The 72,089-nt window shown below is 40.2% G+C and overlaps 1 protein-coding gene, 1 long non-coding RNA gene and 1 pseudogene across 5 annotated transcripts; all 3 read left to right on the top strand.

Moving 5' to 3' along the window:
* The first annotated feature begins 20,291 nt into the window (after nt 1–20,291).
* LOC107156887 lies at nt 20,292–22,289 on the top strand (annotated as a pseudogene).
* Nucleotides 22,290–36,281: 13,992 nt separating this feature from the next.
* On the top strand, nt 36,282–51,548 carry LOC107135550 (T-cell ecto-ADP-ribosyltransferase 1-like). Of its 4 annotated transcripts, XM_015477474.2 has the most exons (6): nt 36,282–36,298; nt 40,895–40,950; nt 42,489–42,550; nt 46,899–46,983; nt 47,810–48,542; nt 51,134–51,548. In XM_015477474.2, the coding sequence occupies exons 4-6, from the start codon at nt 46,939–46,941 to the stop codon at nt 51,178–51,180; spliced, it is 825 nt and encodes a 274-aa protein (XP_015332960.1). In that variant the 5' UTR covers nt 36,282–36,298; nt 40,895–40,950; nt 42,489–42,550; nt 46,899–46,938; the 3' UTR covers nt 51,181–51,548. The 4 variants fall into 4 exon arrangements, with proteins under 4 accessions (XP_015332960.1, XP_015332959.1, XP_015332961.1 ...); XM_048788135.1 differs by lacking the exons at nt 36,282–36,298; nt 40,895–40,950 and adding an exon at nt 41,935–42,091; XM_015477473.2 differs by lacking the exons at nt 36,282–36,298; nt 42,489–42,550 and having other exon boundaries at nt 40,889–40,950.
* Nucleotides 51,549–61,776: 10,228 nt separating this feature from the next.
* LOC125612024 lies at nt 61,777–65,842 on the top strand. Its single transcript, XR_007342288.1, has 2 exons — nt 61,777–62,002; nt 64,393–65,842. It is a non-coding gene; the product is annotated as an uncharacterized LOC125612024 (long non-coding RNA).
* Nucleotides 65,843–72,089: the final 6,247 nt, after the last annotated feature.

Raw genomic sequence — 72,089 nt, 5'->3', positions numbered from 1 at the left:
GAAAACCGAAAGCAGCATGAATGCCTAATGCTAGAAAAACAGTTACTGGAGGGAATAATAATGTAATCTTTTTAAAAATAGACTTTTCTTTTTTTTAGAACAGTTTTAGAATTACAGAAAAATGGAGAAGATAGTACAAAGTGTTCCCATATGCCCTGGACCCAGTTTTCCCTGATTGACATCTCATATTAGTGTGGTACATTTTTTACTCTTAATGGACCAATATTAATACCTTATTATTAACTGAAGTCCATACTTTATTCAAATTTCTTTACTGTTAAGCTGAACTGTCTGTTCCAGATTCCCATCCAGGATGACACACACATTATATTTAGTTGTCATGTTTCTTTAGTCTCTTTCTGACAGTAGTTATAGTGTAAGGTTTTTTTTTGTTTTGTTTTGTTTTGTTTTGTTTTCTTTTTTGTACCAGGGATTGAACTCGGGGGCACTCAACCACTGTGCTGCATCCCCAGTCCTATTTTGTATTTAATTTAGAGACAGAGTCTTACTGAGTTGCTTAGTGCCTTGCTTTTGCTGAGGCTGGCTTGGAACTTGTGATCCTCCTGCCTCAGCCTCCCAAGCCACAGGGATTATAGGCATGCGCCAATGCCCCCTGTGTAATGTAGTCTTTCAAACAATGAATATGTAAAAGAAGTGAACATATTAATATTTAGGAATAAATACTAAAAATAAATATAAGTAAATAAAAATATTGTGTTAGGGTGATAAAATTATGGTTGAAATTGTACATTTGCATTTTTAAAATCATATTCTAAAGTTGTTTAATTATAAGTGCTTACTTTTCTCCTTTACCTCTCCCCATCATATTTATAGTTTTTGGCTGACAGATAAACAGTCTGCATACATCAACCCCAAAACAGCAGATGGGAATGCACGAGTAGGCCTCTGGAGCTGTGCATGAGCTCTGGTTGGGTGCTCTGAATTGTGATTACAATGGCATTTCTCCTGCTCTCACCATCTCCTCCCCATCCCATCATTTTGAGACTGAGATAAAATAAGCATTTATTGCCCCAAGTTTAGATAGGGAAGATTCTTTTCCATTTTTGAGCCTAGAAATCTAATTCTTCAGTAGGCTGCACGATTCATTGATCTAGTTGGGGACTAAACACCATGTGGATCTTTATTTCTTGATTTTTCTTTCTCCCAGGCAGGACACTTCCCCCTTTGTTCAATAATAAAGGATCCCCTGACTCTATCAAATAGAATGAATTCATGTACATGGACGAGTACAAGGGAGTTTTAGGCTCTTATGCCCAGGCTCTGTTGGGATGCTCTGCTACTCAGAAAAGAGGAAAGGATGTGGAGAACAGACCAGGTTTTCCAGAATCTAAAGAGTTTTGAAGCCATTTGAGGGAAGTAGAAGCCCTGAGTAGCAGAGAGAGACCAGATAGTCACCAAACTTCTATCTTCTTCCTGGGCTCACATCTGGGGTCTTTTTCCCAGCCTCCTCTGTGGGAGGGTATGGCCATAGGACTGAGTTCTAGTCTCTTCTCACACAAGGAATGCTGGTGAAACAGAAATAATCATGTTCATGCAACCCACCCCTCTGCTGCTCAGCACACACCCCATCTTTTCATCTATACAATTCCAGATGCCCGGGAACATAATCCATACACCACTCAAACTCATTAGTGAGTGACAATCCAGTCACATATAACTTTTTTTTTCTTTTAATCAGGGATTGAACTCAGGGGGTGTGCATCCTCAGTTCTTTTTATTTTTTTATTTTTGAGACAGGTTCTTGCTAAATGGTTGAGCCTGGCCTCAGACTTGAAGTCCTCCTGCCTCAGTCTCCCCAGTCACTGGAATTACAGGGCTGCGCCACCATGCCCGGCTACGTGTGATTTTGCAGCCAGCTCCAAGCCCAGGATCCCTGGCTACAGTCTGTATCCGGTGTGCATATTAAGCTCTCAGGGTCTGACAGTTCATGGACTAAGTAATGAAGGTTTCCACCTCCACTGAGCAGTTAAAAAACAAAAAGTTAGTCTGTCACTGGCACCACTTCATTTCTGCAGTCAATTTCTGTATTAGTCAGATCTCTTAAGTGACAGAAATACACGGAGTTTGGCCAAGTGAGATAATCTTGAAGCCAAGAGGGTTGTGACATCTTAGCATTTACACTTGGGATCTTCAGGACTGTGTCATGAAGGCTGAGAAACAGGGAAAGCTGTTGAATGGAGAATCTTGCAATTTCCACTGAAAACTACTACATTCTCCTCCTGAGGACCCGCTGCACTTCCTCATTGGGTTCTGTGACACCTTTGTATTTTTATAATAAATTACCATTCCTTTCAATTCCCTGATTCTTTTCTGGCCTAATTAGCTTGTATTGATTTTCATAACATCTAATTTAAGAATCCTAAGAATGCTGGTGGTGCAAAGTTTAGAAACACAAGAAAGGGAGGCATCTGCTAATGATTAGAAGGTTTTGTTGACTTCCCTGACTCAAAGGAATGGATTCCAAGCTGATATATTCACAACTCTTTCATGATTTCCAGTTTTCTTTTTCTCAGAGTGTGATAATCACCTTTTAGAAATTCCTCTATGGAGATTTACTTAAGAATGATAGTTTTAATCAATTAACATTTCACTAGATTAAAAGATCCCTGCTAGAAAGAAAACCTAGCCCCTGATCCAGAGTTTTAGGTTAAGAATTTCCACCATTTTTCTTTCTTAACTTCCTCATTCCTGTTTCAAAGGGCTGCGCTTCTGGAATATGGGTTTGGTAGCACATAGAGAACATATTGATGGCTTAGAATCTGAACACTAAAAAAATAAATACTAATTATTTTTTAAATAAATGAATGCTTGCAGTAGTGAGGGATTTTTTTTTTCCTGGATCATGGCAAAGGGAAAGAAAAGAGGGAATGACCCTGGGAGATGTGCAGCAATCAATGGAGAGGACTTAACTGCTGAGTAGGTGTGAGACGTGAGGGACCATTGAGGCAATGAGAACCCAAGGCTCCATCTGCAGCATGGCCATGTGTTATTGTATCATTAAAATCAGGCATTAGATCATTTTTACCCTTTAAATTGGCAAAAATTAGAAAGCTAATTAATGCTAAGTGTTGGTAGGGGTGCAGTAACAGAGGAACACTCATAGGCTGTCAGCGGCAGAGCAGACTGGAACAGCCATTCTCGACAGAAACCTGGCAGGACTCATTAAAATAAACATCTCATGCATCTTCTTATCCAATTATTTCTCTGTTGGGCCTCCAAGGGAGATTCTCACACATGTCAAAATGGGAGATTTATGAGGGTGCTCATGGCAAGGTTTTTGTTTTTGAAGAAATAGTAAGTTAGAGGTAATTTTCTTACCCATCACTGGGAGATAAAAAAGGTAAAATTTTTGAGACGTATTGACTGGAACATTACATATCAGTTAGAAGCAGTAAGCTAGGTATATGTCCAGCACTGTGGTTAGATCCTAGAAACATAGTGGTGAGTAAAAAAAAAGAAATAATGAGCTCTGGCACAAGGCCATTCATATAAATCAAAATGCATGTACCTAACACAATACATTTTTCAAGATATATACAAATAGAAAGTTATGCATCAACTATATTAACGGGGTTGCCTACTTTGGGGAGTGAGGAATTAGAATCAAAGAAAATAAATAAGTAAATTAAAGAAAGGAAGTGGGGTGCAGTGGTACACACCTGTAACCTCAGCAGCTTGGAAGCCTGAGGCAGGAGGATCACTAGTTCAAGGCCAGCCTCAGCAATTTAGCAAGGCCCTAAGCAACTTAATGAGCTCTGTCTCAAAATAAAAAAATGAAAGGTGGGGATGTGGCTCAGTGGTTAAGTGCCCTGGGTTCAGTCCCTGGTACAAAAAAAAAAAAAGGAGAGGATTTTAGTGTGAACTGAAGGTATGTAGTGGGCTCAACCTTCTGATCTAAACAGTGAAAGAGTTGAATATCCCCTGACTATCACTGGGATTCAAGGAGCCCTTAGAAGACCTGCTTTATAAAAAGAAACACATATGGCAGAAAGGAAGGCAGAGAAGCCTTGCATGTTGAGAAGGTGTATCTGACCACGTGAATATTCACAGAGCTCAAGGATGGACCTGATAAGATTTATTAGGTGCAGATAGAGGGGAGAGGCAGGAAACGTGATGGGAATAGGATTCAAATTTCCTGACTGGATAAAGGAACAGATAACAGGTCCCTGAAATATGTCAAAATTAGCATACTCAATAACACTACTAATTTAAACTAAGAGGGTTTGGAGATTAAGGAGAGTCGGCAACAAATAAAATGCAGGTAATTGAGGGTACCCCAAAATGATCATCAAATTCATTTTGATTTATGCAATCAAGTCATTAAAATAAATGCCCATTTGTAAGGGGTTAATGCTCAGAGCAAGGTCATGGTTCATTTTGAAAGTAGAAGTATATTTTTTCCAAGATAAGGAGAGCCACAGCTCTGAAAGAATCAGGACACCTGGCAGCTCTTAACTGTAGAATATGTGGGATCTATGAATAAGAAACTGGAGCCTAAGTTACCTAAGTTGTCTTCTGAAAATGAGAATTTAGGGGAAGATGAGGGAAAAGTTGATGTCTGGGGAAGTGGTGTGGGAGTGAAGAATCAAATTCTATACTTGGCCAGAAATATTCCAAATGGTGATATAACATCCCTTTAGAAATTCTAAAATGCAATCATATCATGTAATTATCCCCTGAACCCTGGGGCACCTCTGCTGGCTGCCTGAACATAGTCTCTTGTTAAAATGGTGAAATCCGGTCCCTTAGGACAATTGATTAGCAGGAATATTTTATTTCCCTACTCTTCTTGAAGCTCCTATTCAAGTTCCCCTCTGTCAATCACCTACTCTTTCCTTTAGTCAGATTTTTATTGGAAATGAAGCCTATGCAATCAAGTCATTAAAATAGATGCCCTTTGTAAGGGGTAATTCTCAGAGCAAGGCCATGGTTCTTAAATTCTCCATGTCCATTTAGACTCTGATGAAACTTCTAAAGGTTAAGTTTGAGTTCAGCATGATGGGTGTGGGTATGAAATAGAGCACTCAGAAACTTCAAGATGAGAAAATACTGAAGAACAGGAACCTGTCTCATTCGCTGTAGGTCTCTGAGCCTGCCTTGGCATCTAACGCACAGAAAGTACCAAACAAAGCAATGACTGCAGTGCCAATGAGTGTTATCTCATGTCTAAGGGTAGGAATCCACCCACAGCCTGGAGTAGGGCTAAAAATGCAAGTGAGGTGAAGTTGACTGTGGGGAAATGGGGTACAAAAGCTAAAAACCAGGAAGTTTCTAGGCTTGGAATATGGAAGATGGCCAAGGATTAGTAACTTTCTAATTTGTTATGAGAAATACCTAAAAATAAGGGGTTTATAGAACATTCCTAGCAAAAGTAAAAACCCAAAACAGGTTTAAATCATAGGTCCTGGACCATTATGGAAATATCAAAATAATGACTCCACAAAAATTGCAATGTGCATATTAATGAATAAAGATAATCCAAAAGAAACACACGGACATTAAAATAGTTCTGGAGATAGAGTGAAGTGATTTTAGGTGAAATTATAATCAATTTGAAAAATAGTATAAATGTAACTTTAAATGTTTAAAGAAAAAAATAATTCACTGAACTTTCACAGTGTATATAGTCAGCGAACATAAATTACCTTGAAAAGGGCACATGGGAGTCTACATTCAGACTGCTTCTAGGTTCCACCACTGGCTCTGACCAATGGGTAGAACATTTCATCTCAATTTTTCACCTCCCTCTCCTTTATCATTTTTTTTTGTGGTGGGGGGGGGCAATGGATACTGGGGGTTGAACCCAGGAGCACTCTACTACTCAGCTACATCCCCAGCCCTTTTTATTTCTTGAGACAGTGTTTTGCTAAGTTGTTCAGGGTGGCCTTGAACTCACAATTCTCCTGCCTTAGCTTTCCAAGTAGCTGTGATTTCAGGAGTGCCCCACCAGTTTTTCCTATATCATTTTGAAGATGAAATAAAATGGATGCTGGGCCTATCAAGTTAGACAGGGATCCTGTTCCATCATCTTGGAAGTTAGGAGGAGAATGTTCTATAGCACCATAGGGACAAGTATCTAGGAACAGGTGGAGAATGAGTAAATATGTCACTTTTGATTTTCTGTTTTGTTTGTCTCTTCCCCCAATTGGTTCTGGAACACCTACTTTTTTTCCTTTTCTTTAGTCTCAAAACACATTAATTAATACAAATAGATGCCTGAGGAGTTCCAATACTTAATATCTGATCTGATCGAGCTCTGTTGGAAAGCTCTTCTATGTTTAAGTTCTGAATAGCTACGAGGAAAGGAATGATCAAAGCAGGCAGGGTTGCCTTGGTACTGTTGTTCAGTCTGTACACTGCCTAAAAATGCCTGCTCTAGGGAAATGCAAAAGGGCTAAAACTCAGTCTCTAATTCACTCCCTAAGGTGTGCCCATGGGTAAGGGTACAATGGGTAGCTCCTTCACAGGGAGCTCCATTTTCTCTTCAAAGAGGTGGTCTTCTTACCAGGTTGTGATGCCCAAGGGCTTTGTCTGCTCATAGGAGGGCATGTTTATCTAACTAGTTCAAATAGAAGAGGCTTCTTCCATTTCCTCAAGGCACACACTGTCTTGCCCACCCAAATTTTACAGGCTGGATGCACTGGGGAATTAACATTCCCTGGGATGTCCTCAACCAATGACTGGTGGGAGTTGTTGGAAAAATTACCACAGCCCCCTGCAAAGTGTATGTTTTATATCTTCTAGCAGAATTTCCCTGAGATGAAGCTCTAGCTGCTCCCTGTGGCAGATGGCTCACTAACACACCCTTTATTGGCTGTCTTCTCTCCTCTAGGTCACTTGCCTATCTCTGCCATAGTGGCCCTGCACCTCCAGAATAAACTCCTTGAACTTGACCTTGCAGTCAGCTTCTGGAGACCTCCCATGAAGACAATGGTGTGCCTAAGTTGGGAATGAGAGCAAAGTGGGTCAGGGGAAATTTCTGGAAGGACTGAGAAATCAGACTGAAAGTTTAGACTTGATTTAGGAGATAGTTCAAATGCTGGGTGATAGACGAGTGATATATTTTTCTTACAGTGTATTATTTTCATGTCCAATTTATTAATTCCTAGGTTTCTACAAACCTTGCATTATATGTTGAGTTCTGGCTAATAAAATCTTGCCTGAAGATAAATACTGCAAACTTCTTATCTTTCAGTGGCTAGAAAAAAATGACATTCTAGGGAGAGAACTGTTATTAAGGAGCAAGAGAGATAAAATTCAGAGCTATGAAACCATTCCCAAGGCCTCGTTGGAGAAAGATGAAGGTAAGAACAGTCACAAGACTCAAGCTGCCGGAAGAGGATTATTATTTGTAGCCATTCTGTTCAATATTATATATCCTAAAAAAAGGTGATTTTTTAAGGTGATCAGAAAAGTCTCCTTAAAAACACGAGGTATTCAAAAATTTAACATTTTTTCCTATGGTGGGAAACTTCACCTCCCAAAGCATTGCATAATTGGTTGTCATGGGAAACTGTATGGCTGTACCTGGTGCCTGCAACTCCCAAATGTATATAAATAACTTACATCCTTTTGTTCTGCAGAAGACTCTGAGGATTCTATATATGATTCTTCTCATTTAGACCAAAATAAAACTAAGAAAGTCAGTGACTCTGGCAGACTCTTTGTCCTAAGACAACACATTCGAGCAATTTAAATTAGAAACTTGGCCAATGTAGCATAGTCTCTCTGCCTTATAGGCTTAGAAACCCAGATCCATGGTCAATAGAGGCATTTCCTTTTGTTATGGAAGTTCAGAAACCTAGAATCATCTTTAACATGTGAACTCTTGTTAGCCAACTTTTGCTATATTTAAACACACCAACAACATGCCAGTTTGTTAGTTCACAATGGAACTCGTTCCTGCAGGATCCTCTAAGTGCTCATGTTCTTTGATCAGAGCACTTTTGCCCTGTGCTAACCAAGGAGCCAAATTATAACCAGAAGTTTGTCTGGTGTGCATGAATTAAAACAAAGGAGATCTGGTAACACTCCAATCCTATTCCCAGGATCAGAACATCTGATGGATTTCTTGGTTCAGAGTTCTCTCTTCACTGAATGACATTGTGACTCTTTTCTATATTTATGTAGTACCAATAAAACCCCTTCTCATGGACACATTATTTCTTTAGATATATATTTAATACATTGAATCAGCACAAAGGAATGGGTTCTTAATTATGGGTTTTATGAACTGGATATCTTAAGATTCTTGAGCACTCGAAAATTGAATGCAAATTTTGTGCCTGTATATTTTCTTTGGAGAGGACTCATAGATTTTATGAGACTCATAATGTTACTGGTTATCCAAACTGGCTGAAGAGCCACTGATGTAAATAAAGTCATGCCAGTCCCACTGGTGTGATTCCCTGCTTCCCATTAGGATGACTTTTCTGCTTTCCTGCTCTGACTTGCTGTTCTGTTTTAAAGCATTAACTCCTCTAGAGCATTCCTATTTCCATTTTTGCAGGATGAGAGGAAAGTGGGAGTTCTTCCTAATAATCACGAAAGATTTGATAGTCAGAAATTGAAGGATTATTCTATGTGGAGTAATCAGTATGAGCCCAAAGAGAAGTGTCCTGCCCATCAGAAGCTTAGATGCACTTTAAAAAATTTACCCTCTGGTGCTGCTTGTAATCTAAGCTACTCAGAAGATAGGCACGAGGATGCAAGTTTGAGGCCAGCCTGGGAAGCTTAGCAAGACACTGTCTTAAAATGAAAAAGCAGATATAGCTCAGTGGTAGAGAGCCCCTGGGTTGAATCTTCAGTACTGGAAAAAAAAAATTCAGCCTCTGTTATTTTGAAAGTTTTAAGCTTGAATTCTTGTAGAAGTTAGCCAGTTCAAGGGTCAGAATGAGTAGGTACTATTGCATTACTGCTAAAAGCTGTAAAGTGTGTGTGGAATGAATTCTAAGTGCTACCAAAAAAAGAAGATGGGATGTAAATTTGATAGGTATGAAAATATCAACAGTTTGGGCATGGTGGGTACATGTGTGTATACCCAGCAATTCAGGGAGCCAAGGCAGGAGGATTACAAGTTTGAGGCCAGATTCAGCAACTTAGTGAGCCCTAAGCAATTTAGTGAGACCCTGTCTCAAAATAAAATACTTTTTAAAAAGGGCTGGGGATGTAACTCAGTGGCAAAGAACCCCTGGATCAATCCCCAGTACCAAAAATAAAAAATAAAATATCAACAGGAGTATGTTTACAGAGACTTGTGTTATAGTATTTGCCTTGAATGCCCAAAAGTGTCTCTGCCAGCTTACTTGGTGAGTTTACTGAAGCCTGGACCTAGAAATGTTCTACAGCAAATAAGGTTTGATTTTCCTGTAGACAGGAAAATCAAAGTGGATGTAAATATGCAATTTCTTCACCCACGCCCATCCACCATCTTGAGAAGGCTCAGAGGGCCTCCATTTGCCATGGCATTAAGCTATGAGTAGGTGATGGGCACCCCTGGAAAGCAATACTAAAGGCGATAGTGGGAGACCCACCTGAGAACTGGGCTTCCTGATTCCAGTGGGAATAACAGGATCCTGGATTAGCAGAGGCCAGGCAGTGTCTCCTAACTTTGGAGTCCAGGAAGGTGAATTACCATGAAAGGTTTCAGGGAAAGAAGGGTTATTGGAGTGCTTTGACTATAAGAAATCTGTGGTATCAACTAATTGATCATGAGATTCTTAGGAACGAACAAATGGGCTGTCTACTAAGGTGTGGCTTTACCTATATAATTAGAAGACAGCCCGTCAATAGAGTGGATTTACTGCTTCATACCTAATTATCAAACCAGGCCAGCTCATAGGCCTGCAACCTCTTGAGTGAGAGGAAGACCAGGTCCCATTAAGGAAGGGCCCTGTGTTATGGCCACAGGTAAATATGGCGAACTTTTCTTCAAGCCTCCTCCAGAAGGCCTGCAGCCTCTTGCTACAGTGGCTACATTGGTAGAGAAAATACCTATACTTTTTGGGAATCATTACTAGTTCTGTGTTGCCATTTGCTGGGGGTACAAAATGCCAACTGGGTTTGTTGGTCAGAGTGAGGTCTTATGGAAATCCTGTGATAAAAGGAGACTTGACCTCAGTCCATCTCCACAGTGGATTCAACAGGTGCAATTATTTCCCTAATTCCTTATACTTAAAGTAGACATACTTAATAGATGGCTGAATTCCCCCACTGGTCCCATTGTTTATTGGCTTTACTTTAACCATCCATAGGGTCTATATGGGCTCATGACAAGGATGGCCTGCAGAAGAGATGTGTAGATGGGTCTGTTGGAATGGACAAAGACAGTTGTGTCCCATAAAAATGCCCAACAGAGTCATTCGTTACAATTGGGTCACTCAATAAACAGGTGGGCAAGATAACTGGTCATGTCAGATGGCTCCTTTTCCTATCCACCTCAGGGACTGTTCAACAGGTCAGATATAAAGTGGTATATGGAATAGATGGTAGTATGCTCAAACTTAACCACATGTAATTCCCTCACCACAAGGCTTTAAGCTCTGATGTTTGCCCAATTGCCAACATCAGAAGATAACACCCAATATGGTACCATTCCCGGGCAGAAATAGCTAGGTATCTGGTGGTAGACCAATTTCATAGGAACTCTTTCTTCCATGAAGATAGAAATTATCCCCATAGGAATAAATGTTTTTCCAGAATTTTCTTCCTTGATCCCAATGTTTCAGTCAGAATTTTCATTCAAAGATTTATAAAGACATCATCCACTATGATCCCCCCATACAATTATTACTTTTAACCAAGAAGCAAATTTTAAAATTAATTAATTTATTTAAATTATATATATATATATATATATATATATATATATATATATATATATATATATATNATATATATATATATCAGCAGAATGCAGTTTGATTCATTGCACACAATTGCAACACAACTTATCATTTCTCTGGTTGAACATGATATAGTGTCACACCATATGTGCAGTCATACATGTACCTAGGGTAAGAAGTTAAATAGTAAGAAGCTTTATAGTAAAAGAAAAGTGGCAGTTAGGTGTGGTGGTACACAACTGTAATCCCAATGGCTCGGGACACTGAGGCAGGAGGATCACGAGTTCAAAGTCAGCCTCAGCAAAAGTGAAGTGCTAAGCAACTCAGTGAGACCCTGTCTCTAAATAAAATACAAAACAGGGCTGGGGATGTGGTTCAGTGGTCAAGTGCCCCTGAGTTCAATCCCTAATGCCCACTCTCCTCAAAAAGTGGTAATAGGTTTATACGTGGAGTTTATAGGTTTTAAAATATATGTTATCATTCAGAAACAGCTGGCTTAACTATGGAATGACCAGTTATGTTGCCAGCAGGATGAAAGCACCCTAACAATTTCGGAAGCAATACATACTTTAACCAGCAACAAACATGTGATGTTTTTTTCTATAGCTAATACACATAAATATAGGAAGAAAGAGGGTAGGAGTGGCACCTCCACAAATACATCAGTAATCCAATTAGAATATTGGCTTCTTGTTCCCACAGTGTTGGCCCTGGCAGATTTAAAAGTCTTAGTTTCTAAAGGAGAAAGTGTTTCCAACAGGAAACACAGTTGTGGTCTCATTAAGTTGAAGGTTGAGACTGCTTGGCCACCATTTTGATCTCCTTATGTCACTGAGCCAACAGGCAGAGATATGGGTTACACTGTGGGTGGGATAACTAATCCTGATTAATAAGGAGAAAATGGAGTGTTGGGTGTTTTACGACAACGTGGTCCAAAGAAGTACTAAGGAGAAACTATTTTTTTATACCAGTTATTTTATTTTAAGTTGATTTCACAATCCAGGTACATGTGGCCTAACACGAAATGTTCAGAAGTGGAAATCACCTTGGTTGGTCTGGGAAAGACCCATAAAAAGTCAATCTAGTCTAGGGATAAAAAGAGAAAACTTGATCTTTTTATAGGTCACACTGGAAAGATACAAGTAGAGAGGCTCAGTTTATGATTTCTACCTGCAATAATAAAGACTTCTAGAACAACTGCAGTTCAGAAATGGAGTCAGAGCAGGGAGAGCTCAGACAGTGAAGAAACTTACCACAAATTCTCAGCCTCATCCTGCTGGCCTTCTCTACCATCCTCAGGTTCTGTAGTGCTTCAGATTCTGATGAAATTACGCCATATTGTGTTGGGAAACAAGACCACAGAATTAAAGATGGCAGTCCAAGCCTTTTTTTTTTTTTTTTTTTTTTTGAGGTACCATGGATTGAACCCAGGGATGTTCTGAACTACATACATAGCCTTATGTATTTCTTTTTGATACTGCGGATTGAACCCAGCGGGGCTTTACCACTGAGCCACATCCCTAACCTTTTTTATTTTATTTTATTTTTTATGTTGAGACAGAGTCTTGCTAAATTGTCGAGGCTGACTTTGAACTGTGATCCTCCTGCGTCAGCCTCCCAGTTCACTGAGATTATAGGCGTGCGCCACAGCTCCCAGCTGAGTCTATCATTTAATAAAAGCTTTACGCAAGAAGAAATGGAAAACACTCACCAGAGGGAAGCAGTCCCCGGACTTGCCTTGGGAGGTATGTGGTTTATATTTTCCAAAAAAAGAAGCTCCAAGGTAAAGCAACTTGTCTGAATACAATATTTGAGACACATTGGACAAAACAAAGGATCTGCCATTGATGAACTTCTTGCTGGGACTTACATAAAGTCGAAGGTGTCCAGGATGCAGGTGTAAATGCAAATCTGGGTTTGGACCTGAAAATAGTAGTTGACAGTCCCTAGAACAGAAAGGACTCACTAGCAATGCACCTGATGCTCAAGCCTCACCGTCTTCTGTGAGACAGCAGTTTTAGCCATAAGACACCTTTGGCTCCCAACTTGATGGCTAATGGTACAGGTAATGCTCCCTACCCCTGGACCCTCATTCTACTGAGAGCTACTCTTTCTCCATATCTCATGAGAAAAGAAGAGCCCTGGGGTAGAGAGATGACTAAGGTCTGTTAGAGACTGTGGATCCTAAATAACAAGATTTTTTTTTAAATGATAAAGCTAAATAACAGCCACAACACTTAATTATTCACAGGACAATCAGTATGTCTCATACGTGAGCTCTGACAGGAAAATGTGAAATTTATGCTGAACAAGAAGCCCATGCTATGAGCAACCTCCCACACATGCTGGTTTCTCAGTGTACAGGTCAAGGGACACAGCTCCTTCTTCAGAGGTGACCTGCCAGACAGACCTAGGCATGGCTGGTGACATTTCAGTCAGTATGTGGGCTGTATTGAAGAAATGGGGGACATGAACCTTAGCTGTCAAAAGAGAAGCTGGAAGCAAATGACAAATTTAAAACTGAATACAAAATGGCAGAGGAAAATGGAAGAAACAAACAAAACCAGAATAAGCAATTCAATGAATTCCTTGGAATAGCTTCAGTGGCCTGGCCTGGGCAGACTGCAACAGAATTAGCAAATCTGTGAGAGAATTCCATCAAAATCCGCAAGGCTTTCAATTCAAAGCCTTCCATTATTACTTGACAGGAGCTTTTCAGTTCCACACTACAAGAAAGTGCTGCACAGTTTATAGAGGCTCTCACACCAAGTTACAGTGGGAGAGGAATTGTACATTTTGAGCAATTTACCTCACATCTTTTTTCTCAACAAATAGCTACTCATCCACCATAATTTAGTGGAAAGGCTCAGGCTTTGTCATCAGAGTCTTCTTAGGAGTTTCTATTAAAGGATATACTTTGGGTCCACACAAAGACAAAGTGCTGATGTCAGGCTATAAAGTGTTTGCAAAATGTCACCGTATTTTAAAAGGCTAGGAAAAATACAACAATATTAATTTTGAAAATCAAAAAAAAAGTCATAATTTCCACTATTTCCCCAAGTGGTTCATGTGAGTCTGTGTCTGTGTTGGAGACGGAGTTGGTGGGGTCATTATGAAATAGAAGAGGGTGTTCCCCTGCAGAAACCCCCACAGTAGAGAACAATGGGCGACCAGAGATCACTGCTGAAGAGTCTCAGGTTCCTAAAAGGACAGGACTACTGGTTTGGAGTGGAGAACAGAGCTCAGGCTCAGAGACAGGGGGCCATTTCTAGTTCAGCCAAATTCCAGTTCCCCCCTGCTGTGCAGAAAGACTTGTGAGACACCAGGTGGAATGAGCCAGGGAATGTACAGGTGTGTCAGGGGCCAGCCATATCAAAGCATCAGAGGAGTTGGGAGGCCTGCTGGTTCCAGACAGAAGGGCGTGGCTGCTGCAGAATCCAGGCAAGAGATGAAGGTGCCTGAACTGAGTGAGTGGCTGTGGTGCTGGAGGGGCCTGGGTTCTAGGTCTGTCTATAAGCTGTTTCTTCCTGGGGGGAAGACAGTGAGAGGTGGACACACTGAGGGGTGTGGTCAGAATACAGGATGGGGGGACCTTGAGATTTCAAAGGTGGGGTAATTTCAAGTTCTGATGAGATTCTAGGATATTTCCTTGGACATTTATTCCAAAATTTCTCTGGGAAAAAAAAATAATAGCACTCTAAGACACAGGAAATGAAAAACCTAAAGAATTTTTCCAGGGGAGCTTGGCGCATTCCCAAGCTGCTTTGCAAGCTTTCAAAAGCCACAGTAGACCTAACAGGAACAAGATGGTCAGGTCAATAGACCAGCAGAGGAAAGATGCTGCTGACCAATCAGATCAAATGATTATTATCAAATATCGATGAAGAAGCTAGATTTCATCAAGAGGAGGAACTCCAATTAGCATGTGAGTAAAACTCATGTTCTGCAAAGTAATGTTGGACAGAAGAAGAATTAATTGGTCTTTAGGATCAGAAATGCCTTCAGGGGTAGAGAAAAACAAGCCAGAGGAGCCCTAGGCCCAGACAGGAAAGGCTTCTCTACACAGAGAAGCACCAAGTGCAATGTCACTCAGAACTGAAGGCTGACAGCCCCAAACACAAACACCTGGAGGTGAGAGACTTAGTGGCCCATCAGGCTTGACAGCTGCAACAATGTGTGTCTTTCTTGGGCTGGAATTTTTAATAGGGAGGGAAGGCACTGAAGGACAATGTCTCTGAAAGTCTGTAGGTGGGTGGAGGGGATTCCAGCTGGGAGCCCAGAGGAGAGGGTCCTGGGGCCCCTCTGCCTGGTTTATTGAGGTAAAACTGGAAAGGTCTGAGAAATGTTCTGAAATATTTATGTTCTGAAATATTTCTTCCCTTTCCAGACAGAAAAGAAGACCCTGAGTGCCTGGTTCTCCTGCCTGGTTTCCTGCTGTTCCTTGTGAATGTAGTCTTCCCCTGCTTTCTGATTGTCTATTTTCTTCATTGTAGACAGATACAAAACGAAGGACAGAGATCTGATTGCTACCCAAGTTTGTTATAGCAAATATTGGGAAACATGAGAAATAGAATTTTTTTTCTTAGTTCAGTTACTGCTTTTTTTCCTGCATAGAAATCCAGAGGATCTCTTAATTGAACTATAATATTATGTGACCCATTTTAAGACTTTCTAGCTAATGAGATGTAGGTCATGTTTAAGTCCTTCAATGTGATTAATACCTATACCCTCTCCTCAATAGTATGAAAAATACACATTGTGACTGTAAACAAAAGTTAAAGAAATAAATGATAGGTAATAATGTTTCCCTTCTATGACTTTAGAGAGTTCTATGGGTTATGCTAGTTTGGGGCTAGGGTCTTCCCCAGATTTACCTGATTCTTGAGATGGAAACTAGTGATACCTCAGTTGACGGCATTTTCATGAGTTTTCTTGATGTTTTGAATGCCTGGATAAGATCCTGAGAATCATCCTAGACCAGGGTATCTTAACCTTTGTGCTAATGACATTTGGGACTAGATAATTTGGGAGGGGGGTCTTGCGCATTGTAGGATATTTGGCAGCATCAGTGGTCTCCACACGTTATTTTCCAGTACATTCTTTCTTTCAAGCTGTGGCAACCAAAAACATTTTCCGACATTGCCAAATGTCCCTAGTTGAGCTTCTGTCTTAGACAAATCCATTTGCCTTCCCCAGTGAATATATAAGTGGTCACCAAGTCCTAGTGAGTCCACCTTCTAGAATTATCTCTCAAGCCTATTCCCTCTTTTGTTTCCAGTGTTCCTGGCTTCTAAGGGCATGCAGAGGGAGGTGTGTTCTTTTTTCCCCCCCTCACTTTTTTTTTTCCCATTGGTGCATTATAATTATACATAATAGTGGGATTCGTTGTTACATATTCATACATGTACTCAATAGAACAATGTAATTTGGTGAATTTTTTTCCCCTAGCACCTGGCCTTTCCCTCTGCTGGGAGGAAGGTTCTTAAGGTACTAAGGGAGCCAAGAAGGGGAAACCTAGAGCAAGTTATTATTTGTGCCTGATGCTGCAGTAGGAGATGGCAGCCACTGGGTGGCGATCGCACAGCACCAACTCTGGAACAGAATTGTGCCTGGATCCAGGGCCCAACATTGTCCTCTAAGCAGCAGAGGGCATGACTGGCAGGACCAATTCATACTATTAGGCACCATCTATCTACAGAGTATCTACTGTGTTCAGGGCCCTGCAGAAGGTGCTTCACTCATAATAATAGAAGCACAGTTAAGCTTTACTGAACATTTATTTCAAATGACACTGGGTTCTGTGTATTGTGTGGGCTGTCTTCTTATATATCCTCACAATAATCCTAAGAGATATAAATATTATTTTTTTAACTATCTAATAATTTCAAAAACAATAAGACAGAGATACATTGGAGTTAGAAACTTGAAAATTCATATTTAGTTCTAAAAATGCTCAACATAGTGTACTGGATGCACACTATGTGTCAGGACTTCTCGTAGGCATGAGGTGATATTCTTAACTCCATACTGTAGGAGAGAAAGCAGATCTCAAAGTGTTAGGGTTATACATAGTCCACGTTTGCACAGCTCACCAAATCAGTGTTTGAACTCAGGGTTATGTGTCTCAGCACCTTCCACTGTATCCAACTTGGAACACAGAGAAAGGGATCTCCAAGCTCTGCCTCCTTTGGCCTCTTTGCTGTCCTGCTACACAACAGGAGTCTTGCATGCACTACTGTGCATCAGGCACTGTTCTGAGCATACAAAGGTGAATAAGACAGACCCAGACCTTGCTTTCATGAAGCCCACAGAAGAGGAAAAGGAACAGGAAAGACAGCTGTTTAAACAACTTGGCCACGGAAATGTGAATAAAAAATGTGTCCAGGGCTAGAAAGGAGAAGCACAAGACAGGAAGTTGTAAGATTGTTTCAGGGAAAGCCAGACTTGTGTAAGAAGTCAGGACAGGCCTCCATGGGAATGGGACATTTAGACTGAATTCTTTTCTAGCCTGGAGGCTAGAAAAGAACTGTTCCCTAATAGCCGGAAGGGTGAAGAGTAGTAAGAGATAAATAGCATGTATCTTGGTCTAAGTACTTTTGGATACCAGTATGAGCTTTGAAACCAGGCAGCCTGGGTTTGAATTCTAGGTCCACTGTGTATTGGTGGTGTCACTGGGCAATTCCACTTTCTCTGTGTTCCATTTCATCATCTGGAAAATGGAAGCAAAATTGCCCCATCCTTTAAGGCTGTAGTGAGGATTATATGAGTTAATACATGTAAAGCGCTTAGCAGAGCACCTTACTTGGTAAAGGCTAAACTACTAGTAATTATCACTGTCATATAGTTTTGCATGTTAAATTTGTATTCTAATCTCTGAACTTTGCAAGTAAGCATCTCCCCAAGTCATTAAAAAACTTCAGTATGTTCACACTATATGAACATGCACGTGTAAGACCATGGAAGAGCCAGGCATGGTGGCACACATCTGTAATCCCAGTGGCTTGGGAGGCTGAGGCAGAAGAATCACAAGTTTGAAGCCAGCCTCAGCAACTTAGCAAGGCTCTGTCTCTAAATAAAATATAAAAAAGGGGCCAGGGATGTGCAGTGGTTAAGTGCTCCTGGGTTCAATCCCTGGTACCAAAAAAAAAAAAAAAAACATGGAAGAGAGATAAATGCCTCTCAGAGAGAAGGTCACAGGACTCATCCACATTTCCTTTATACAACTTTTTATTGCTCCTCTGGGAACAACAGCAACAAAGAACAAATCAACCTAAAAAGTAGAATAGAGAGTCCAGCAACAGACATAAATGTATGTGTGGGATTTATGACAAAGACTACACTCCAGTTTATCAGCAATATTTTTAAATAAATGGGCAGATCATGTTTTTTAGCAGCACAGTTGACAATGGAACCAAACTTAGGTGTCCAAACTATGGAACTAGCCTAGGCATCTATCAACAGACAAAGGGATAAAGAAAATGTGGTATATATACACATTGGAGTTTTATTCTGCCATAAAAAAGAGTGAGATTATGTCATTTGCAGGAAAATGGATGGAAGTGAAATAATATACTCAGAAATAATATACTTCTTATGAAGAAGAAAAAGGCAAAGAAAGGTGAGGGAATCTCAAGAAAATCCAAGGGAGATCAGTAGAATAGGGGAAACGCCCCAGTATCCCAAAATGAAACAAAACAAAACAGAAAAACTGGGAGAAGGGAGGAGAGGGTGGGGAAAGGGGAAATACTGGGGAATAATATTGGCCAAATTATATTGTTATATTGTGTCCTGTACAAATATGTAACAACAAATTCCACCATTATGTACAAATATAATTCATCAATAAAAATATGGAAAAAAATTAAAATGCATTGATGAGATAACTAAGCTGAGAAATAGAAACCTTGACACCTTTTCCCAATTATCAAAAATTAATTTAGTATGGACCCTAGACTTCAATATGAAACTAAAACAAATCAATCAAGTTTCTAGAAGAATACAGATGGAAAACATTTCTTTAAAAGAACATAAAAGGTTGATCAGTTGAATTTCATTTAAATTAAGAACTTCTGTTGGTTGGCTGCAGTGGTACACACCTGTAATCCCAGTGACTCCAGAGGCTGAGGCAGGAAGATTGTTCAGCAACTTAATGAGACCCTGTCTCAAAATAAAAAACAAAAAGGGCTGGGGATGTAACTTAGTGGCACCCCTGGGTTCAATACCTAGTATCAAAAAAAAAAAAAACCAAACAAGCAAAAAACCTTCTGATCATCAAAAGTCAATATTAAGAGAGCAAAAAAACTAGGAACAGATATTTGCAACATGAATCATTCTAGGCTGCTTATATTATATGTATATAAATTAAATTATATATGTATATATTTTACACTGGAAATTGAACCCAGGGGCACTCTACTATTGAGCTGCATCCCAGCCCTTTTCCCTTTTTATTTTATATTTTGAGACAGGGTCTCTCTAAATTGCCCAGGCAAGATTTGTGATCTTCCAACCTCAGCCTCCTGAGTAGCTGCCATTACAAGCATGTGCCGCCATACCCAGCTCAAAATATCATATATTAACATCAATATACATATATACTGCATACAAATATATGATAGATCTGAAAAATTTGTCAGTCAGCTTTTTGCTACTATAACAAATATCTCAGATAATCAACTTAAAAAGAGAAAAGATTTGCTTTGGCACATGGTTTCAGTAGTTTCAGTCCATGATTGACACTATCACTTTGGGCTTGTGACAGTACATTATACAACAAAGCAAAATTGCTCACCGAATGGACAAGAAGCAAAAGAAAAAGAAGGGGCCACGGTATACTATCCCTTGCAGACATACCCCCAGTGACCCAAAGACCTCCCATTAAGCCCCACTTCTTAAAGGCTCTACCACCTTCCAATAGTGCCACAGCAGAACCAAGTCTTTACCAAGTGGACCTGCGGGACAGACTTAGGATACAAGCCTTTCTCACCAATGAGAAATAATGAACTACAAACATGATACCTGAAAATCATGAATGAATCTCAAAGAGTTAATGTTAAGTGGAAGAAGCTAGATATAAAAAGTTCAAATTCTATGATTCTATTTATATGACATTCAAAAACAGTAAAAACATATGTATGGCGACAGATATCAGAAGAGTGGTTACTTTTGGCGTAGGTACTGATTGGGAGAAAGCACAAGGGACTCTTCTGGGATGCCAGAAATAGTCTTTATCTAGATCTAGGTGATCGTTCCTTAGGTAAAATGAAGTTATAGAGCTTAAAATTCATGCACTTTAGAGATCTAAGTTATATTTTTTTTCATTTATTTTTTAGTTGTAGATGGACATAATGCATTTATTTCATTTACTTATTTTGATGTGGTGCTGAGGATCAAACCCAGTGCCACACTCGTGCTAGGCAAGTGCTCTACAATTGAGTTACAACCCCAGGCCCTGTAAGTTATATTTCAATTAAGAAATCTTTTTAAGTCTTAGAAATAAAATTAAAAAGAAAAGTAACCACATAAAGAAATAAGATGCCATCGGCAAGAACTAGCAGAAGTGACATCAGAAGATATTCAGAAGGAAGGAGTCAGCTGCTGCATGTGGCCTGGCAAAATAGCAGCTGAGCTCGGTTCCTCCAAAGTTATAAAAGCCAGAAAACTCAAGACAAGGAAAACTAACAAGGCCAGTGATTTCAGTGATATAGCAAATTGGCCAATACCAGGAGAATTAGTGAACACTGGAAGAACCTTTTTGCAGTCTCAGCGTGTCAACAGCCAAGGAAATAAGAAGCCACAAATCAGAAAAGAAAAAGTAGAGAAGGTTGAAAAGAGAAGTAACAGTGAAAGAAAAGAAAACCAAGAAACACAATTAGATGGTTCTGTTGAAAATGTCAGAGAGGATGAGGCTCAGTGAAGCAATCAATGAAGGAGAGGTTGGAAGAGAAACAGAGAAAAGAGATGATCAAGAGGCACATCCAGTGTAAGGAGGGAGGGGATAGTAACCGAGGTCCTTTTAGAGGCTGAGGAAGAGGACAGGCAGAGGAGACCTTCAAGTGAACTTTGATTATTTGAATGGTTACTGAGAGCATGATGAAAGGACAAATCGGCTGTATCAAACAGAACTTAACCCCCCAGGGTGACGTATTACAATGACGACACAGATGTATGGGTGTATCCTGTGGAAGAAACACTGCCTAATGTGTAAGTGCCAAGTTGAATATCACTTCAGTATGCAAAACTTGGAATATGACTTCTTTATTTGGAGAAAGATGGATGAACAGGATTTCTTGCCTGTTTCCATGATTGCTGGATTTCACCATGTCTAGGCTCTTACCACAGACCTTAATCTCATTCTACAGACTTTGAAGAACAGCGCAGAAGTAGAAGTTGTGGATGAGAAAATGGGGCAAAAGACAGAACCAGAAAAAATGGCCAGTCCAGGCCCTCCTCCCCAAAATGTGCTACCAACAGAAAATGAATGATTGATTGCCCAGAGTTCAAACCAGGCCAAGACTTTTGCTCACATACAGTCAAGGTGATGATCTACGGATGCTCTGGTTGTCATCTGATGGGAATGTGCAGTGAAACAGGTGACTCAAATGCATTGTAAATATTGAAATGAGCTGGGCTGCAGGGATGAAAGCCACCAGACTGTCTTCTGTGCAAGAGTGTCCACTGCCATCCCCGCAGGTGGCACAACAGCAGAGATGACTACCTTCGTGATGATGAGAGACCAGAGAACTGCTGCTGTTATTCAAGGAGCTGCCTGCCCTTTTCTGTGTGACTGCACTTAGGCCCAATGGGCTACTTTATTTGCAGGGGAAGCTAATTATTATCATTATGGAAATACTGCAAGGTTCTGTGTTTTGTTTCCAAGTGTATGTACTTGTGTCCATGTCAACAAAGCAGAAAAAGAGAGGACTGAGTAGTGTTTCCCGGATTGCTAGGTTTTTTGGGTTTTTTTTTTTTTTGCTATTGATTTGTCCTTAACTACGGTGAATTACATAACTCACATGTTAAGATATTGCACAGGGACTGTAAGATTTATTAATGCAGACGCTAAAGGAGCAATAAATTTAAGAAATGAACAAAGATATTTTGTTCCATGACTTTTCAAAATGTACTTTTGATACATCAGTATGAGTCCTGCCCTTCGGTGAAGCATTAATTGATGGACAGTTTCACAGGTATTTTTATCTTGTACTCCTTTGTCAGTTCTGTGCTTCTAATGCCAGCAAGCAATTTGGGTAAGTGTTTTTAAAGTTGAAGAAATGTGACATTGTGGGTGTTTGTTTTTTGAAGATATAATGGCCAACTGTAAAAGTTAGATTTTTTCTTTTTTATTGTCTAAACTTGGGTTCCAAGATGACATTTTAAATCAGTTTATGAACAATCACTGGGGAGTTGGATAATATAAATACTTTTCCCACAGGATGGTTAATTTAGGTCAGTCAAGTTGAAGATACCTGTTCATTAACCATTTATACATCATTAATAAAATTATAAGAATAAAATAATAAAAAAGAAAGAAATTCAAAAGAAATCTCAGTAATGACATTGGCAGACATAACATGTTTCATAATTTTGATTAAACAACAGAAATGCTTTAAAACATGTGCAGGGAATAAGAATTATGTAATTATAAGGAGTTACCAGGCAAACTTGGAAATAAAGAAAAAAATAGACTTTTTAGGAACACAGTCAGAAAATAATGATAATTAAAAATTCAATATATAGGTTTCCCTGAAGATGGAGTGGGTGTAACCATCTCCATTCATCCTATTAACTACAACTAAATCCTCATTTATGTAAAATAAACAAAAGACTCTGAAAGAAGTAAAGAAGAAGGCAGACCAGGTAAGGACTTTCGTGGAAGGAATGATACAGTGATGAGTTCCTTTCATTTTCTTTGTACCTCATGTATCCCAGAAATGCCAATGGGCACAGACTCCAAAAGCCTGGACTAAAGTCTGCTGTGTCTAGCCAAAAAACCAGAAAAGCAGCAGCACAGAACTACTGTACTCCAGCCAGACACCAAACACGCCTGCAAAGGCCAAGCCTGGTGCTGTGAATGTCTCCACCCAGCATCCTGCTGGGGAAAAGTGAGAGAAGACTAAGTTAGGAGCTGGGACTTTCATCCCTGCTGAGCAGTAACAAGGCTCTCACCCTATTGCTGGTGCCAGGGAGAATGGGGGTTGTGGTGTCAGGTGCTGATATCCCATTTCCACAAGGCAAGAGTGAGGAGCCCTCCTCCATTTGTGTAAATGGAGTGGAGGCTGGAGACAGGGTGGGGAACTTGTACTTCTACCTGCTTCCGGCAATAATGAGGTGGTAACAGCCCCCACACACATACCTTACATTGTTGGAGAAATATCATAAAAAAACTCCAGCTGAAAAAGAAGGTTTAAATAAGATCCTAAGTCTCATAATGCCTATATTTTCCATGTTTAAATAGAATATCACTTGTTATCCTATATTAGTTTGCTCAGGCTGCCATAACAAGACTGGGTACTTAAACTGAATTTATTTCTCAAGTTCTGGAGGCTGAGAGGTCTCCAGATGAAGGAACTGGGCAGTTTGGTTCTTGGTGAGGGCTCTCTCTCTTCCTTGGCTTATAGATGACCACCTTCTCACTGGGCCCTCTGTGGCCTTCCCTCTGTGCTCAAATAGAGGGAGAGAGGGCAAACATTTTGGTGCCTCTTCTTATAAGGGCATTAAACCCATCAGACCAAGATCCTACCCTCATGACTTCATGTAACCCTAATTACCTTTCAAAGGCCCCATGCACAAATGCCATCGAATTGAGGTTAGAGGTTCAATTTGTGAACCTAAGGAGGAAGAAACATTTCATCCACAATACAAATCAAGAATCAGGAAGATCCTCAAACTGAATTTAAAAAAGACAACTTGCCAATAGCAAGGTAACGGAGATTTTAGAATTATCTGACAAAGATAAAACAGCATCATAAAAATGCCTTAATGAGCAATTATGAACACGTTTCCAACATAAAAAACAGGATATCTCACAAAGAGAGTAAAGATATGAAAAAGACACAAGTGGAAAATTTAAAACTGAGAAATATAATAACAGAGACTAAAAGTCACTCAGTGGACACACTCAACAGTACAGTGGAAGGGACAGAGAAAGAATCAGAGAACTGGAAAACAGAACATCAGAAATTACCCAATCTGGGGCTGGGGATGTGGCTCAAGCGGTAGTGCGCTTGCCTGGCATGCATGCGGCCCGGGCTCGATCCTTAGTACCACATACAAGCAAAGAAGTTGTGTCCGCCGAAAACTAAAAAATAAATATTAAAAAAATCTCTCTCTCTCTCTCTCTCTCTCTCTCTCTCTCTATCTATCTCTATCTCTATCTCTAAAAAAAAGAAAAAAAAAAAAAAGAAATTACCCAATCTGAACAACAGACTGAAAAAAATGTTAACATAGACCAAGGGCTCCCGAAGACTATTACAAAAGATGTCATGTAACATTTGTGTCATGGACTTCTAAAAGAGGAAGAAAATGGTGGGGCGGAAGCATATGTGAAGAAATAATGGCTGAAAATTTTCCAAATTTGGGCAGAGGCATAAATCTACATAGTTAAAAAGTTGAGCAAATCCTGTAGGATAAAGCTAAAGAAACCCACATCTACACATATTGAAGTTCCCAAAACTAAATTTTTTTTTTTTTTTTTTTGTACAGAGGATTTGAACCGAGAGGTGCTCTACCACCCCAGCCCTTTTTATTTTATTTTGAGACAGGATCTTGCTAAATTGCCCAGGCTGGCCTCAAACTTGTGATTCTCTTGCTTCAGCCTCCTGAGTTGCTGGGATTACAGGTATGTGTCACCATGACTAGCCAAAGAAAGAATCTTGAAAGCTGCGAAGGAGAAATGACATCTTACAAGGGTGAAACAATTAATGACCAGACATTTTGCATGAGAAACATTGGAGGCCAGAAAGTTGAGTAATTGTATCTGTTATGGTTTAGATGGGGCATCCCCCCAAAAGCTCATGTGTGAGATAAAGCAAGAAAATTTAGAGGTGAAATAATTGGGTTATGAGAGGTTTAAATATCTCAGCACCCTAATTCCCTGATAGGGATCATATGGTGGTGACTGTAGGCAGGTGGGGAGTGACTGGAGGAGGTGGTCTCTGAGGGTGTGTCTTTAGGGTTTCTATTTTTTTTCTCATTGAGAAGAGCTCTCTATGCTTCCTGGTGCCATGTTCCCAGTGCTTTCCTCCACCACACCCTTCTACCATGATGCTCTGCCTCATCTCAGGCCCTGAGGAATGGAATTGGCCAACTGACTGAGACCTCTGAAACCTTAAGTGCCAAATAAACTTCTCCTCCTCTAAAATTGTTCTTGTCAGGTCTTTTGTTTACAGCAGAGAAAAAGCTGACTAAAACAAAATTAGGTCTAATAGACTTCAGAGCAAAGAAGATTACTGGAGACCCAGAGGATCAGGAGCATCCTGCGATAGAGCCGACCGGTGTTCTTGAAAACTATCAAGGCAATAAAAAACAAAGACAATCTTAAAAAGTAAAACAGCCAAGGGGAGCCTAAGGAGACATGACAACAAAATGTGTTAAGATATCCTGGTGGGAACCCCAAACAGAAAAAGGTCATGAGGTAAAAATTAGGGAAATCTGAATAAACTATAGACTTTGGTCCATAATAATGTATCAGTAAGGTCTCATTAATTGAAACAAATATACCAACTAAAGTAAGATGCTCATAATAGAAGAAATTTTGTGTACAGAATACACAGCTTCCTGCATCATCTATCCAATTTTTCTGTAAACTAAAACCTATTCTAAAAAATTAAGTCTGTGAATTTGGGCTGGCTCCACTGGTAGAGTGCTTGCCTTGCATGCCCAAGGCCCTGGGTTCAATCCCCAGCTCCACAAAAAAAAAAAAAAAAAGTAAATTAAGTCTGTGAATTTAAAATAAGTACTATTATCTCTTGGATATTAGAAAAAATGATGGACATTAGACAGGGAACTGCACCATTCTACTCTCCTGGTTCTCAGGACTTCAGGCTCAGGTTGAAACTAAACCACTGGATCCCCTGGGTTTCCAGCTTACCACTCATTCTGAAGATCTGGGGACTTACCCACCTGCATATTCACATGAACCAAATTCCTTACAATCCATCCACCTACCTACCTACCTACTACCTACATACCTCCTTGTAAACACATTCTTTTGGTTCTAGTTCTCTGGAAACCCTAATTCAGTCATGATATACCAAATCAAACAGAGATATATCCAAAAAAGGAAAATTATAGGCCCAGTCCGCTCATGAATATGAATATAAAAAATTCTTAAGCCATTAGCAAATCTAACTCAAGAATATATATATATATATATACACACACACACACACACACACATACACACACAAAAAAATTGCCCATTGCTTTGTTGAATTTAACCCAGATATGTAAAGCTGGTTTAATATTAGAAAATCCCCAATGTAAATCATTGTATTAACTAGTTAAAAGAGAGGGTAAAAAAAGGCATATTAATGTCATTGGTCAGAAAAATCCTTTGCAAAAATTCAGCTCTCAATCATGATTGAGATTGCAGAAAAATAAGAATAGAATAGAAAATTTGCACCTTTAAAAACATTTTTATTAGTGCATAATAGTTACATATAATTGTGGGGTTCATTTTGGCATAGTCATAAATACATATAGTATAATTTGCTCCACTTCAGACTCCAGTAATACCCCCTTCTTTTCCCTCCTCCTTCACCCATCCAATTCCTCTAATCTATTAGTCTTCCTCTATTTTAATTATTTTTAAATCTGCGCTTTTTCTTAAACACCCAGAGAAGCCTCATTCCAAATGGAGAAACTTAGAAACATTCCTCTAAAGCCAGGAAAGGTACACCAGAACACCTATTATCATTATTTTTATTTAATATGATGTGGGAGATTCTAGCCAGTACAATACAACAAAGAAAAAGGATATTAAGGTCAAAGTGTTGGAACAAAAGGGCAGAGAAATGTCACTGTTTGAAAGTAACAAACCCAAACAAATGTGCTGATAAGTTATTAGAAATATTATAGCCGTTTATAGATATCAGATCCTCAAGTCAGTTGTTTTTCTATACACTAGCAGGAAGTAGCTAGGAAATGCAATTAAAACAAAAAAGAATACAGGTGTATCAGAGAATATTAAGTCCTGAGGACTCATAAATCTACCAGAAGTTTTTCAAGATCTCTACAGAGAAAAATCTTTATAAGGATATCAATTTCCCCTTAAATACATCTGCAAGCTCAATGTGATTCCAATAAAAGCCCCAACAGAGTTTTCATGGAACTTGATACTGATGCTTTAAAAATGTATATGGAAAGAGCTGGGATTAGCCAGGGCATTTCTGCAGCTGAAAGGAGGGGGAACATGGTGCCTGGGGAAAGAGAGAGAGGGGGAGGAGAGATCCAAAAACCCACAGGAAGCTTGGGAATCAAGTTTCCCAAAGGAAACTTCTCTCAGCTACCAGTCAGTGGACTTACAGGTAGGAAGCCAAGATATTATCCACCTCATTTTGCTTTATTAGAAGAATGACGTTGAAAAAGGAGAGGAAGCAGTCAGAAGAAACACTGTGCTACCCACAGTTCAGAGGATGCAGCCAAACCTCAAAGGAGTCCAAACTCCCTGCCTGTGGTTTCCTTCTTCTGTGTAGAATTAAGGTTTGCTGGCTGTCTATCTGTCAAAAACTTTGTGCAAGTGTGGAAAAGAGATAAAGGCAAAGCTAAGCTTTCGGTATTTGTAAATGAACCAACTCAGAACTTCATAAAAAAAATAATTTAAAATTTCACTCCTAAGTCCAAACATCCCAACACAAAACTATTTTTAGTTCCAGTTTCTTTATAGTCTTAATTTCACATACAAATATAAGCACCTACATTTTTGCATAGTCATCACTTTAGAGACTACATAGTATTCAACTGCTAACTGCTTCTCTGGTTTTAGACATCAGGCTGCTCCTGACTTTTAACACTGTTCCAACGGACGCTCTATAAACATTTTTGTGCAGTCACATTCTCTTTCATTTCAGAACCAGGGTCATAGAGATTGAGAAATGTTCAAAGTTTCTAGTAATTACCTTTTCTCTCCTCCAGATATTCATAGGGCCTATTTCCCAACCTCTCTGGATACCATCTCTCTACTGTTTACTTACTGTTATTTGCATAAGTACAATTCCAGCTTCTAGAATGAAACCTAACCATTAAGAGTTACTTAAGCAGTTCCTGCCCAATAGTCACTGATTAAAAAAAAAAAAAAAAAAAACATGGACGCAGGGCGTGGTGGCACATGCCTGTAATCTCAGCGGCTCGGGAGGCTGAGGCAGGAGGATCACAAATTCAAAGCCATCTTCAACGATGGCGAGGTGCTAAGCAACTCAATGAGATCCTGTCTCTAAATAAAATACAAAATAGGGTTGGGGATGTAGCTCAGTGGTTGAGTGCCCCTGATTTCAATCCTTGGTACCCCCCCCCCCCAAAAAAAGAACATTGTTGTGTGCATTGAGCTAAAAAATAGACCCTTAGCTCACATACTAAGTCTTGGGAGAAACAAGCCAAAGTTTGGTAAGCTACTTTTCATGGAAAAGCTTTGAGAGAACAAGACCATAAATGAAGATTCTCCTTCAATGGATAAAAGTAATTGGGAATGGTATGACAAAGTGTGGTACAGAGGATCCATCAAAAACATCTGAGCCCTGGTCACATGTCAGAGTCCAGCTCCAACAGGGGGTCTCAGGAGACAAACAGATGGTAAGGAGTCAGCGAAAGGGGGTGGAGAAACAACACAGACACAAAAGTGATGGTGCTGAATCCCAATCTTTACTTGTGAAGTTAATCATATATACTTTTCATTTTGGCAGGCTCACAGTACTTTGTGGTTAAACCAGGAATTATTATTATTATTAATTATTATTAATAACAATTATTATATGATTAATAATAATTATCAATTATTATTCAAAGAAACAAAGTATTACGTAGCTACAATTAGAATACAAGAATGTATCTTGGCTTATGCATAAGCAAGCATTTTTCCTTTCAGTTCGCGTTTTGCTTTGAGCTGTTTCTGCTTAGTTAACTTCTAATAATAGTTAGAAATGTCCCAGACTATTGGCCTATACCTTGACTATTCTTTCTTGACTTACTGACTGGAACCGGTGCCACGGTTACGGCAAGTGGTTAACTTGAAAAGAGAGGCTATTAATTTTAATCAAACAAGAGTAAGAGCACAAACCATTGTGCACAGGAACAAGAACAAGTTGCCCTGTACTAAGCACTAATCTGTCTTCTTAACATTAATTCTTCTTCTCTAGATTTTAATTTAATTTCTCAAAAACTTCCTTGACTGTTTTTCCTACAGGGGTTTTTTAATTAAACGTTAACAATTTATGCTCCACAGCTGAATCATTGCATTTAGAGCAAACAGATCCATTCTTTAGAAGCAGTTGCATTAATTGGGAAAGTCATATTTTTTCCTTCATACTTAATGGTCATATGAGAAGTCGCAACTATACTTATTAAAGGAATACAAAAACAAACCAGCCCATTCCCAGAAATATACTGCGCTCCTCCAGAGGATGGACGCCTGGCGCCATCCACCTCAGCAGGGCCTTGCCATTGCCTGAGTCAGGGGAGGGGCGCAGCAGTCACATATTGACATTTCTCTAATTCATTTAAAGAAGTTGTGCTTTGACCCAACCCATCTCCCCTGGCTTTTCTCTAGGAAAAGAACGTTGAGGCCCATGCAGCTGAGTCAGAACCAGAAATAGCCACTAATGTGTATTGACTCCAGGGAGAAGATGTCTGCTCTTGGCCGCTGGGTGTTGGATCACATCTAGATAAAGTGCAAATAAATAAACCCAGTCCATGTACCCAAAGCCCCCAAGTCAACTCCCCATGGTTTTATTATTAAATATAAGTGGATAGACATTTAAGCAAAGTCTGCAAGATTAAGGAGAATGAATGATATAAAACAAGAACAAGATGTTATTATATAAAGTGAAGAAACTGATGGGGACATTAGCAATCGGGGAGGACAAAAAATGTAGCAGTCACAGGAACATGGAATACCTATGCACCTTCCTGTCAGCTTTTCTGTGAACCTAAAACGGTCCTTCAAAAAATTTTTAAAATGTTGAAGGTTTGAGAGGGGAAATAATCAGAAGACAAGAATGCAGTCTTGGACATTAAAAATGTTTGCCAAGTTTTTAATAAATTCAATAGAAGATTGGAGACAAATTCATTGTGAATCTCCCAGGAGGTAGAACAAAGACAAGGAATCAGAAAACATGAAAGAAAGATAATAGAAATAGATAATCAATCCAGAAGGCTCAATCTCTATTAAAAATACTTTCTTAAAAGAGAAAAACAAGGACAAGAAATCATCAGAGAACAAGAAAAGAAATTTTCCAAGATGTTAAAAACCAAGTATCCTTATCAAACAGGTCCACCAATTTCCCAGAACAAAGAATTGAAAGGTTCACATCTATATATGTTATTGTGAAATTTCAGAAATCCGAGAATAAATATAAGATTCTGAAAGCTTACAGAGGGGAGCACAAGTAAGGGAAATAGAGGCCTCCAAAAGATTAAATCCAATGGAATCCATATCCAAATTTTTTCATGAATAGCTTGGAAATTAAAAGAAACCTGCAGAGTTCTTTCAAACTTCTGAGTGGAAATTACTTTCAATCAATAATTTTACATTTAGCTAACCAATGTCAGGTAAGGGGTGGAATAGAAACATTTTCAGACTTGCAAGATGCTATTCTTCATACCTCTTCTTTTGGAAAATTACTTAAGATTGTACTTAAACAAGTGAATTGTCTAGCCTGGGTTCTAATTTATTTGGGCATTTGATCACAGGGATCAAGAGCATGTGATAGTGTGCAAGAGAGGAAACAGGAACACCAATATAGGGGTGAATTATTGAGGTGCCCTTGTGAGTGACTAGTTTTGCTATCCCATGTGACCATGTTAGAACCCTTTTGAAGCACAATCCAATATTAGCCACTTAATGAACAGAAGGGGAAAGTGTGGATCTATTGAGTCCTGTCTGCCATTTGTCAAAAGTTCCTCCACAGGGCATTAACTTCCCTTTGCTCCTGGGTGGCGCATATGTGAGTGTGTGGTTTGTACAGCTCATCAGTTGACTGGGCAGGAATCCAGAGCCTGGGCTGGAGGTATAGCACTTGAGATCCTCTAATACCCTCTGTTAAATCCCATCCGTCACAAGTCTTTGCAGCTGCCATCTCTGCAAAGATTTAGCATGAGAAGATTAGAAAAGAGCTACAATTCCTGCTGCTGCAGCTGGTCCCAGAGCCATAATTGATATTTATCATCTCTTTTTAACACCCAATAAAGTGTCACAATTATTGCTTTTCACAATCTTATGTTTTTTTTTAGAGAATCTATAAGAAGAAAAAACTGTATTTATATAGTATTTTATATTAAGCTACATGTTTACCATTTCCAGTACTTTTTCTTTTCAGTACTGGGGATTGAATCCTGGGGTGTTTTACCACTGAGCTACATCCCCAGCACCCTCTGCTAAGTTGCCCAGGCTGGCCTTGAACTTCTAAAACTCCTGCCTCAACCTCCAGCGTCCTTGGGATTACAGGCGTGTGCCACCATTCCTGGTCAATACTATTCATTTCTGCCTTTGGATCTGAGTTACCTTCTAATGTCATTTTCTTATTCAAATATAGCTTTGTTCCCTCCCTCCTCCTTTGAGCCATTTTACTAACATATATCATGTTTTTATATAAATTCAACAATACAATTCTATATTTATTTTTTTTTCAGAGTAACAGGAATGAGCTTTTTAAAAGGGCCAGGAAAGGGGAAAAAGGAACACTCTCAAGGGAGAGAGTGGGTCCTCTCAGAGAGGAGAAGGATGGTGTGTCCCTCCTGCTCTCCAGTTTTATTGGGAGTCCCAGGGAAGTTTCCAGAGAGTCCTATCCAGGTCCACTTTTTGACCTTTGAGTGACAGCATAGGAATTGCATGGACTGCCTCCAAGAGAGGATGGTGCAGTGTTCACAGAATTGGAGATTTTAAGAAAATTGAGCCCCCCTGTTTTTGCTTCATTTTATTGCCCCCTTAATCAGTTTATTACCCTTTGAAGCTTCCTAGTGAGGGTCTTGATGTTTTAGTTGCCAGGGTGATTGGGGGTTGTGATAGTTTTGTGATAAGGGAAGGTCTAGGCCACTTGGTAGGGTATGACATGATCTTGAAATAATAGTTTGTTTTTCTTTTAAAGGGGATATAACTGTGGCTGGGGAGGTTTTGACATACTAGGCCCCCATTTTCCAAGTGCTTACCTATCAGATAAGAATCCCTGTGGTTTTCAGTCACCCTTCATTGTCTTTTCCCTGCTAACTGGTTCATGCCTGACTAGCTAACTAACTGTCCTCCCAACCCCCTTAAAGACTTAGGTCTCTAAATTCTTTTAGGGCAGTTGGGCATGAATTAGATCTGGGTGCTGCCTGCTGAGATAGGGTGAAGTTGGGGTGGGGAGTGACTGAAGTCCTTGTTCTCTATCAGATGGGGCAGAGAAAGTTAAGGATATTTAGCAACAGGGCAGTCCAGAAGTCCATGATGACAGTTGACGGGTGACCAGATGAGACCTACATAGGGCAGGGATTATGCACCTGTGCTTACATGTAAATTAGAGTTCCCACTGATTTGAGTCTTGAGTGAGGTTCCACAGTGATGATCTGTTGATCCACACATAAAAACGAGAGGGTAAGAGAAAGGAAAAAGGTCTCTTTACCCTAACGTGTGTTGCGGTTCAAAATCTCATGATCATTGTCCTTCAGATTCTACACGTGTAGTGCCCTTATCAAGAACCCTTCAATTACTCATAGGAGAACTTTGCCCCGAAAAGAATCAAGGATGAAGGCTTCCACTCTTACCTCTAAGGAGGTAAGAATTCAGCATCTGAGTTCCAATCAAGAGATCTTTTGGTCCTTACTAGAGTGAGCTCTAGCCAAAGGAACACAAGATTTTTTCCTCTAGTCACCAAGAATCTGAGGTGGAGCAGAGAGGTTCAGAAAAAGTTGAATGGAAAAAAATAACAGAAAGTAATTGGGGCCATTGATGATAACTGTGTGGTAAACACCAAATGTCACAGGGCAGTGGTCTGTCACAAAGCTGCAGCAGTGGGATACCCCCTCTTCAAACCCCAATTCTTGTAATCATGCCAGAAAGATTTTAGACACTTCACTCAGAGTAAGAGGCATAAATTTATTGAAGAGGTGGGAAAAGGGAAAGAGTACATCCTTAAGGAAGAGAGTAGGTCCTCTGAGAGAGGAGAAGGACCTATATGTAATGTTTTATGCAACTATTCTTTGGGTTTTGTTTTGTGTTTTTTTTTTTGGCACTAAAGATTTAATCCAAGGACACTTTATCACAGAACTAAATCTCCAGCCCTTTTTATTTTTTTATTTTGAGACAAGGTCTCACTAAGTTGCTTAGGGCGTTGCTAAATTGCGGAGGTTGGCCTCAAACTTGCAATCCTCCTACCTTGGCCTCCCAATTCACTGGAATTACAGGTATATGCCACTGTACCCAGCTTGTTTCTTTTTTTAAAAAAAAAAAAAGACTTTATTTTTTTAGAGGAGTATAAGATTTACAGCAAAATTGGGCAAAGGGGACAGAGATTTCCTATATACTCCCTGCCCCTAAAGATACATAACCTCCTCCTAATTCAACAATCCCCATGGGTTACTAATGATGAAAAAAATACTGTAATTCAAATATTTATCTGTGTTACTGAGTATTTTGGTGACCCCTTAAATTTTGTGTCTGAGGCAAATGCCTCAATGGTCTCTTCCTGGTCTCAGCCCTGGTATCCCTCAACACTTTTCTTTAACAGCATTTTCAGCTGGGTGTATGGTCCCCTCTCCCCATTCTTCTTCCCCAGAACAAACACTGTATTTCCCAGCTTCCCTGAAGTTAGGTGTAGCCATGTGAAGAAGTTTGGGCTAATGAGCTATACAGGGCAGTCCTCTAGCAGTCTCAGGATCGTTCCCAAAGATTTAATTCTATATAGGAAGATGGGACATAATGGGTTAAGAGATGGTGAGTGCTCATTCTTTCTTCTTTATTTTCCATTCCCCATCAGGTATCTTGGAACACAGAAACCCCAATTTGCCCCTGGAATAAGAACCCACACTCCGTAGGATGGAGTAATCATGAAGATTGAAGGCCGGGCCCCTGGTGTCTCTCTGAGCAGCCACCCTGCCCCCTAATACCTGCCTCCTGACCCATTTGTGTGAGAGAAAAACAAATTTCTGCCTTGTTTACCCCGTTGCTGTGCTGTGTTTTATGCCACTTTCAGCCAAACGTTAGAAGATGTAAGCACAAAGCATAAAGGCTTCCCCTAAAGCTGACCTGCCCCTACTCTCAGGAGGGCCCAGTCTTTCTCTTTTTTTTTTCCTTTTTGGTACCAGGGATTGAACTCAGGACCACTCAACCCACTGAGCCATATCCCCAGTCCTATTCTGTATTTTTTATTTAGAGACAGGGTCTCACTGAGTTGCTTAGTTCCTAGCTGAGTTGCTGAGGCTGGCTTTGAACTCGCGATCCTCCTGCTTCAGCCTCCTGAGCCACTGGGATTACAGGCATGCACCACCATGTCCTGCTTTCTCCTTCTTAAGTTAAAATAATGGTGATCTCTTTCTCATGGAGGAGAATCTGATGGATGAAATGATCACTGGGTGATATGGGGGGCCAATCTGAAAGCAGGTGGTCAGTTTACTAAGCTAAGCTTTGATAGGGAGAGGCAGACAAGCAGCATTTGACAAAGTTGGTCAGACTGGAGTTGACCTGAACTGAGCATGAACTTTCCATACTGCAACTTGTCTGCTTCATTCTGGGTCCTGCACCCTACGTGGGCCTGATCACAAACCACATGGCCTGCCTTGGCCTGCTATGCTTGATGCAGTTCATAAGTCTATGACTTATGAACTATTCCCAGCAGTTTTTAGCAGTCCCCCTCTTCCTTATCCCATAGTCATGTAGCCCACACTCTTTTGCTGCCCACCCTCCCCTGAGAGGTCTCTGGCTTAGGCTTTGAGCATCTCTGGATTGCAGTGGCAGTGGCCCTCCTTGGTAAACTCAAGTGTGCGATTCTTTTCCTTGATGGTAATGGTGCCATGATTCAGCCGAAATGTCAACTGCCACTCCAAATCCACTGTCTTCATTCAGATATTAACACCAGCTTCTTTAGCCCTTTGTGTCCTTCCTTGCTGGGGAGATCAGAACCCAAGATTGCAAGTCACAATGCCTATCCCACCGCTCCCACCGCTGTGGTCTGTCACGGCACGATAAGGACTTGACTTTATTTCCCCCTTACTTTGTCCTCTCCTTCTGATTCTCTGTCTTTTCTTTCTGACTTTCTAAGTGAAATTAAAGATTCCGAGTCTTTCCTGGGAAACCTTGGTCCCCCAGGGCCCTTAGCCCACAGGTGTTCATTTTGTTTCATGGGAACTCAGTCTGACTTCTGTCCCTCAGATCTCGCCCTCAAAGGGTACTTGCTCCACTATTGCTGTTCTAATTCCATCTAATTCTCCAAGATGGAAATATTTTACTAAAAAACAACTTAGAATTTCAGTGGTCTCTCTGGAGGAACATGGGGTTTTCCCAAATCGCCTCATTGTGTAAGGAGATTTTGAGTCCTGTGACTCAAGATCTCATTCAAGCAGTGATATGCTAATATTTTTTGATTCAAAGGAGTAGAAAAACATATCTCCCACAAAATTTTAAAAACTCAAGGGCTCTTGAGGAGTTCAGAGGCCCCAAGAGCAATCGGAAGCAAAGAAAGTCAATTGGCCAGGCTTTGGAGCACACACCTGTAACTCCAGTGGCTGGGAAGCCTGAGGCAGGAGGATCACAAGTTCAAAGCCAGCCTCAGCAAATGTGAGGTGCTAAGCAACTCAGTGAGACCCTGTCTCTAAATAAAATATAAAATAAGGCTGGGGATGTGGCTCAGTGGCGGAGTACCCCTGAGTTCAATCCCTGGTACCTGCCCCTCCACCCCAAAAAAAGTTAATTGCAAATAGGCCTACTGTTTTTTAGTCTTTGGTTTTTTTAAATATATTTTTTTGAGTTATACATGGACATAATGCCTTTATTTTATTTGTTCATTTTTGTGTAGTGCTAGGATCAAACCCAGTGCCTCACACATGCTAGGCAAGTGCTCTACCACTAAACCCCAGCCCCAGCCCTAGGCCTACTGTTTTATCCACTCACAAGGGCTTTGGAGATTACTCAACAGTTGCTTGGTCTTTTACAGTCCCTCCCTGGAAATGTAGATCACATACACATCAGGGCAAAGGCCATCGTACAGGTCTTCTCCACAAATATTGGTGGGAATACTTCAGCCCTCACGGTAAGCTTACCCCATCTGCTAGAAACCAGGTTAAAAAGAAAATAAAAGATGGGACAAAAACAGGATATGAGAGCCAGCTCATTATATGATCTAGTGAGTTTTGTTTTATGTTTAACCCATAGCTAGAATTTTAGAATTGAAGTTGTATGTTCTCTGTGTCTACCTGTATCTTTATGTATATACCTGTGTATATGTTATATATGTGTAATATTTTACCATCTGTGGATGATATTACTAAGTAGGATTATAAATTTATTTAAAGAGTTTATTCTGATTGGTTTAGAGATAAATAAACACACCCATACAAACACACATAATATTCCTAAAGTTTCCATATATTGGAATAGTACTACTTTCAATATGAAAAAAAAACTTTCATAAAAACTTACTCAAATGTTTTAAGAATTCCAGTTCACTTAATTTAGGTAATTTCACATAATTTAGATCATTTCTAAGTAAGATAAACTATTGGAACATTAATTGCTAGATATGTATATATACATATATATGCATACATAATATATGTAAGGTTTTATATATATATGTATACATAATATATGTAAGGTTTTATATATATATATAATCTGATAGGTTAACCTATCTGTTAATGAATATACTTATTCTTGCCACATTGAGGAATTGTATTATTATAAAGCAGAAAGCTAATAAAAGCTATGATAGGTAGCTGGGTGCACATGCCTGTAATCCTAGTGACTCCAGGGGCTGAGGCAGGAGAACCAAAGTTCCAGGTCAGCCTGGTCAACTTAGCAAGACCCTGTCTCAAATGAAAAACAATATAGGCTGGGAACCTAGCTCGATAGTACAGCACCCCTGGGTTCAATGCCCAGTACCATACACATAAAACAAAACAAAACACAGTTATTTTAAAAACCTAGATGGTAAATTACCCTTCTGGCTACAACTTGTAAATAATCAGGCCAAATCTAGTGAGACCAGTCTTATTTTGTGATCAAGAATAATGTCCTTTGAGATCATCTTTAATCAGAAGGGATAACTTTAAGAATAAAATTCAGTAGAAAATGTTGATACGTCCTTCTGGATTATCAGATTCTGCTTCCATTAATTGTGTTTACAATATTTTTCCCATTTGAAAATTGCAGATGACTAATGCATATACAATCTCTGTCTTATCTGTTAAAAACATAATTGACTTCTACTAGGGGAAAAAAATTTTGTTATCTACCTATAAATTGGACTGGATCCTATACCATGCCCAAATTGTTAACACTTAACCAAATTTTCAATTCTTTCAGTTTCCTTCAATTTGTGTCTATTACTCTCTGAACTAACTTTTCAGTTTTTCTCCCTCCTTCGTAACTTAGCATCATTGAGAACTAAAATATAACCAGGTACAGTGGTGCATAACTATAATTCCAGTGTCTCAGGAAGCTGAAGCAAAAGGATTTCAGGTTCAAGGCCAGCCTCAACAACTTGGTGAGACCTTCTCAAAATAAAAAGAGCTGGGAATATAACTCAGTGGTCAACCACCCCTGAGTTCACTCAGTACCCAAAAACAACAACAAGAACAAAAAGCAAAAAAGCCTAAAACCTCATAGCTCAGATCCTAAGGACTCTAGATCTCCCGTCAATGATCTTTTTTCCCAAGATCTAAAGAAGCATTACAAGATAGAGCCTTTGATATATACTTCTAAGGCCTCATCAACTGCAGCAGACCATGCATGGACCAGATTTCCACCTGACCAAGCTGCTTTGGGTCATTTAGGAAGTCTGGAAAAATGCTTGGGTCACTCATGTGCTTATTTGAAAACTAATCAAGTCAGGTACAGTGGCACATGCTGTAATGCCAGCAACTCAGGAGGCTGAGACAGAAGGATTGTAAGTTTCAGGCCAGCCTGGGCAACTTAATAAGACCCTGTTTTAAAATAAAAAGTAGAAAGGGTGGGGATGATGTAGCTCAGTGGTAAAGTACCCTGTGTTCAATTTCCAGTACAAAAAAAGAAAAGAAAGAAGAAAGGTAATCAAGGGCAAGGGTATAGACAATATCATGAAAGCATTCATATTTTAGCTTCAAGAGACAAGTGGTGCTGCATAATCAAAAGACTTTCAGCTGAGCAAGGTGGCGCATGCCTGTAATCCCAGCAGCTTGCGAGACTGAGGCAAAAGAATCATGAGTTCAATGCTAGCCTCAGCAAAAACGAGGTGCTAAGCATCTCAGTGAGACCCTGTCTCTAAATAAAATACAAAATAGGTCGGGATTTGGCTTAGTGGTTGAGTGTCCCTGAAGGATTTTCATCCACCCACCACTTAGAATGCACTAGACTAGATGCCCTCCAGGTTCAACTGCTTGATTTTACTTTAATATGACTATGACACTTTATATTCATATTTCTCTTTATCATTTTAGACATCTCACTTTTTAAATGCCTAGTCTGAAGGCTCTTTGCAAGTATGCCCAAAGATGGTCCAATTGGTCCTCTGGGAGCAACATCGCCGAGAGAATTACTTTGAATCTATTTTCCTTAACCCTAAGATGTAAAGAACAGTCCCTCTGAGCCTGTCTTGAACAAGAGGATACATGGACAAGGCGGATCAAACTTTGTGCTTACTAGAACAGACTAAGCATGAACTGAACTTGATGTGAACTTCCCATACTATAATGTGCTCCCTCCAAGCCTCTGCTTCCAACTCACATGCCTAGCCACAAACAGTGTTGTTGCCTACCACTATCAGTTTTTTTAATGTTGAATGCAGTTGTTAAGTTTTAAACTTCCTCCACCAGAATTTTTTTTTGCACTTCCTTCCTCTTTTCACAGTCACTTTCCTCTTTCTCATGGCCTCTGAGAAAAAGTTTGGCTCACCTACTCCTTCTCTGAGAGGTTTCCAGCTTAGGCTTTAAGCATCTCCCTAGTGCAATAGTCTTCCTTAATAAAGTCTTTCCTTACTAATGTTCAGATTTGAATTCCCCCTGCTCCTCACTGACCACCCTGCTTTACATTGCCCATAGGATTTTGTGCCTTTAATTCAATACCAATTGCTGGGGTCATGCAATCATATGCTTTTGTCCAAAATATCTCTATGGGACTATAGAATATTGTTGCACCATTTTGGCACCATTCATAAAGAAAAGGTCAGCACCAGACATTGAAGGTTGTACAGCATCAAGATTGTTATGTAGATTCGAGCATAATGGCACATGTCTGTAGACCTAGCTACTCTAGAGGCTAAGGTGGGAGGATCACTTGAGCCCAAGAATTTATAGCTAGCCTGGGCTACACAGCAAGACTCTGTCTCAAAACAAAAAGAGCTAGGTTTCTCACTTGTAAGATCTGAGAAAATGATTTGCCTCCAAATATACTCTAGCTGAATAGATTTTCTTCTTCTAAGTTCTATTTCTGTGACAGTTCATTACAAAACCCAATGACCCAAAAGTTTACAGCTAGTTTTTGTGGACCCTCCTTTTTTCTACCTATGATGGAATAGGGAATTTTAGATTTCTGGCAGTATGGTCTGTTGTGGTGTTTTGTATTGTTTTTTAATCTAAAAAGTCACCAGATGGCTGGGTCCATTTATCCAGGAAACCAATTGGTTCACTACAAGGATATAAGACCAGGAGAAACTGGTAGTTTCCCAAGGAAATTGTGTACAACATCAACGATGTGGTTATATGCTTTAGCCAGTTTCTGAGCAAACTATATTCATGTGTTGGACTCATAGTAAGCAATGACTAAGGATGTGAACGTGATCTTAAGAGCACTCACCTCTCTGTCCTTCACTAATCCTCTCAAATGGCTCAAGCAATTGATAAACCCAGCCTAATTCCCTCTTAAGATTAGAAGCCATCTTGCCACAAAGGCATAAAAAGTTAATTTCTGCTTTACTATAAATTACTGAGATTTCTAAACTTGCTTGGAATGCCTGCCCTTGCCTTCAATTCACCCATGCTTGGCTTTCCCTGACCAGATAGCAACCCTCTCTGAAACTTTAGTGGCACCTCATAAATTCTGGCTTTCCCTGGCCAGATAACGACCCTCTCTAAAGCTCTAATGGTGCCTCATAAATTCTGATGTTGGGATCTAAATTGACTCCCTAAGTGCTGAACCATTAAACCTACTATCTGCCTTTGTGTTATGCTTGTCAAAATTCTGTTATCTGTAAGCTCTCAAGATACCTCCCCTTTTTGCAACTTTCTGTGCTATAAAGCTGCACTCCTAGAGAGCTGGGGTGCTGTCTTCTGTTCCCACAAGTTTGGGGAGAGACAGCCCCGTATGGTCAGAATTACAAGCTTGCTTTAATTTTATTTCCGTTGGAGTCGGTGATCTTTTCTTTGTGTCGTGGTTTAACACAATCTGTAAAACCATATGTCTGGTGCAAAGATCAACCAGCAAATTCTGCTTTTTTGCAGGATCTCCTTGCAAAATACACACATCCACACATCCCAATCCTATGTGGAGGGGACATAATGGTCTTACCTTCTAGGTATAGAGAAAGTAAAAGTTTCAATAGGAAAACACAAATTATTAGTTCATAAGTTATTTGTCTTCCCTTTCCAATTCAATCAGAAACTGAAAGCACAACTTTCTCAAGAATAAAAGGGTCACAGCACTGTCTTTTCAGGTACTGCTATTAGAAGACCAAGAGGATTGAATCACCCAGGATCAGCAGGAGATCAGGTACCTGACAATTCTGTAATCCTAGCTACTCTGGATGCTGAGATAGGAAGATCACTTGAGCTCAAGAATTTGTAGCCAGCTAGGGCACACAGCAAGACCCTGTGCTCTGAGGAGGAAAGAGTCTCTAGAGTTCAGGGATCTAGGAATGTCCCCTGAGGAGAGACGAGAAATAGAACTGGGCTGGGAGAAAACCCGAGGACTGGGGTGACTGTGGTAGTAGAGGGTTATGTGTCAAAATTTAATGCTACAAAATCAATTCTGGGCAAAAAAAATATCCCAGGTAGGGAGTTGGGCTCATTTCTGGAAAAAGAAAAACATCTTGAAGGACAGACATGTAGCATATCTACCCTCCAAACACTTAAAAACTTATCCAAGATCATATACTTTGCTCCCAGATCCTGGTACTGCTGGTATCTGTGTTCCACTTGGTCCCTTATACAAAAGAGCCTTTCCCTTCCTATGGCTAGTCAAGCTTAGATTCTTCAAGCCAGAACAAGAATATGTTTAATTTCCCCATTTCCCTCCCAAATTCATGCCCACATTAACTTCTAGTATCCCAGCTGAACTTTAAATGGAGACTGAGAGTCGAGAGCCAGAGACTTCATTTCCCAGTGTCAATCACCTGAGTTTAGTGCACAGGAGCTTGGATGTTTAATGAAAGAAGAGTCCGTAGGCCTCAAGTTCTTTGTTTTAATTTAGGATCTTTAAGATGGAGAGCACTACTTCAGTGATTAGGAGAGACACAAGATGGAAAGAAAGATTTTACTACTGATGGGCCCTGGGTGGTACACAAGACATCTGAAAGCCACACTCATGGAGGTCAAGGTCAAGGAGTGCAGACAGAGTGTGTGTGCATGGCAGGGAGAGACTATGGGACAATGTCAACATTGGGATCCAGGGAGTTATCCACACAGGTTTTCTGAGAAGAGTTTTAATTGGTAGGTTTAAAGCAAAAAAAATGTAAGTGTCAAGAGGCTATGACCAAGATGTGATACCGCAACATATCTGCACAGTCCATATGGGGTATGAGGGTCAGCAGAGCCAGTCATATGTTGTACATAGCTGTCTAATAGGGAAGAGGTCACAAGGCCTTGTATAACACAGATATCCGGACTAACTATATTGAGGAACTGCAGAAGAGGTAAGTGTAAAACTAAAACTGAGTTAAGGATAAGTGAACCATGCTCCTGGTATGACAAAATTAAACTTATATTCCAAATGGTGGGGTGGGGAGATGGGGCATGGGGAAGAGAAGCTTGAAATTCATGCTTATCAGTTCTCAAAAAGCCAGCTGTATCCCCATCAGAATCAACTAGGGAACTCATGTAAAAATATGGAATATACAATTTTGAGACTGGGGTCCAGAAATCTCTATTGCTAATAAGTGTCCCAGAGAAGTTCTTAGGCAATTTAATTTCCAGAAGCTCTGTGACTAGGAAGGAGGGGCTGCGGAATTATTTTAAGGTATGTCAAAGCAAAGTATTTTTCTCATTAATGATGTTTCTTCTACTCATAATTCACTCCAAATCCTCCTCCAGAAGGAATTTCGGAGGAATTTAAGGAGGATACCTAGGGTCCTGAAATTCCTTAAAGAAGATAGGTAAGCTTTTATAACTTTGCCTTAAGATCAAAAAAGTGATGGAAATATAATGTAGAAAATTAAATAATTAACTCCACATAGAGAGATGTTGGATAAATGTTAGTATTTATTATTTTAATGCTATACAATTTAAAAATCCTGATTCAACTAACAATGCTAGAAAAGCAAAATCAAAGTATAAGAAAAGGTGATGAAACAATTAAATTGTTATTAGGGAATATGTGCAGATAATATCAATTTACATTGGATTTGTGTGTGTGTGTGTGTGTGTGTGTGTGAGAGAGAGAGAGAGAGAGAGAGAGAGAGAGAGAGAAATACGGGGATTGAACCTAAGGGCACTACCACTAAGATAAATCCCAGTTATATTTAGGTGGTTTTTGTTTTAATTAATTAATTTATTTATTTATGACAGGGTTTTGCTAAGTTGCCCAAGTGGGCACTTGTGATCCTCCTGCCTCAGTCTCTCAAGTAGCTGGGATTACAGATGTGCCCCACAGCACCTGGATAGTATTTAAATATTTAAAGGAAGGTTTTTTCATAGATTCATAATATTCAGACATAAAAAACAAGTGTTTTTTGTTGTTTGTTTGTTTATTTGGTGCTAAGGATTAAACTCAGAGCTTTATACATGCTAAACACACACTCTACCACTGAGCTACACTCCCAGTTTTTAAAATTATAATACATTTCAATTTGTAATAGATTACAGTTGAACATCCATGTGTGTTAATCAGTTTTCCATTGCTGTGACAAAATACCTGAGAAAATCTATTTAAAGGGAGGGAAGTTTTATTTGGGCTCATAGTTTCATCCCATAATCAGCCAGCTGGCTCTATTGCTTCTGGCCTGTGGCGAGGCAGAACAGTATAGTGGGGAGCACATGTAGAATAAAGCTGCTCACCTCATGGCAGCCAGGAAGCAAAAACAGAGGAGAAGAAACCAAAGTTCCAATATCCATCAAGGGCATAGCCTCAGTGACCTTGCTTCCTTCCACTAGGGCCCAACTCTTAAAGGTTCCACCAGCTCCCGATAATGCCATCCACTGAGGACCAAGCCCTTAATTAACCCTTGAGACTTTGGTGAATGATTAAGATCCAAATCACAGCACCATGTATATATGGCTTTTGCATAATTCTTTAACCGCATAATACTAGTGAAGAAATCTAAATTGTCACATAAAATCAAAATATGTTAAGCTCAAATTTTATATTCTATAAAAATGCACTTATCACCACAGAGACAAATATAAAATTACTTCTTTTATAATTAAGGGGAAATGCTAACTTTCTAGTTCCAATCTCATTTTAGTTCTTTTTTTTTTTTTTTTTTGGTTTAACAGCATTTAATACAAAAATTTCCATGTTAAAAATATAATTTTTAGAAGAATAACACCCATAAAATATGCTAATTATTTAATCAAAGAAAACAGTGTGGTTTGTTCAAATTTGACTCCCATAATTTTGATTGCTCCAGAACTGAGGCTTACTCTATGACAAGATTAAATTTGGCAAAAAAAAAAAAAAGTATTTGTTCTGAGCATACCATTCTTAGTAGATCATTCAGGATATGCTAAGATTTTGGTACACTATTTTAATTCATCACAATATGTTCCTGTCAGTTACAGCTCCCCAATTGCTTTTGGGGGGATTCTGTAAAATAAAGACTGCCTCAAATATTAAAAGAATTTTTAGAATTAGTCATAAACTTCAGTATTCTTTGTCATCTCTGAATTTCTACAGTGGAAGAAATTGGAAAGGTGCCATTACTCAAATGTTTTTCTCTCATAAACAAAGTAAACATTGGTCTTATTAGTATATAATTCTTTTCTACGAAATATTTGTTCTAAATATTTGTTCATTCCATCCTGATATCATGTTGAAGGAAGTTTTTCAGTATCCATGAGGGTAGTTATTGTATGCAAACAAAGGTGACCCTGAGGTCAACTCTTACTTTAAGTAGTTGGTTATAGTTAGTTTATGCTAATTGTTAATTCTATTTTTTTTTTAATCCAGAATGAATACAGGGTGGGACAGTCTCCATTGGGTTACTGGAAGTCTGTTATTTCAAGGGTGTTTCCTAAAGGCTCAGGGAATTGGGAACCATGGTAAGGAAGAAGAGCCAGGAACCACAGCAAAGGGTGTTACCAAGAGCAGCTAACCATGTTTTATAGCCCCTCACTGCCATTCTTTTTTAAAAATATTTTTTAAAGTTGTAGATGGACGCAATACCTTTATTTATTTATTTATTTATATGTGATGCTAAATATTGAACCCAGAGCCTTATGCATGCTAGGCAAGCGCTCTACCCTTGAGCAACAACTCCAGCCCCTCTCACTCTCATTCTTGAGTTCTAGATAGAGCATTGTCTAGTGTCAAGACCAGCCAAAATTCCTTGGAAATTAACACAATGGGCTTAGAGTGTGTAATGCCAGACTCTCGAGGGACCCCAATAAACCTCCAAGAGCCGAATGCGATGCAATCACACAAGAGTCTTTATTGCAAGCTGGAGCCTGGACTCACAACCGTTTCCAGGGAGTGAGTCCTGGTTCTTTGCTCAGTGAGATTCTATAGGTTTTGGGGGGATATTCTATGCGTCACAACATCACACCAGCAAATCATTTCACATCGCGGGAAAGTCAAACAACAACTCTTAACACTCATTAGCACATTCAATGGCGGGAACAAGTTGGGTAAGGGTGATTGGTTAGTACAAGAGGGGGATTCCTTTGAATTGATTGATTTAAGCCAATAGGGGTGTATATGCTTAACTACATGGTTTCCCAACATGTTATCAACTACCATAAACTACTGGGGGGTCGTCTGGCATCCCAGGTATTTTCCCTGTCTCATGCTGATTGATGGTTGCTAGGGGGTTGCTATGGGTCCTCACCTAGCCTAACTGAGTCAGGGACACCTGGCACCGCAGATCTCTCCAGTTATTTGTAGACAAACAACTCAGCAGGGTGGGTATGTGCTTAGGAGTGCTCTGTGGGTCTTTCCAAGGACAAGGGTCACACCCCCTTCCTTAGGACAGGCCTTGAGGTAGAAGCTTGTTTCTCAAAAATGGAGTCACATCAGTTTCTCAAGTGTAGAGGACAATTTTCATAATTTGCCAAGAACCGCAAGCAGAAAAGAATGAAGCAGTGTTATCATCATACCTCATTCTTTGACTTGCCTTACTGAGTGTGTATATCTCCATCCCTCAAAAAGAAGTCAAAAGTAATGAATTTTCATTAATTATAGTAATTTATAAGGTAAATTGATTGTATTGGTCTGTTGCTATATCTGTTTTATTTCTGTTGCTCTATCAAAATAACTAAGGCTGGATACTTGATAAAGAAAAGATGTTTATTCAGTTCACATTCTATGGCTGGAAAGTCTGAACATCATGGTATCAGCAGGAACTAAGTGGGGTCCTGAAACAACTGCATTAATCTCCTCAAGGGTGATGTTCTCAATGACCTATTTACCTCCCACTAGGTCACCTCTTCAAGGTCCCACCACCTCCACACTACCACTCTGAGTGCTAAGCCTCTAGCACATGACCCTTTGAAGGACAAATCGTATCCAAATCATAGTACTTACTGATGATGTAAAGCTGACAAGATCAGGACACGTTCAAAAGTCTTGATTTAAGGGCTGGGGCTGTAGCCCAGTGGTGGAGTATTTGCCTAGCATGTGCAAAGCCCTGGGTCAGATCCCCAGAACTGCAAGAACAAACAAAACAAAATGAACAACTGAAAAATCTATCTCATCTGTAGTCCCAGCTACTTGGCAGGCTGAGTGAGGAAGGAGGCTCTGCTTCAGCCCAAGAATTCAAGGCCAGCTGGGACAGTATTGTGAGACCGTAGAAAGAAAGAAAAAAGAAAGAAAGAAAGAAATGAGAGAGAGAGAAAGAAAGAGAAATATTGGAAATATTAACTTGAAGTTGGAGAGTGCCAGGTTAACAAAACTTGGAGAAGAATTTTTTTAAGCATCTGTGAAAAGACTCAGAATATTTCTCTAAGGGAGAATAAAATGTTAGGTCCTAAGAATATCTGCTCCCATGTGATCTGTTTCTCTCATTGGAATTTTACATGACTTATAGCTTCGCCTGTTATCAGGATCAATTGTTTCAAAACTAGCTCCCTACTGGGGGCGGGATGTTGGAGTCACCTCCTCCCTGGTGCAAGATCCTGGTAGAGCTGTTTACAAGGGATCCTGATTAGCTGATCAAGAAGCAGTGTGAACAGGAGCTTGGACTTCTGGATTCATTAACAGAATGAATAGGGATTTATCAACAGAACTGGGCATCAAAACACAATAAAACTATTTACATCTAACTTACATGGCTTTATGTTTGTTTGCAGTTTTTAAATTGTGAACTTGAAGATAACATTGCTTCTAGACATGGCAGTTTATATCTTCATACTAACTTGTTGGCTAACACAGCAGGTAATATGTACTACCCCTTCTCCACCCACATCCTGTTGACCTTGCTTTTACCTCATATCTTTGAGACCAGATAGTTCCCAGAGTTGAGTTTATGGCTAGAGTCAGTGAGAGAGTATGAATCTGAAAAGTAACTTAAAAATAGTATCAGTAAATGTGGGAAGCCATCTGTGAAATACAGGAGGACCTTCTCTCGCTGTGGAAGCCACGGAAGGATAGGCCTAACATTGGGAACTTCCTGTGGCTCTCTCTTTGAAAGGTGAGAGACCATCCAATGCATATGACCTTCCCCTCTGCTCTGCTAGAAAGATCCCTCACAGTAGCACCAGAGATGGGAGTACCCTGTTAGGAACAGCCCACCTGCCCCCACCTTGATCCTATTTTGGTGAAGAACATTCTCTAGAATTTCTTTGATGTCTTCCAATATAAATAAAGCAGGGCTCCTTTGTGTTAGAAGCTGCATCCGTCTGGTCTAGTCCATTTGCCTGTTCTGCCCCTGCTTTTGAAACTACTTTCTGTGTTTTTTCCACCATTCTATTTTTCCTAGCTCTTATTTCTCAGCCAGCCTGTTCCACTGAGGGGAACCCCATTCCCACCCACTACGTGGGATGTGGGCGGAAAGTAAACAAAATAGTCACAATGCTCAGCTTTTCCTTTTATAACACTCATAGTGTAATAAGAATGTGTTCATGTATGCTCCATATATGAGCCCTGTGATGGGAATATGTGAAATCTCAGGCTGAGTAAGAAGCCTATTTTGTGGGTTCTGATAGCATCCCAACATGCTCCTTCCTCAGCAAACTAGTCAAAGGACTCTCCTTCCCTACAGGTGACCAGCCAATTAGTCCTCGACATGGCCAACAACGCATTTGATGATCAGTATGAGGGCTGTATCGAAGCAATGGAGGAAAAGGCACCCCAGCTGTTAAAAGAAGAGCTAAGCATGAATGAAAAATTTAAGAATGAATGGGAAAATGCTAAGGAAAAATGGAAGCAAATAAAGTCCAACATAAACTATTCAGAAAATTTCAATGATTTCCATGGAACTGCTATAGTGGCCTACACTGGGAAAATTGCAAAAGATTTTAACCGAGCTGTAAGAGAATTCAGACTAAATTCAAGTGACTTTCAGTACAAGGCCTTCCATTATTATTTGACAAGAGCTCTTCAGCTTCTGAGGACATCCCAGTGTAACCAAGTTTTTAGAGGCTCTCATACCAAGTTTTATTACAGTGGGGCCGGTAGTGTACGATTTGGGCAATTCACTTCATCATCTTTGAATAGAAATGTAGCTGTTTCTCCAAGATTTCTTGGTGCTGATGGGACATTGTTTATCATCAGAACCTGTTTGGGTGTTAATATCAAAGCATTCTCTCTCTACCCTCAAGAAGAGGAAGTGTTAATACCAGGGTATGAAGTATATCAAAAGGTCACAGTAAAACAAACTGGTAAAAATCACAATGAAATTTCCCTCGAAGCTCCCCAAAAACGAAAGAGTAACTTCAATTGCTTTAATTCTACTCCAATTCACAGCAAATCAGACATCAATTTCAACAGTTCAGGTGAGTCTGGGTCTGCATTGGAGGTGGGGTTTGTGGGGTCATCATGAAACAGAAGAGGGTGCTCCCCTGCAGAAACCCCCACAGCAGAGAACAATGGGCATCCAGTCCATTGCTGAAGAGTCTCAGGTTCCTAAAAGGACAGGACTACTGTTTTAGAGTGGAGAACAGAGCTCAGGCTCATAGACATGAGGCCATTTCTAGTCCAGCCAAACTCCAGTTTCCCCTGCTGTGCAGAAAGGTCAGAAAGACTTGTGGGACACCAGGTAGAATGAACCAAGGAATGTACTGGTGTGTCAGGGGCCAGCCATATCAAAGCATCAGAGGAATTGGGAGGCCTGCTGGTTCCAGACAGAAGGGCGTGGCTGCTGCAGAATCCAGGCAAGAGATGAAGGTGCCTGAACTGAGTGAGTGGCTGTGGTGCTGGAGGCGCCTGGGTTCTAGGTCTGTCTATAAGCTATCTCTTCCTGGGGGGAAGACAGTGAGAGGTGGACAAGCTGAGGGGTGCAGTCAGAAAAGAGGATGGGGGACCTTGAGATTTCAAGTGTGAAGTGTTAACTGTTAATTAGGTTCCAGGACATTTCCACAAAAGTAATTGGCTAGATTGAAGAGCAAGATGGATAGCACTGGATTGAGGAGTTGAAGAACTGAAGATTTTGCACTGAGAACAACTCAGCCCTAGTGTATAGGGAATGAGCCTAGGACACTCACAGGACTAAAGAAAGAGAGGCAGATAGATTGGGGCACTCATTGATAAAAGCGTTGGTGCTGGGCAACAGCAAGACCAGATTGGATCTGAGCAGTTTCAGTCAGAAAAAGGAGGATATATATGGATGAGGACAAAAGTGACTATCCTGCCAGGTGTGGTGGCACACTCCCGTAATCTCAGTTACTCAGGAGGCCGAGGCAAGGGGATTGCAATTTGGAGACCAGCCTGGGTAATTTAGCAAGACACTTTCTCAAGATAAAAAATAAAAAGGGCTGGGATGGAGCTCAGTAGCAGAGCACCCGTAGGTTAAATTCCCAGTCCTCCACTAATGCCCTCCCAAAGTGACTTCATCCTGGATGTAATGTACTTGGTTTATCTTAAGTTAATAACAAAGTGTTAGGAACTTCCCTGGAGCCAGGAGCCAGTTGTAAATTTCCACAGACCGCTCTAATGACTCTGTCTACATATAGTTTGCTGAGAAACTATGTAAAAAAACTAAGCTTACCTTGGAGCAATCATGGCAGTTACAACTCAAGATGGCTGCAGTCATGTCAAGTTAAATCAATACAAGTGGTCCACATGGTAGACCACATGTAGAGGGACAGTGCCTGGAATGATGAAGGTAGAGTTGGTAAAATCAGGAGATAGGAACCTCAAAGAAGACATACCAATAATGGTTGAAACTGGTTACAAAGAACACCAAGAAAGCTGTCACCACTCCCAGCCTCGAGATGCATAAGAAGAGCCACCATGAGCACTTTCCCCATCTTTTCCCAAGTGGTCCTGGCTTTTAGATCTCTATGCATTTACACCAATCATTTCTTGTGGCCTGCAGTCTCTCTTCTTTGACTACATATCATATTTGATCCAAGCTAAGACACCATCAATTTCAACATGGTGATTGTCTTCCAAGACCTAGTTCCAATATCACTTCCAATAATAAGCCTTCCTTGATACTTTCAAGGAAAATTAAATCCTACACCATTCTCTATGGCATAGGTTTGGACTCAGACCACCTCAATGATAATCTGGCTCAGCAGCACTAGTTTTATGACTTCAAGCAAGTTGCCTAAGTAATCTGTCTCTGAATTTCCTCATTTAATGATGGGATACAAATAACAAACACTTGAGTAGTATCACTGTGAGAATGATAAGATTTTTAAGATTTATTGCTTGGCACATAGTTTTGCTCAACAAATACCTCCTTTTTTTTCTCGTGGAGAATCTTGTCCACATCTCAGCCATTTTGCCTCATAATGGAGTATGACTTACCATTTACATGATAATCTCTTGCTTATAGCCTGGAGACTTTGTCCCTCCTATTTACCTGCATTCAAGACCTGCCATGGGCTTGACTTGAATCAGGGTTCCAACATATATTGATGCAGTAAGTTACTTTTTATTGAGAGGCCAGGGGTCCAACCAGAAGTGGATCTGGGCTGCAGAGGGACTAAGCATCCAAGAAATTTAAACCAAATTTGCTCTTACATTCTGGAAATCCCTTCAAAAACCAAAAAGATGTCCTTGCAGTTTCTCTCTCCTTGGTATTTTTTTTTCTTTTTACCATTTTTATTGGTACATTATAATTTACATAATAATGAGATTCATTACACCACATTTGTACATGTGAGTTACATAATTTGTTCACTTTCCTTCCCTGGTACCTCTCCATTTCCTCCCCTCCTCCCTCCCCCTAATCACTTTCTCCCTGGTATTTCTGACTACTTCAGGAATCCTGGGAAAATAAGAGGAGAGGCTAGTCAGGTTAAGTGAGTGCCTAGAGCCCACCTTCTAGGGTTTTGACATGTAGGTGAAGCTCTGAAAGTTAGGAGGCTATGTCTTGAGAAACTCCACACTGAAACCTTTCCTTCTCTCCCTCCCATAGGCCCTGTGTTCCTGCTGCTGCTGCTACTGCTGCTTGCTGAGCCATAGCCCTTGGCCTGAAGTCTCTCTTCCTTGACTACATATCAGATTTGTGAGCAGGATGTTGGAGGAAGGACAAGGATCAGAGACTTGACTGGGTTCTCCAATGTCAGCAGTATTGGGAAGGGTAGGATCTTTTTTTGTAGTCCTCTTTAGTGCTTGTGTCCCTCACAGATATATGAGGAAATTACTAAATCCCACTATAAAAGTGAGCATACGGTCTTCAAATTTACTGCCTGAGATAAGTTCCTGGTGTCTTGACACTTTGCTATGGTTACAAATCAATATTTGCATGCACTGTCAGCAGTGACAATCTCTTTAAAATGCAATTTGTGATTAATGTTATAATCTAAAGAAATAAACCATTCATAATCACACCTTGCTTTTCTGTGACTAGGTTTCTCTATAGATTGTATTATGCTCAAGAAACTCTCTTAAGGCATTAGATCTGATGCCAGAATTTTTACAGCTGAGAAAATTCATATTGCATATTTTTATAGATATGTTTGTGGGACTGATTGACTGAGCCATAAATATGAGGGTTGTCCTAGATAAATTCCTCTCTCTACACTACTCCGCCAAAAATGCATGCAGTTACCAAGCCCTGTCAATTAACTTTAATAATCGTTCTCAAATCTATTCCTTGCCTCTTGCCTACTCTGATCATCTTTGAGAAAATGGAAAAGCCTGTTGTGAGGTGTGGATGGAGCGCGAAATCTAGGCAATGTCCTAGCCAAGGGTGGGTCTAGCTAAGATGCACAGAGCTTCTCTCACTCCTCATTCCCCACTCTCCATGCCTGAAAGACTGCACTGCCATTGCCTACCAGCTACTGAGATAAACTATGAAGACATGGTAAGTAATTCCAAATAGTATAATGGTGCAATAAAATCAAAATCATTGGAGAGAATAAAGAGGTAAGAAAATACTCAGGCAAACACAGGAACACGGTATATGGCAGGGATGGCCTTACAAATCACGGGAGGAAACATGAGGGTGTGAATGGAGTTAGGACAGCTAATTGTCTACATAAAAAAAAAAAATGAAAGAAAAGAAATAAGAAATTGGATTGGACCCCTACATTGCATAGAAAGCCATTGTTTTGGACTTAGCTGCTTCATGAGGCCCAATAGACCAGATCAAGCCAGAATGGAGTCACTTTTGCTGGATGCCTTATAATCAAAATGAACTTTGAAAGGCACCAGTTTTCTGACATCTAGGAGATTCACAGTAACCAGTCAGAAGGCGCCCAATTTACCTGACCTAGCATGATGAGGAACTGTCCACTTTTTTAATTCTATAAAGAAAGTACCTTCAAATAACCAATATACTTTTTGTTCCCTATTTATGCTTTCTTTAGCTCTTTCCTGCCTGTAAAACCAACCCCCTCTGCTGTTCAGCTGATTAGGATATCTTTTATTTTTTTGGTACTTGGGGCTTGAACTCAAGGGATCTCTACCACTGAGCCACATCCTCAGCCCACTTCTCGCTTTTTTTTTTTTTTGTACTTTTTTATAAGACAGAGTCTCACTAAGTTGAGGCTAAGGCCTTGAACTTGTGATCCTCCTGCTTCAACCTTCCTAGTCTTTGGAATTACAGGCATAAGGATTGTGCCCAGCTCAGAATATCCATTCTCTTTTGTAGAATGAGATGTTGCCTGATTTCAGTAAAAGCTAATTTGTTTTTTAAACTAAATCTGTTATTATTTTTTCAACATACCATCCGTGAAAGTAATCCTAAGGAATGTAAAGATCTAAATGTTGGAATAAACCTCCGAAACTCTTATAAAAATATAAAAGAATATTGGGCTGGGGCTGGGGCTCAGTGGCAGACCACTTGCCTAGCATGTGTGAGGTACTGGGTTCCATCCTTAGCACCGTGTACAAAAATAAATAAAGTAAAGGCATGCTGTCCATCTACAACTACAAAAAATTTTTTTTAAATATATAGAAGAATATTTGTTTTAACATGAGAGCAAAAGGAAAAAAGATTTATTTCCCCTCCATGCCTAAGATCCTGGGATCTTATTACTTCTGCCAAGAATGACGTCATCACTTTTATAATATCTCATTGATCAAAGCAAGTCACACAGCCATCTTCAACTTGAAGAAGGGCTTTCCAGGCACCCGGAAAGAGAAGAGAGGAGGAAAATTTGTAATAAAACCCGTTGTTTGGGGAAGTATATCTTAAGACCAAAAAACAAAATAAAGAGAAACACAAATAAATTTGACATAGTAATAACAAGATGAATAGCCAAAATTTTTTGGGTACTTACTGAGTTATCGGGCACTTATTCAAAGCATTTTACATATTTATTCATTTAATCTTCACAATAACCTCATGAGGTAAGCTCGACTCTTTCCCATTTATACCATCGAGGCTCTGAGGAGTTATGTAACTAATTGTCAAAATAAACAAAATAGACATAAGAAGCAAGGAAATAGAACCTAAACTATGGCAGGTCAGGTCAGGGGTGTTGAAGGGCTAGGAGGGGTTATGCTAAGTAAGCAGCAAAAGCTGGGCTTCCAGATAAGATAGAGCTCATGGGTCTGCACTTCATTGGTTAAAAGAAATCCCATTGTTGTTAATTCAGGAAGGAGTGCCTAATTATCATTTGGCCTACAGGGGTCATTAAAAGTTCATGATTCTTCATCAACTTTAGCAGGAAAAAACAGGTGTGATGAAAAAAATGTTGGGTTTTAGATAAGTCCCAGGCGAATGCTTTCTGTAGGTCAAAACTTCTCTTACACTGTGAGGAAAATAAGTCAAAATCAAACACATAAACTTCTGAATAACAAAAGACGCCAGAATCAAAAAGCAAGAAGGAGGCTGGGAAAGGATCTTTGTGAGATTTATAACATGTAAAGAATGTCTGCAAATCGATTTTTTAAAAATAGAAAAATTAGAATAATATATGAACAGACAATTTACCGACGAGAAAAATCAACCTTTTTTTTTTTAATGCCAATTGCGATTGAAACACAAATCGAGGCAACCATGACATATTACTTCAACTCTTCAACTTTAACATGGGCTACTCGATCTTATCAAGCTGTTGCAATTTAAGCAAAGTCTTCTAGCTTTTGTCAAATCGAAACTCTTGAGAATTGACAGACTTTCTGAAATATAGGGATTTATTGAGGCTTTACAAATGCTAAACAGAAAAAAAAAAAAAGACCAGTTCTGGGAAAAGTTCCTAAAACCATTGGCAATAGGCCCGGGCAGCAATTGGAAACATGTCCACTGGACCTAGAGCTTAGAGTATCTTTGTATAAACTCTGAGGAAGGAAAGTCTAAGTAGTTTACATTGACCTTCATTGGCTCTGGAATGGCAGGATAAGGCTATGGGACAGGAGGATTGTTCATAAGTAGAAGCACCTGCTTCTGGAGTAGTTGGGGTTAAACATCTGGAGGGTTTGTAAATCAACAGGGTTTGGTGGCCCTGGTGGTCAGCCATGAAGGGACTGAAGCTTTCAACATAAACAGTCTTTTTGGTTCTTTGCCAGCAGCTGTTAACTGATTACCTACTTTGTCTTATTTCTTCCCTTTTCTATTCTCTGGCCCTTGTGATTAATCTCAGAATTTTTCTTTTATCACTTTTAATCTGCATAAGTTTCTGTGTCTCTGTTCTCATGTTTTCCTTACATTGTTTATTTAATATCCAGATGAGAAGGGTTTTTATTTTTTGCGACTAGGGAGTGAACACAGGATTTTTTGAGACAGGGTCTCACTAAATTGCTGAGGTTGACCTACAACTTGTAATCCTTCTGCCTCAAACTCCAGAGTTGCTGGGATATCAGGTGCTCACCACCATACCTGGCCAGTAAGAAAGGTTTTGATGCATCCTTTAAGTCTGCCACCTATGAAACATATAAACAGTATTGCAACCTTAGCAATTATTTCCACATCAGTGACATATTTTGTATGACTTTTGTTCAATTCAAGAATGCAAACCGGGCATGGTGGCACATGTCTATAATTCCAGGGACTTGGGAGGCTGAGGAGGAGGATCATAAGTTCAAGGCCAGCCTGGGCACGTTAGGGAGACCCTGTCTCAAAATAAAAAATAAAAAGGGCTGGGGATATAGCTCATTGGTAGAGTACCCCTGAGTTCAATCTGTAGTATCAAAAAAAGAGAGAGAGAGAGAGAGAGAGAGAGAGAAAGAGAGTGTATAAAGGCACATTCTGTATTTCACACATTGTTGAAAGAGTGGGGTAAGACCAGTAAGACCAGGCATGGTGGTGCAGCTCTGTAATCCTACCAACTTGGGATGCTGAAGAGAAGAATCCCAAGTTCAAGGTCAGACTCAGCAATTTAGTGAGACCCTCAACAATTTAGCAAGACTGTCTCAAAATAAAAAGGGATGGGAATGTAGTGGTAAAGCACCCCTGGGTTCAATTTCCAGTACCACAAAAAAAAGAAAACTGAAAGGTTGGAGAGTGGGGAAGGTTTTTAACAAGTAATAGATTATGAATTAAAACCTGAGAGTTTATCTAACTTTTTGTTCCCTGATCTGGTCCCTGATTATCTCAGTTACATGAACTTTAAAGTCAGAATGAAAAAAAACTCATGAATACATTGGGGCTCATTCAGTAGGAGGGCTACAGCAAAGTGGAAAAAATCTTTTTTGTAGGATTCTGATGTAATCACATTCTTAGCCTTAGGGTTGATGAAGGCCAGAGGTCAGTGATATATACCAAGTGTTTTATCTGATAGTTACAAGGATATAAGGTCAGATACAGAGATGGGTAGTAAATGATTATTAACAGGAACTATAGATAGCCCAAGATAACTCTGGCTCTCCATCTGTAACATCCCATCTCTCCAGAACCATGATATTCTTGTCAGCCACAGTCCAACAGTCTGCAGGTCCTTCAACATAACTGAGGCTTCTTCAGAGAACTTCAATTCACAGCTTTTAGTTAGTGTGACCTTGAAATCCAAGCCTGTGGCGATGTCTGACTTCTACTCTAGCCCTTCCAAACATTGTATTGAATTGTATTTCAATTCCCTGTATTGAATCCCTTTCTGTCTGAGGTGCCTAGAGTGCTTCTGTTTCTTTCATAGAATCCTAACTGATGCAACTGGGCTCCCTGCTTCTGCTCTTGCCCACCAGAGTAGCCCCATGAACTCAAGACACAATATGCAATTTCTTTGCTCAAATCTGTGAATGGCTAAAAGCCAAAGTCCTTCCAATGCCTTAAAAAGGCCACATCCAAATTTGGTATTCCATAAACCTTCTGATCTCATCTTCCACTGCTCTCCAAATTGCTTGCTCTGCTCCAGCTACACTGATCTCCTTATAATTCTCTACTGTGCAGGCACTCATTGGCCTCAAGGCCTTTGTTTTGTGTTCCTGCTCCCTGGCACTTTCCCTAGATATCTGACCAACTTACAAAGCTTATTTCAAGTCTTTACTCAAAGACCCCCTTCTCAGTGAGATGTCCCATGTCTGTGTATGATTAGATTACTACCCTCCTGCACACCATCCCCCTTTCCTGCTCTTCTTTAGCACTTTGCAGTCTAAAACATCACGCATACATTTCTGACCCTATTTCATATTGCCCCCTCCACATTGTTGATCCTATAAGGTTTTTGTCACTATAGCATTTACTACCTTCAATGCTATAAATGTCTCCCAGACTCTGGAATCTGAACTTCACAAGGACAAGGATGTTTGTATGCTACTTCATTGGTATACCCCAAGCACTCAGAACAGTGCCTGGCAGGTAGTAGGAGCTTAGGAAATCTTTATTGAATAAAGAAATTGTCTCCATTCTGTGAATGAGAAAACTAAGACTTAGAAGAACATGTTTCTTCAATGTACCAGCCCCAAAGAGGCAGATCTGGAGTTACCCTGAGACTGAGAGCTGCATTATTTAAAAAAAAATATATTTTACTATTTTTAAAAGATATTTTAAATACTTCAATATAATTTTTAAATATTTTATTAAAGCATGGCCTACATACAGAAAAGTGCACAAATCATATATGTTCCGCTTGATGGATTTTCAGAAAATGATCACACCTGTGTAACTATCACTCTGAAAAAGAAACAGAACATTACTAGTGATCCAGAATCTCCTGGGACCCCCTACTCTGGGGGCATTAGAAAAGTAACTACTACTCTAATTTTCAATTAATTAAGTGTTCAATTAGTTAGAGATTAATTTTGCCTGATTTAAAACTGTATATAAATGGAGTTGTATGGAATATATTCTTGTGTTTTGGTTCATTCACTAAAAATTACACTTGTGAGACTCATATTTTCACATATAGCTGTATTTTATTCATTTTTATTGCTTTATTATATTCCTCTGTGAATATGTGAAAATTTAGTTACCCATTCTATTGGTGATGGGCCTTTTGTTCTTTCTAAACTTTGGCCATTAGGAATAATGTTGTATGTATAATGAACATGTTGTATATATTGCACACATGTGAACACATTGTTATACATGTCACTCATTTTTGTTGAGTATATACTTAGGAGTAGGATTGCTGAGGACATGTTATTTATAGAGTTGTCCCTATGTATCTCTGGAGGATTAGTTCTCCCCACCACACCAACATCTGCAGATGCTCAAGTCCCTTGCATGAAATGATGTATAATGGGTATATAACCTATTCACAACCTCTTGCATCCTTTAAATCATCCCTACATTACTTATAATACTTAATTCAATGCAAGATGGGAACAGTAGTTATACTGTATTATTTAGGGGATAATGACAAGAAAAAATAGTCCATGTATGTTCAGTACAGTTGCAGTTTTTTATGAATATTCTCAATTTGCTTGTTGGTTGAATCCATGGATGTAGACCTTGTTATATAAACAGAGGGCCCTAGGCTGAGGATGCAACTCAGTGGTAGAGTGTCTGCCTGGCATGCACGAGGCCCTGAGTTTGATCTCCAGCACCACAATACAAACCAACAAACAGAAGAAAAGAAAAGAGGGCCCACTGTATACATAATGTTCAATTTTAGTAGATCCTGTCAAATAATTCTCCATACCCTCTCTGGACCTCAATTGAGAAGCAAGTTATTTATCCCTGTGTTTAAGAGTAAGAGATTCATAACAAGCTATAATGGTGGGGTACACGTTCTCACAGTGATAACACAGGTGGCAATACTGGAAGCCTTGGCACCCGTGTGATGATTAACTTCATGCTTCGATATGATTGGCCAAGACGATGCCCAGAGAGCTGGAAAAGCAATATTTCTGGGTTTATCAGTGAGGTATTTCTTGAAGAGATTAACATTGACTCAGTAGATGGGTAAAGGAGATCTGTCCTTACCATTACAGGTGGACACCAAAGGCAAACTCTTCCCCCCTCCTTAAGCTGGGCCATCCATCATTTCCTGTCCTTGGCTGTAGAAGCTATTGATTCTCAGGCCTTCAGACTTAGGAACTTAAATTAACCCCCATTGTCCTAAAAAATTTTCTCTCTGGCCCTTAGGCCTTTGACCTCGGGCTGGGAGTTATACCATCAGCTTCCCTGTTTTCAGGCCTTTAGATTCAGACTGAATTGTACCACCTGCTCTCTCAGGTCTCCAGGCAGAGCATGGGACTTCTCAGACTCTACAATTGGATGAACTGATTCCCATAATGAATCTATGGATTCTATTTTCTGGAGAACCCTAGTTAATATAACCTGTGAGCCATTTTTGGGAAGACTTGATAAGGTGCCTTCCAATGGAGTTCCAGAGATGTATTCCTTTGACAAACACAGGATCTCCGTCAACAGTTTTTTTTTTTTTTCCCATTACTCTGTCTATAGAGGTCAGTTGGTAGGTTGCACCTAGAATAGAATGTTTTGATGCACACATCATTCATGCTTTGAAATGAAACAACATTATCTGGCCTACAAATGCTCTGCCAACGAGTGGCCATGGAGAGTAACTAGAAATGGCATAGACACTTTGCAGCTGGATAATTTGGGGAAAGTCCTGATCTTTCTTTTGTAGTAGATGCCACGGTATAAGAGCTATGAGATGGGTACCTGGCCATTCCAGTCCAGTTTCTGTACAACCCTATCCAATTTATCTTTTTTAGAATTCCATTTTGAAGTTTCTCTATCTTCTCTGATTCTAAGTAATGTGAGCCGCAAAACATTTATGAATCAATAAGGCTTTACAACTATTAATAGACAAAGGTAATCCAAGTTTAAAAATAAATCTTTAGAAACTCTTGGCCAAAAGACATAGTATCATTTTGGTGCCCTAGATTCAATTTCTGGTGAAGGCCTCCTTGCTGGCTTACAGGTAGCCATCATTTTGCTGTATCCTATATGGTAGAAGGAGCTCTCCAGGGTCCCTTTTATAAGGACATTAATTCCATTTGTGAGGGCTCTCCCCTTGTGATCTAATCACCTACCAAAGTCCAACTATCTAATACCATCACACTGTGGGTTACATTTTTAACATGAATTTGAGCAAACAGAAATATTTTGCCTACAGCAAGTAGTGAGAGGAAATATTGGATTTTTTATTTGTTTATTTTTAAAACAATTTTCTATAGTCTGGAAGTACTCAAAAACATAGTGAGAACTGATACAAATACAAACAGACTTTTGAGAAGTGAGACTACAGATTCAGAAGAAGCAACGTGTTTGCTACCTGAGTCAAAAATAAAGAATTTTTGCTACATGTGTTAACAGCAGACAGCATCACCCAAGATCTTTGTTTTTTAAGTCATTAACTTTAATGTACCTTGTATCAAAACCTCATGCTCAATACACAAAAGAATGTCTATCAAACACATTCTCTCAGCCTCACTGACCAGTCCAGATACTGCAGAAGTGAAAGGTCCACCCTGGTTCCTGTGGATGCCCTTCTCTTCAGGGGCTTCCTGCCTCTAGTCATCCCTAATACAGAGACATGAGGAGACTCCACTTTGCAATTACACCTGTGCAATCCAGGAATGTGGGGAAGACAAAGTTCCAAGAGGAACTCCTCTCAACCAGTGGAGGACAGGAGTCAAGGATAAGTAATTCTTGTTTGCCCCCCAGACAGATGGTTCTGAGACTCAATTCAGAAGGCCACCACAGTGCCCAGTGGCAATATGTTTAAATGAAAATATCTAGTTTTTAAAAATATCATGGATAAGATCAAGCACATTACAAAGTCACATTATGGATGCATCAATTAATTTATCCTCCTAATTTGAATGTTTTGAAGACCAAATGTGCCGATACATAGAAAATGATACATAGGGTAGAGAATTTTGGTTAACATATTCCTTATTTTCTCTGCATTTTAATTTCTTTAAAAGTCTCAAAATAATAGTAGTAACTTATTAACTTAAAATTTTACCATTTATGGTTCAGAATCATTGACAGATCTTAGAAAATATACTAATATATTTTCTTATATCTTATAATCAACCAATCTCTGTTGATTATAAGAGTTTATAGAAGAAATATGGTAATAAAACATTATCCATTTAAGTAGAGTAACTGTAGATGTTCATAATTTTTAATATTATACAAGTTCCAAAAGTATAAGAACTAGTTTATAAAATACTGGTGTTTAAAATAATCAACTAGCTGAATACTCATGTTTACATTGACATATTCTTGAATATTAGTGCGAGTAATAATAATTGGAAAATTTAGAAATTCTACCTTGTTTATCTTTTCCAAAGATTAAAAATTAAATTCAAAGTCTTTCAGAAATTAAATACCACATTTGCATTTTTACTTAGGTAAAATCATCTTTTAGTCATCTTTTAACTAAAATTCAAGGTATAGTTTATTTTATCAAAGGGTTTGCCTTGATAAATAATATAAGAGCACATAAGTTAACATTTAATTTCTATTTATTTACTTTTCCCTGCTGCATCCTTTGTTTAGAGCCCCACCTGTAAAACCCCTAATTGTAAGGCCATTGTTGCAAGAGACACTGTGACAAGATGGAGGCGGAACTCCATTTGATAAAGGTTGTACAGTAGCCAGATTTGATGGCTTTTACTTCCTTTTTTTCTCTTTCCTCCCCAGTTCCAAATCACAGCAAATTCTGAAAGAGCAGCTAATTTCAAAGGTAATCTGCTTTACCCAGCCCCACTCTTGCTCAGGGGGCTTCTGTTACACTTATTTGAAACAAATCCCTCAACTGAAAAGGATCACATGAAATACACATTGGCTTCTAGAACACAGTCTTCCCCCTGAATGTGCTCATTCTCAGGGGCACACGCTGAAGTAGAATTCTTGGAAGCTTCTTGGTCAAACAAAACCGACATCCTTAGGACAAACAGTGTCCAAGTTCTGAGGGAAGAATTGCTTGAGCTGAAACAGTAGGTACTCCCAGTAGGCCCACACCACAGAGTGGGGCCACAAAAGTCCTTGTCCTGTGCCATTGGGAAAGCTGAACTAATTAAAATACCAGAGACAGACTCAGCAGAAGCCATCATTTCTCTCTTAGAATTAAGACAACTAAATACTTCCAGGTATTTCCCTAGAAAATGAAAGAGAGAGAGAGAGAGAGGGCGGGGAGGGGGGGAGAAGTATTTGGGGGATAGGCTGGTTGAGGTGGCTGTGTACAGGAGAGGGTAGCAGAGGTCCTAATCACAGAGAAGTTTTGAGTACAGGTTAGAAAATACTCTGGTGTTCTTTTGAGCCAGCAGACTAAAGTGTCCAACCCTTCCCTGAAGGCTGACACTTAGCAGCTCCTCCAGGATGTGTGGCTGCTGAGTTTGCTCATTAGCATTTCATAGTCTGCAGTAAGCAAGTGCAGCCACCAGGGGGCAAGATGCACCTTTAACCCTGGCCTTACTGAATACCAGAGGGTCCTGGTCTGGTCCTTGAAGGTGCATCTGGAACTTCACATCTCAGGTCAGTACCTTGTTTCCCTTGACTTGTGAAAGAGGTGGATCATTAAGATAAAATAAGGGGAAGACACCCTGGAAGAGACTAAAACTAAGAAGCTGAAGAACAATGTCAGTGTTCTGTGTACGTGTTGTCATTCACCCATAGAGTCTCCACGTACTTTAACAAGGACCAAATGACTTTAGAAAAAGGAAACTGGAAAGGAAATGAGGAAACGTGGGGATTCTCAACAGAATTCATTGTGCTGACTCTTTTTGTGTTCATTAATTTATACCTGGGTCAGGGTGTCCTGTGCCAGACCCGCCAAAGGAAATCCCACAATCCGCAACTTCGGGGAAGCACCTGTGTCAAAGTTACACTCAGGCCAATTAACAGCATGGTTCAAGGGCTTCCTTATATTTATTTTATTGAGTGTAGTTGGTATGCTATACCTGTGGGTTTTACATCTGTGGATTCAACCAGCAGCAGTTAAAAATTCTGGGAGAAAAGAAACGAAAGGAAAGGAGGAAGGGAGAGAGGGAGAGACAGAGATAGAAAGCATGTGCACATAAAATACGAAAAAAAAATTATGTCTGAACTGAAAGTGCACAGATATTTTCTCGTCATTATTCCCTAAATAATACAATGTAACACTATACATAGCATTTACATTGTATTATTATAAGCAATCTAAAGATGATAAACAGTATACAGTCAGGTATAATGGCACATGCCTTAATCCCAGAGATTCAGGAGTCTGAAGCAGGAAGATGGCAAGTTCAAGGCCAGTCCCAGCAATTTAGGAGCTCTAAGCAACTTTGCAAGACCCTGTCTCAAAATAAAAGAATAAAAAGGACTGGGGTGAAGCAAGCCAGAGACCCCCACCCAGAAGACCCTTGCCATAATTAAGCTTCTCCTCTTGTCAGATCAGCAGGGTGTCTGCAAAGCTTACTGTGGTTAAAGTTTCCTCTTTCTTGAAAATGCCAGGTTTGCACACAAAAGGTGTGAGTTAGTCTGCAAGCTTGTTGTACGCAAAGATATTATCTCTATTTTCTTGGTAAAAACTTGTGTTGGTCTAGAGGATGGAAGAGAGAGCACTTGTTATGTAAAACCTCCAAGGCCCTCCTCCCACTGGATATAAAGTTCAAAGAATTTCCAAAATCTTTGTTCAGAGAAAGAATTCTTAGGCGAGAGCCACCTCTGAACCCTGCAGTCAATAAACTGCTTCTTGAAAATTCCTCAGGTGTCCAGCCTCTCCTGGCCTACTTCAGGGGGTCTGTCTGGGGTTGTAGCTTAGTGGTAGAGTGCTTGTCTAGCACATGTTACTGAGTTCAATCCTCAGCACCACCTAAAAATAAATAAATAAAATAAAGGTATTGTGTCCATCTATAACTAAAAATATTTCTTTAAAAAAGGGGGGCTGGGGATGTGGCTCAGTGGTAAAGTGCCCTGGGTTCAATCCCCAGTACCCCACCACCACCACAAAATAAAAGTATACAGCAAGATTCATAGGCTAGTGAAAATGCTGCTCCATTTTATAGAAGGGACTTGAGCATTTTGGGGGTCAGAGGTGGGTTCTGGAACAATTCCCCTGCAGATACCAAGGCATGACTATAATAGAATCCTCCAAACCTTGATTAGAAGTCTCAGTATTGAAGGGTTTTTTAAAATCTTCCTAACTGCCAATTTTGACCTAATGTGAATTGCACATTATTGGGACTGATCTTCATATTTATTTTGTAACTCAGCAGGAACGTTGAAGCTATTAAACCAGAACTTAGGTTTTTTTTTTCTTTTTCCATCTAAAAATGTTTAGAAAAAAGGGCTTAGATTTGAAAACAAGAATAGTGTTTAAATTTGTATTAACAACTTAGTTTATTTCTCAAGGTTATTTACACATTCACCATTCTATTTTATTCTTAAAAGAATATAAAGTTTACCTTTTACCCAAAGGCTTTAATACTCAATTGAGTAGTTTCATTTTTTTATCACTTGGAAGTTTTAGTAGAAACTGTTTAAAAAACTCATCCTTTTGAAACTAATTTCTTTAATCTTTTTAAATGTCTTAACATAAATTATAGAATGCCATTTACAGGCCAAGTTTCTTTGTAAACTCAATGTTCTGCTATTTGGAAGGTTTTCTTTTATTGTTCTCTCACCCTGGAGGCCTTTTTATAAAGTGCTGGCACATTTGAAGCATTGGAGGTGTGGCTTGGTTTCTTAATTTTTCCCACAGGGAGACATTGAGTCCCTTTATCTTAGATTTATATAAGCTCTCAGTGGTATCTTGTAAGCAATATAAATAGAAATTTTACAGGGGTTGGTTGACATGATAGTTGTATTTTCTGCAAATCTACAGAGTAGGCCTAATTAATTCCAAGCTGTCTCTGATATCAAACTCATTTCTTTGTCGGCAGGATATACAGACCAGCCCTGCAGAGCAAGCAAGCTGAAATATCTACTGTTTCCAAAATCTCCTAGAATTCCCCACCCCCATCCTCTCCGTTCATACCAACTCAAACCAATGCATCTGGACCTTTGCACAGGGCTGGGAGTCTCTCACTCAACAACAGAAGAAATTATTACACGACTGCAAAATTGGAAGATCAAACAGGAGAATTTTTCCCTTAAGAAAAAGAAAGAAGAAATCTTGCAGACGTCCAGAAAAAGTCACTCAAGCTTCCAGGAAGCAACATACACATATTTATCCTCTAGGGGGCAGGAGTTCTCTGTTTCTGGTGGAAAACACTTCACTGGTCCGGAGTTTTGCCTCTTGGAACTGCTAGGGAAACTTCACTTAGCTGGGTCTTAATTTGAACAGAAAGAAAACATTCCAGCTTCGAATTAGAGAAAAGTCTAACCCAGAAACTAGAAGTACTCATTCCAGAAGACAGAGGCACAAAGCTCTTTCAATCTGCTCTGACTGCTGGTGAGCTCACAGATGCAGCTCCACATGTGTGCTCTCAAGAATGCCTGGCAAAAGCCACAAGACACAACCATCCACGACAGCAGGAAGCAGCATGGCAGGTTTTTGCTTCGGATGCCCTGTTGATGATCTAGCCAGCTGTTCCTTGATGCCCTTTTCTGAGCTGGTTAGAAACATCCCAGAGATAAGCAAGACCCAAATAAATTGTCTGTCACTGCCTGGGTTCTCTTTCAAAAACAGTGCCAAACACAAGGAGCTGCCTTCAGAAAACTCGTTTGGGAGATGATTGCAGGGTGCAAGAGTGAGGAACTTGTACTGTGCCAGCCATTCCTGTCTGCTGGGGACTGGGGAGTTTGCTAAGATTTGAGACTTTCACTGCTAAAATTGGAGAAGTCTCAAATAAATGAGGGATGAGTTGGTTGTGCAGGAACTGGGTGCTGTACTCAAAGGAGGTAAGCTGGGCAAGGCTGGGCTCATGTGTTATTAGATCCCACAGCATAGAGGGCACCTCAGAATTGTATGCCCGCAGGATGGACGTGGGGAGATTTGTCCACTGGTTTCCATTCTCCATTAGTCAGTTTTGCTCCTTGGGGGCGTTCATTCTGCCCACACTCAGGGTTCCTGTGCCTGAGTGCCTGTGAACTCCCACAGGCATTTCCCACTGAGGCTTCAGAGAAGCCCTGGGTGGAAAGTGAGAGAAACACAATACAACTGAGGAATAGCATTGTGACACCTACACAAACCCGATTGCTGCAGCAATGGCATTTGGACTGATGGGGTGAAGTGGGCCCAAGAAGTGTCCTATGCATGAAGGTTAATTTCACCTTCTTTTGGTTGGCTTATCGTTGAGCTCAGTATGGGATCATCAACCTCTGCTCTTAGCTTCCAGTTAATTTAAATGAAATAAAGTTCTCAGATTTTTTATTTAAATAAGAAATCCAGCAATGTAGTTTCATTTCTCCTTGTGTATATGGAGGAAGGTGCTGTGCCAATGATCCCCTTCTCACTAAAAAAGGAAAATTTGATGAGACAAGCAATCAAATCACATGCTTGTTGGAGATTTAAAAGTCTTACTAGCCCTGCACAGTGATGAATGCCTATAACCCCAGAGACTTGGGAGGCTAAGGCAGAAGGATCTTAAGTTTGAGGCCTTGGCAAATTTGCAAGATCCTGTCTCAAAATTAAAAATAAAAAAGGCCTGGGTTCTGCAATCTGTGTATGGGGTGAAGGTGGGAGTTCATAACCCACTTGAATCAAAGTGTGGAATATGATATGTCAAGAAATTTGTAATGTTTTGAACAACCCACAATAAAAAATAAAAAAAAATAAAAATAAAAATAAAAGGCCTGGGGTTGTAGCTCAGTGGTACGGTGTCCCTGGGTTCAATCCCCATTACAAATAACAACAAAAAAGCCTTACTTTTGGTGTTACATAATACAACCTGGTTATGTCTTACAAACATCACTTGCAAAATTCCTTTTTGGAAATCATATTTGCAAGGATGATTAATGTGTATTTTCACTTCCATAATTCTTTCAAACCTTTTATTATGGATAATTTTAGAAATAAACATAAGTAGAAGAGCATAATGAAGAGCATCACTCTTTTTCCATCTCCTTCAGTTAAGAAGGCAAATGGCAGCAAGCAATAGAAAGCCTGTTTATATGATCCTAAATAAATAACAGCACTGTTGGGATCAAATCACATAATGTCTAGACATATATAGTCCAGGGCTGATGGAGAATTGAATAAAAATCTTCAAAAATTAAGCACCTTTTATTGTTTAATACTTTCATCTTCAGAATGTGATTACAAAGTGGCTGCCAAGCCTCCAAATTTCATATCCTTGTTCCAGGAAGGAAGAATCCAGAAGGACAAAAGTACCAGATGATGTGCCAAGGGCCTCAGGTTTCCTTTGAAAACCTTTCCCTGTGGCTCTGCCCAGCAACTTTTACTGAGATCTCTCTGGCTAGGACAGAATCACCCGGTCTCTTCTGGCTGCAAGGGAGTGAGAAAATCAAGTAATTTTAGCTGGGGACAAATCCACCCTGGATTAGATCAGGATTCTGCAGTCAGGAAGAAGGAGCCACTGTGCTTTGCCCCTGCTTTTCTCTATGCTTCAAATGCCTTCCTCTTCCTTGACCACTCAGGTTATTCCTTTATTCAACAAATATTTATTTAACATTCACTGTGTGCTGGTCTCAAGGCCAGGTCCTGGGTCTTGAAAGAGAAATAGTTTTTGTTCTTGAAGCTGTCCTGGTCTAACATAGACCTAGAAGTGACAATGTGTGATATCTAAACTTGATAAATTCAGAGTCACACAACACATTATTTAAAGATGTAGAAGTGACCCCATGAAAGACATAAAATCAGAATTCTTCAAAGGGGTTGGTTGCCCCTGGAGACCAGCCTGGAATGGGGAGGTGTAGAGCTGTAGGTTTTCGATACCATTATATACTCCATGCTCTTCTGTGCTGCTTGGGATTTTTTTTTTAACCACATACCTACATAATTTTTAAAAAATATTTTTTAATTCTTAAAAATACTTCTGTAAGTCTCTTTGTGCAGAGAGAATTGCTGCCATTGGGGTTATGTTTTCATGAGGTTCTGTATTTAGGATTGCTGGTACAAATTAAAGAGTTTAAATGGAGTGACGCGTGTAAACCAGCATGCACCTCACAGGCCCTCAGTGCACATTAGCAAGAAACAAATAAATCACCCCATGTTTTGTCCAGATTCCAGCGCCTTCCCCAGAGCTGCCATAGGGAAGTGTGGCTCTATTGATGACATTCCACTGGGTCTTTTGCAAATACAAACGGTATTGTAGTGAGCGGACTTGAGCCAAGGTCAACTCAGCTTTTGGCAGTGTATATTTGGGACAGATTCCTAGAAATGCATGTCATTTTGCTAGATGTTGCCATGCTTGCCTTCCACAAGGATGAAACCATTTTCTGCTTCTCCCACCCTGAGTGAACATGCTTTTTTCTCTTGGCCTCACCAAGAGAGATTATTCCTTATCTGATGGGTAGAAGTGTTCTTTCAATGGAGGTTTCTAGATTTTTGTTTGTTTGTTTGTTTGTTTTGTACCAAGGATTGAACCCAGAGGTGCTTAACCACTGAGCCACATCCCAGCCCCTTTTTTATATTTTATTTAGAGACAGGGTTTCAATGAGTTGCTCAGGGCCTCACTATGTTGCTAAGGCTGGCTTTGAACTCATGATCTTCCTGACTCACCCTCCTGGCCGCTGGGATTACAGGCATGCACCACCATGCCCAGCTCAGTGGAGTTTTAATTTCCATTCTCTTCTCTGATACTTAACATTTCTCTTAGCCACTGTCCACTCTGAATTTCCTTTGCTCACCCACCACTTTAGCCAGTCTAGCTGCTTACCATTTACTCCAGAAGGCTCCAGCCTGTGGCTGCCTTGCCCTTGTCAAGACAGGTGTGCCTTAATTGCCCATTCATGTCATTACAGAGTGTAGAAGCACCAAAATGACCTCAGAAATTCCCTGAGCTGCAAACCTTCTCCTTCTTGCCTCCATTAAGGGTTAGATTTTTATGAAAATCAGGGTTGCCTGCACCCTGCCAACAGAGTAGATCCATGTTTGCCTCTGAACTGGAGAGGCAAAAGCATGGAGACCCAAAGGCATCCAGGAATCAGTTGTAGCTTCAAATCACATGGAGAATTCCCTTGTCCCTTGGTGGAAGAGATGCCCCTCATCCCAGAAACTAGGACTTCTCCATCCACCAGAACCTAAAGCTGGAGAAATACAAAACAAAACTATAATTGGGTCACTGGACATGATAATAAGAGGAGTGGCTTCTCCATCCACCTTTGGGTTCCTGGACCTCTGTATTCCAACAGGTGAAGACAGAATTCCCCCGACAGACATTGGTTCAATACATATTCCTCATCCTCCAAGACAGTGGGATAGAATCTTGACCTCCACAAAGTCAAGGCTAGCACCCCATCCACAAGATAGCACTTTCCCTACACCTTTCAGGCCAGGCTAATTCTAGGTGACATTCTATAGTAGATTCTGTGGGAAGAAGCCCATTGCCACACCTTTGTCACCATCAAGCCAAGCCAGGCCTTAGGCAACCTCATCCTCAGGCAAAGCTCTCTTCCTTTCTTTGTTAGAATTCCAACTACTTGGGGCTGAGGCTATAGCTCAGTGGAAAAGCACTTGCCTTGCATGCGTTAGGCACTGAGTTCAATCCTCAGCACCACATAAAAATAAAGATACTGTGTGTTCATCTACAACTAAAAATATATATATAAAAATATTTTAAAAAAAGAATTCCAACTACTTGGTAAATGCATTGGAATAGTATCCTCCACATGGCATAAGCTGCATCCTAAATCCAAATACCCCAACTGATATGCATATCTTGCTTAATTAGGCAATGAGAGGCAGAGTCCTGACCCAGGAAACCAGAAACGCTGTCAGCATCTACACGATGCTGGCACAACCACTGCAGCCAGAGAAGGCAAACCACAGTCAGAATGACTTTAAATTCCTATAGGGAGCAATCACTCTTCCCTTCAGGTTAGAAGGGTCTGATGTAGTCCACTTGTTTGCTCTTGTCCTGGGATGGAACTGCACTCTGGACTCTGTCGCTGGCACGTTAGATAATTGGCAGAGGCAGCTGCAAGACTGGCTTCAGTGAGTGGGAGCCATGCTGTCGGGCCAGCGCATAGCCTCCATCCCTTCCAATGTGACTCCTCCATTCATGGGTCAGTTGCTGGCCCTGGAGTGGCTAAATCAGAGGCTGGCTGCCATCTGCAAAGAAATTGTCCTGTCTGCAAGCCTGTGGAGCACTTCCTGAGATGGATGCTTCCTAGAGAACACAGATGTGAGGCACAAACATCTGCACATTCAGTGCCCATCCCTGTAGGTCCATCCACTTGCCTCTATCCCAGTGCTCCATTGAGGCAGTTCTCAGGCCCTTGGAGAGCCACGGCTTAAGAGTAAGAGTCTATCTCTACTTTAGGTCACTTCTCACCCCACAGAATACTTACAACTAAATGCACTGCTATTCATCCACTAGTAGTATCTCCTTTCTATGCCACCTGGGGCTCTGATGGCAGTAGTCTATTTTCCACTCACATCAACCTACAGGTGAGACTACCCATGCATAAGCCAGGCTGGGATGCTTTCTCCCTCCGTCATCTGGTCATAGGGAAGACCCAGGAGGCCATAAGTGTGAGCTGCAGGTGCAACAGATTCCATGAGCAGAGCTCTGAGACACCTGTAACTCATTTGTGCCTCAGGCCTGGATGTACCATTGCCATCTTGTGACAGATTGCTACTGAGCCTGACTGACCTTATCATGACTTCATGGCTGTAAATACTTAGCTCATGATGGACAGCTCCAGTCTCATAATTACTCCGTGTCTGTCCCTCAGTCAATCTCTGCGGGGCCCAGCAGCACATCAGAAGCTGCTCTTTGAATGCATAGTTCTCTGATGCAGAAGGCATGGTCTAGCTAGAGGTTTATGCCATGCATCTCCCATGGAGGCTAGCCAGAGATTCCTCCCATCTCCATGGATCCTTGTAACACTGCCACACAACCTTGTCCTCAGGCAAAGCTCTCTTGCTTTCTTTGTTAGAATTCCGACTACTTAGTAAATGCATTGGAATAGGATCCTCCACATGGCATATTCTGCATCTCAAATCCAAATACCCCAACTGACATGCATACCTTGCTTAATTATATGGTGCAATAACTTGTTCTTTACCTTAGAAGGGAAATCCCAGCATATCTCAAAGTTGGATTCCTAAAACCTTCACTTATATAGTAGGTTCCTGAATCTTTATAAGGTTTATCTCTCATCCTCTGACACACGTATCTTATTAGAATATTCAGAGTAATGCCATATTCCTGTTTACTAGGTCCAGTTGGTTTGATGACTTAACACAGTGGACCAGAGCGATTTACAGAAAGTCAAGATGACCAAGGTCTTGGAAGACTATATTGTGACAGAACTTTCCAAAGGTCCCAAAGTACTCTATGCTCTCTTTCCACCATTACTTCATTGCGCATGCACCTGCTTCTCTGGAGGATTCTTCCCAGCCCCTTCTACTTATATTTAAAAACCATTTCAATCTCATATGTCACTATTTCTGGGCAGCCTTCCCTAACTACCCCCACTAGGCAAGTTTAGCTTCTCCTCATTCCACCTCTTTCCATGCTCAGACAGACCATCAGAGCACACAGCATTAAGATGATTGCTCTACCTCTGCCAGTCTTTCACCCCTCCCCACCAGACCAAGTAGTACTGAAGGACACGGGCTGTGCCCTCTGTATCTGCAGCTATCAGTGTTTGAGTATGGTCCAGAAATTACAGCATCTCTCCAGGGACAAATAAATCTACCCTGGGTCCTGCCTGAGATGCTGAGATTTCAGAATGGCCAGAGTTAATGACAAGCCTGATTTTTCTCTCTCTCTTCCTTGTATAGAGTGTAATCATGCCAGCAATCCTGACTAATGGACTAATACACTTTTTGTCTCATTCTCAGACCGCTTTTCCTTCATCCCTTTAACTAGAGGCCAGAGAACCTCAATAGTTGGTTTCCCAGACTCTCTTGTGTTTGGGTACAGCCACATGACAAAGCATGGCCAGTAAAGTGAAGCAGAGGTTTTCTAGAAATTTCTGGGAAATCTTTTGCTTTCCTGAGCAAAAAGATCCATCCACTTGCCTCTACCCCAGTGCTCCATCCAGGCAGCTCTCAGGCCCTTGGACAGCCACGGCTCAGGAGTAAGAGTCTCTCTCTACTTTAGGTCCCCTCTCACCCCACAGAATACAACTCAATGCACTGGGGAAGGGCCAGTGCAAAGGGGAGGGGCCGCACATGAGGAACGTCCCCTCATTGTGTTGGCCTTCCCCTTCCTCCCATCTTCCTGCATGAAATACAGACACAAAGCCTGAAGCCTCCTTAGCCATCTTGTACTATGAGGCAACCAGCCAGCCCACTGAGGGTGGCAGAGCAAAAAGCCACAGCAAGTCACAGTCTCCGATGGCATCTCAGAAGCCCAGCCCAGCCCTGGGTTGCCTGCCTCCAGACCTCTGCTTACTTAAACAATCACCTGCTTGTCATCCTGGAGCAGAAAGCATTCCTGAGAACCCACAGGACAGCGAGAATGACGGCCAGAAGAATGTTCTAAGTGGAAGTCATTGCTGG

The sequence above is a fragment of the Marmota marmota genome, unplaced genomic scaffold (genome assembly GCF_001458135.2).
Source record: "Marmota marmota marmota unplaced genomic scaffold, marMar, whole genome shotgun sequence".
Lineage (NCBI taxonomy): Eukaryota > Metazoa > Chordata > Mammalia > Rodentia > Sciuridae > Marmota > Marmota marmota.
The sequence above is the reverse complement of the archived record's forward strand: the minus strand, read 5'-3'. Positions and strand labels throughout refer to the sequence as shown.

What these genes read in the sequence shown, in the direction of transcription:
- LOC107135550 (XM_015477474.2), top strand. Translation starts at nt 46,939, where the DNA reads ATGGCAGTTTATATCTTCATACTAACTTGTTGGCTAACACAGCAG. An exon ending in CTTGTTGGCTAACACAGCAG is followed by an intron (nt 46,984 to 47,809) that starts GTAATATGTACT and finishes CCTTCCCTACAG; the next exon opens with GTGACCAGCCAATTAGTCCT. An exon ending in CATCAATTTCAACAGTTCAG is followed by an intron (nt 48,543 to 51,133) that starts GTGAGTCTGGGT and finishes TCCCTCCCATAG; the next exon opens with GCCCTGTGTTCCTGCTGCTG.